The sequence below is a fragment of the Ammospiza caudacuta genome, chromosome 1 (genome assembly GCF_027887145.1).
Source record: "Ammospiza caudacuta isolate bAmmCau1 chromosome 1, bAmmCau1.pri, whole genome shotgun sequence".
In the NCBI taxonomy this organism is placed as follows: domain Eukaryota; kingdom Metazoa; phylum Chordata; class Aves; order Passeriformes; family Passerellidae; genus Ammospiza; species Ammospiza caudacuta.
This window is the reverse complement of record NC_080593.1, coordinates 144,510,457-144,582,545: the sequence shown is the minus strand read 5'-3', so window position 1 is coordinate 144,582,545 and position 72,089 is coordinate 144,510,457.

The window sequence follows — 72,089 nt, the reverse complement described above, 5'->3', positions numbered from 1 at the left end:
GCCAGGCAAGGGATTCCTTTTTTTTTTTTTTTTTTAAGTGCCCAGCATATTTTGAAGAAAGAGTTTAGGATAATGACTATTGATGTTGTTACCACACAGGGGAAGATGAATGGTTATCTGTGTCTTGCAGTTATTTTTTTCCACATTGCAAACAAGAGCAAGGAATGTGTACCTATGTTGTGTGGTACAATAACTACACAATCAATTACTTGCTCCTTGCATTTCAAATGATAGGCAATTGTTGCACACTCTCTCCTTTGTGTCTGATTGCTCAATTCATTTACTTAATTAATTTAGGCAGAAGAGTCCTTGATGGTTCCAGCTGTCTGGCTTTCTAGGCTAGAGCTGTGGGCAATCAGTTACCCCCACCAGTCTGAAAAGCAGAAATGCATGCATGCAGCCTTCCAACCCTGCTTACAAGGGTGGTGCAAGCTATTTGCCATAGGAAATTACTCCCAATGAGACCATTCTGATCTCTTTCCAAAACCATACTTCCTGCCAGGGATCTGAGAGTTCTTTCTCTTATCTGCAATAAGAGCAGAGAGTGTACAGAAACTAAGGTGAAATGACTGAAATGTTCCATGCAAAGGTGTGTGCAGCAGCTTAGATGAGGTGGCTGTTTATGGGAGCAGCCTGACTTGTAGGGTGACCCATAGAATTTCCTGAGTTGGAAGGGACCCACAAGGATCATCAAGTTCAACCCATGGTACTGCGTAACGCAATCCCAAGAAGAACATCATGTGCCTGAGAGCATTTTCCAAATGCTTCTTGAGCCGTGTCAGACTTGGTGCTATGACCACTTCCCTGGGAAGCCTGTTCCAGCCCCCAGTGACCCTGTTGGGGTAGGTCTTTCTAATGTCCAACCTAAACATCTTCTGACACAACTTCAGGCCACTCCCTTGGGTCCTGTCATTTGTTACCAGAGATGAGGTCTGTGCCTGCCTCTCTGTTTCCCCTTCAGAGGAAGATGTGGACTGCGATAAAGACTCCTCTCACTCTCCTCTTGAAGGAGCAAGAGGAGCTAAATTGCATTAGGGTGATCGCTGAAAGGATCACTCCTGATCCCTTCAGGGATTCCATGACTTCCATTCCCTCAGTCACATTACCTAGCCAAGTCTGGCCACACCAGGACCTGTGCTTAGAGCGACCTGGCATGAAGTTGAAATTTGCCACTCCTGAATTAAGGAATGTGGGAAGTTTTTCTGAGAGATATGGCAAATCTTTCTGACCATCTTTGTGACGCTCCTCGGCCAGGCTGGGAGCACTGTGGGAAAACAGGTTCCACAAAGAGCCAAAGGTGGCAGGGGGAGAGAGGAAGGGAGGTGAGGAGGGATGTGCAGCAACACAGAGACCCTGAGGAGGGCTGGAGGAGGAGGAGAACAGGAGGGGCTGCAGACTGGAGCAGAGACCCACCCCTACAGCCCAGGGGAGATTCCCTGCAGGAGCTGAGGCTGTGGAGAGTCTGGTGGGAGCAGCTGCTCCTGAAGAGCTGCAGCCTGAGCAAGAGCCCATGCCAGAGCAGGGAAACCCTCAGCCAAACTTAATCCACTGCAGAAGGAAAGCGGTGGAAAGTCTGGAGAGCAGGCTTATACCAAATACCAATTGTGTCATTACATCACAACAGGCTTGTGTCAACTGCAAGGCAGTGTCATAACAGATCCTGATGTTGCTCTTGCCCTGGTGGAATCTCCTGCAAGTTTTCTTTGCTGCAATCTAGCTGCACACATGACAGGCTGGGGAGTGGGTGTGAAATTTATCCCACCCCATCATGATCACATCACTGAAACACTTCCTTTAAGCACCAAGACTGACTTGATTGGATGCTTGGCAATCCCAGGGTACATGAGAAGATGGTTCAGGGAATTTAGGTACCTATGGAGGGCAAGTCATTGTAGGTGTGAGCTACCTTGCCCTTTGGAAATGCCTGTCTGTCTCCAGTGATTATAAAGGACCTACAATCTAGATAGGGTTGAATCTGGGCTATCTCTTGAAAACAGGAATGGAAGGCCATTTGGGACTTACTTTCAACAAAGGGAACAATATGTACCTCTCCTTATAGCCTTGACTGATTCATATCAACTTAGCCCCAACAGCTAAAGGACTGTACGAGGACTGGAATATTAAAGGAAAAAAAAAAAAGAAATTGAAAGTGTCAGCATTTCCACAGAGTTTCTGGCTGGCTGATGGGAAGGAGTTCTACAATAGCAACTCTGTATTGCAGACATTCATTGCATGAAACTTCACAATTTCAGCAAGAGATTTGGTATAACAGTATCACAGCCCTCAGACATTGTGACAAGGTACTACCTCCCACTTTGAAGAGAAATCCTCAGATCCTTTGTGATGCATTTTGGAGATAATTGCTTCAGAATTTCTGTAGCAGTGGGAGACCAATATCCCATGGCAATTCTTTACTTGATCAACCCAATCTCTTTAAGTGTGTGTACTTGATAATCTTTTTTGATTTGAGTTGGTTGCTAACAGCCCATGGCTGTGTGGAGAACACCTTAGAATTATCCAGCACCTTTCATCTGGAAGCCTTAGGGCTTTGCACATATTAATATTATATTAATAATTAATTGTGTTAATATATTGCCTCTTCCTTTTTCAATATGGGAACTGAGATTCAGAAAGGCTACTGAGTTTTCAACCAAGGATATTTAATGTTGGGCCCTGTTTAGCTGAAGGGAATCAGTGTTGTGGTAATTACTGCATAATTGTTTTGCTGGAGACACCCGGTGAAGACAGACAGCTCCAGGACTAAACAAAGGAGTTGTTTTACTGGACAGATATAACTAAAGTAGGAAAAAACCGCCACAGGTTTCTGCCTACTTTTCCCATCTGAGTCTGTGCCTAAATAGTCAGAAGTTGAGATCATTCACATGCTCCAGTGAAGCTGATAAGACAGAGCAAATTCCATAGTCATAAGCCTAACTTGGGGCTAAGCAGGACTGTATTAAAGTGGCTGCTAATGATAGTAAAGCACCGATTACTGACACACAATTATCCTTGGATCAGCGAGGATCCCCTGCAGTGGTGACTTCTGTCTGCCTCCCTGCAAATCTGCCAGAGTTACAGCACAGGCACCTGAGGAAGAGGGGAATGGTGGACTTGCAGTTTGTTGTTCCAAGGATAAAAGCCCTTAGGCACCTGTGAGGAAAGCTTAGCAACAAAGCATTAAGCATGCATCTAAGCACCCTTTGAATAGGCAGTCATGAATAGAAGTGTAATTTGAGGGCGAGGGGGAGAGGGTGAGGTTCCGAGTAGAAACCACTGCCAAGGGCATTGCAGAAAAACCCTCAAACGAGCAAGCCAGGCTGGTCTCTTCAGCAGAGCCAAGAGGGTGTTACTGAAAGTCCTGGTCATACTGCTTGATGCAATAGCACCTAGAGAATGTGAAGTGTTCCTGAAGTGCTATGTATTTATTTTTATTCCTACCCACTCATTACTGTATCTGACACCAGTTCAAACAGACATTGTGGCATGTCTTTTGTGCTGTGTGTCCCTTTAAGAATTTGTCTGTGCCTACCCCACAATCTTCCCCTTCCCAAGCAGTCCTGTGGTGTGTGTGGCTAAGCAGCACATGATTGTAATAGGTTAAAGAGAGTAATTAACAGAGACCACATCAGAGCTCTTGCAAAACATACAATGTGTTTATTCAGCATCGTGTCGGCTAATTCCTAATGAAAGGGCATTGCACAGCAGAGTGCAGGACCCCAGTGGTCAGAAATAGTTCCACTTAAGTGTTATTTACCTATAAAGAGCTCAGTTCTAATTAGGGGCGTGGGAGCCAGCAAGGGTGAAATCAAATCCTTGTCCCAAGCATATCCTCCATGCTAGTGCCTAAAAAAACTCTTTTAATAGACACACAAATGCTCAGTTGCTTTTGATTTGTATGCTTTTCCACTCCTCTAAACTTCCTGCATTTGCCTGGGACTGGAGGGGGGATAGAATGACAAGGTTTGGCTCTGTGGTATTTGTAGAAACCTCATGCATACACACAAAATTAAAAATTGCCCAATCTCACAAGATGCTGCAGAACACTGAGAGCTAAACAAACTTTGTTTCCTTGTGCTAGGCTGGAGGCAATAGAAGCTAAAACCTCCTTTGTTTTGCACAACATATTAGCAGTCTATTTATGGTACTTACAAGGATGCTGCATCATATGGAATCTCACTATTAATTTTTTTTTCATAAATATTTATTCCCCCAGCATCCCAGTAAATGAGAGGAATGTTATTATCTCTTATCAGAAACAGGGAACAGAGATTCATAAAAATGTTAAAATACTTATAAGATGCAGACAACCTTAAAGGCACCCTGATGGTCTTGAAAATTAGGTTTAGCTGGCTAAAGGCTTTGACTCCCAAGAGCAGCGTTTTTACCTGGGGACAAATAAATGGTTTTAGCACCTGACTACGCCCTTGCTCCTGTGCTGGACATGCACACTCACGCCACGAAAATGGACAAGTCTGGGGAGAACATTCCAGCTTGTGTCAATGTGCTTCTGCTCCAGAGCCAGTCACCCTTCAAGGAAGAACCTGGGCATGGCAGAGCTCTCAGGTTATTCTGCAAGAGGTGGAGAATTGGAGAAGGGTCATGTTCCTTCAGGGAACCAGGGTGGAAAGGAATAGATAAGGATGCCTTCACCCCACTTCTGGCCTCTGTCAGTTTGGTAGTGTCTTTCTCCTGTTGGCGGCTGCACTGAGCCTTCTATTTCTAAGACAGACCTTCGGGATCTGAGCATGTGATTTCTCTGGTGAATGACCTAATGGAAATGGATCCCACCTGTTACTACAGCATTTATCTGTGGAGATGAATCCTGAGAGCGGGGCAGGGTGACTAGAGTCATCTGCCAACTGCTTGTAATCCTCCGGGTGAGAATCCTTGAGCCAGACAAAAGAGGAGGGCCCTTCCAAGCTGTCTGGAAATCTGGCAGGATGATGACAGAAGTAATGAAAAATGTACCAATCTGTGCTTGCACTTCAGACATACCTTTGAGCATGTTCATCAAAAGGTTCATGAACTAGGGTTTGAAGAACACTTTTTTGTGCTGTAATCTGATAATTTCCCCTTTATAAGGTTTTCATTGTGTTTCTTTCTTTTTTTCGTGCTAGAGACAGGAATGTGTGAAACCTGTCAGTTCTCCTTCCTAGGATGCTGCATGAACTTTCTCTTCAGTTAGTTTTGAACCAGGCTGGTTCATCCCCAGGTTTCACTTTTAGTGAAGTTTGAACAATCCTAGAAACTCAGCACACAGTCATGTGCAAATGAAAGTGTAAACTGGTGTGAGTTAGCCAGTATTTTGTTCATGCAATGACATTCATGAGTGCTTGGGAGTCTGTGCATGCATTGGTTGTCCCAAACAGTCTCTGGGCACTGAGGAGTACAAGACCTTCTAACTCTCCCCAGTCCCTTATGACCACTGAGTCAGTTTAAACCCAGACCAAATTTGCTACATTAAACCTGTCATGTTGTAAACTGCAATGGGACTGCTTAGCCCCATAGGGATCTGTCTGTTTAACCTGGGAATTCCCAAATTCCCACTTGGAATCCTTACATGTGCCCAGAAGGATCTTTCTGAAGAGAGATGAATGACAAGCCCCCATCCAGACCTCTGTGGTGATACAGAATTAGGAGTCAGCCACCTAAATTCTTTCTACAGTCTTAAGAAATGCCATGAAAGGAGAAGAAATATTGGTGTGAGACTTAGAGCCACCTCTGTAATCTCATATCCAGGTAGGGAGAGATGGGATGTGATCTCCCCCTTACTCTGTCTCTCTTGCAAGGTTGGATGCAGAGCATCCTGACCTCAAGGCACTTCTGAAAGATGATATTACCCACCAAAACAAAACAAACAAAAACAAACACATTAAAAAAGTGGCAATGTCCAATTTTAGCCTTTTCCTCTCTGTCAATCTAAGCACTTCAAATGTTTCTCCGATTTCTCAGGCAGCAAGGTTCTTTTACCCTTGCTTCCAAAATGTCACCCCTGGAGCAGAGTTCCAGACCTTCAGCTGCAAATGCTTTGACCAGAAGGGGCACAGGCCACCTGAGGATGAACATCTGAGAGACCCACACCACAGTTCTCTGAGCATTTCCCGCATGAAACCCCATCAACTTACCTGTTACCTTTTTTCCCCCTTTTTTTTTAGTTCTGAAATAGTTTGCATCTGATTACCAACTAGTTTGTTTTGGGTTGGCAATTCTTAATTTTTAAAAATTTTATTATTTGTTTGAAGATCCCATTTATTGTAGGTAGACAAGTGGAAATCTCTCAGCAATGTGTGAGTAATAAGGACTTCAAGAGCTTGCAAATTGTAAGCCAGAGGGACAGAGGTTTGAACTACATATAGAAAACCTCTGCCAAATTTCTCTTATGTGAAAAAACACATATTTACACAGGACAGGAAAAATGTGCAGTTAGTCTGATCAAGCCATGGATGTGTCTGTGTGGATTCCAGGGGCATTTTGAGTATATATCTCCAGATACTTATGATCCTGCACTCAAGACATTCATTTTAATTAAACTGTAAATTATAGATATTTAAAATTGTCACTTCTAAGTGGACACACCAGCACTTCTTGCACAGATTTTATGGTACTGAGAGTTGTCAAATGTTGCAGCAATATTGAAATTGTTCCTTCTTGTTAACGATTGTCTGAAAATTACTGCCTGTGACTTCTTTTATGCCATAGGAAAAGATTATGTTGCCAGGAGTATGCAATGAAGTTGAATATTTTTTCTCTCAGGTATTTGTGTTCCCATGGCTAGCACTGCTCAGCTTATCTGCTCATTTGTTTTTTCCTCCAAAAATCAGTTTCACCAACCACTTTTCCCCCTCCCTACCCTGCCATCAATAATAAAAGGAAAAAGTGAGCATCATAAAAATTCCTGTTTTGATTTTCTTCTGAGTTAAAGCTTTATTTCCTCTCCCTTTGCTCCCCTGTAGCTTTCAGGTGTGTCTCAGCACAGAATCATTGTGAAGGACACACGGTTTCTCTTGATGTAAGAGCCATGAAGCCAGCCAAAATGACATTCTTTAAAGCCAAATGGAAAGAAAAGGGCTTTGAAGCACAGGAAGACATGAACACTCAGTGTTTCCTTCTGCCCCTGTGGCTTTCAGTGAGGCACTCCCAATGATTTCCAAGGTATTATCTTTTGCCTTTTTGAGCTTCTTCATTGATTTTTTTTCCTATTCCATTTGTAATGTGAAAACTGAGTTCTGTCATGGACTTTCTATAAAACATATAAGAGAAGCGTGGATTATGATAAAGCCTTTTACTGTTTTAGTCCTGACTAAACAAGGGTGTTTAGTCAAGCCAAACAAGGGGTGATGATTTAGCCAGCAGTGAGCAGCAATTGTTCAGAGACAGTTTGTCTCTTTGGCCATTAGGAATCAGGTTCTTTCTGTCTAGCCCTTCTTCTGCACATGCTCCTTTTTCCCCTGGCAGAGGTGGGCTATGAGACTGAGCGTCCCGTGGCACTTCTGCTCTGCCAGGGCCTTTAGGTTGATATTTCTGTAACAAGTCCCCACAGATGTTATGCACAACATTTTGGACATTAAATTCCCTAAAGGTGATTTTGAAAAAGCAGCCATAAGCTTATAGCATGAGCTCCTGGAGACCTCAGCTGAGGATTCCTGCAGCCTTTATGCCCAAATAGTTAAGAAAAAGGGTGAAAGAACAGAAGAAAGGAAATCACATCATTTTATAGATACATTGCTCATATGTGAGAAATTCACAAGGAATGAATGGCAAGGTCTGAATCACGCATTTGGAGGACCAGTCCAGCAGTTGAAATACAAACTTCTAGTTTCCATTTTTCCTTTTAGTGGGAATAAATCAATGGAAAACACAGGCACAATCTCAAAACCCTGTAATGGCTGTGTTTGGAGAAGTAGGTGTAGAAGTACTTGATTTTTCAAATGAAAATTCTATTCTGCAGCTCAGCTCACAAAGATAAACATCACTGCTCTGTGGAATTAAATTGTTCAAGAAAATAAAACAAAAACAAGTGAAAGTGATATTGTGTTACACCAAGATAAAGTGAATTATCATGAGGCAGTATGATCCAGGGGCCCAGACTATGTAATTTCAGCTAAATCAGCATGTTCTGTGGGTGCTCAGCACCTTCAAAAATCTGTCCCCTCAGCATCTTTTTCCTTAATCAGAAGCCCTGGCTCATTGCCAAACACTAAAATGTTAGGTTAGGCAAAAGAAAGTTAGTTAACTTGTTGAGTCAAGAGATTTCATGTAACTTGCTTTAGAGGGAGGCTGTTTTGTTCTGAGGGTAATGGTTAAATTTACTTTTAAAATAAGTATATATATTATTAGCAATTAGAAACTTGATAAGGCAAAAGGAATGGGGGAACATTACAGATTCCAGCATGTGAGAAATTATTTGAATTTGTTGAGAAAGGAGGGAGATAGTCTGGAAAAAATATTTTCAAGACTAAAGAGAAAACATTCTATCTCACTGATGAGAAGGTATTGGTCTGTAGGACTGAAAATTCTCAGCTGCCTTTCTTCCACATCTAGAAAACTCATGTGCTAAGATAGGTGGGTGCAGATTTTCTGCAGATTTAAGCACAAGTTTTCTTTCTTTGGGCTGAAAGTCTCCCTCATCTTAATGTTTCCTCAAGATGGGATAGAATCATTCCTTGTTCATCTTGAGGTATCTCTCAGCTCCAGAGTTCCAGTACTTGGTCTGCAAGTTTTCTGCTTCATCACCCATCTGGACTACATGGGAACCCCTGTGCATGTGGGATTGCTGGGACAGAAGATACAGAGAAAGTGAAAATTCTACTCCTCATAGTTTTTTGCGGTATAGTCCTCTTGCAAGAAACTTGACACCAGGAATATGCCAAAATTCTAGGTTTATCTAAACCTGTTTTATTTTTTAAATGTTTGATAAAACAACCAGGGACTGTAGAAATGTTTTACTGCTTCTGAAAGAATTATTCTGTGAAGGAATCTAATAAAAAACTCACACAAAGTATCTCTACTTTTTTTCTTCAAAAGCCCTCATTTAAGATATTTTGAAGGGGTTTAGATATTTTAACATCAAATAAAGCAGAGAATTTAAACCTGATACCTCATTTGTGGGTGAAGAGTGGTGGACTATAGGTATTTTGGGCTAATGCTTTATCTTCCACCCCCACTGAACGACTTTCAATTTTATTTCAATATTTAAGTATTCCTTTACAGTTATATACATTTACCCTTACATTCAAGAGAGAATCTCAGCCTGTCATAGGGACTCTTGCCTGGACAAGAGCACTGATGTGTTCCAGCAGCTCTTCTCGTGACTTTCTGACCACAAAAGAGCACCACTTCAGGAAAAGTGGTGAACTTCTCAGTCAGCACCTCTTCTGAGAAGGAAGAGGCCTTTGGCTAAGGTAAACTGAGCAGAGTGAGCACATCCCTTCTGCATTGCAGTGGGCCACTCTACTGTGGTGATGCTGAACCAGGATCCCTCATCACAGAGGTGGTTTTGTGAACAGTGCCTGTGTCTCTTTGTTTCTTCATGCTAATCTGAGCCAAACAGCCTGATTTAGCAATGACAGGACAAGCCCTTTTGACACCTAATGAAACAGTTCCTTGACATTCTCATTTATCAGACTTGTGCATTTTATGAACTGGTCATATGATGTACAAAACCTGCCTAAAAACCACCCTGTAAATTAGAATAAACTTTGCCCATACCTATGGTAGCAGTCAGTTCCAGGGTGGTGTTTTCTTTAAACATTCATGCATATAGCATTCAGGCAATAATTTGGGAAAAGTAAGAAACAGAAAGTGAAAAAACCTACATAAACTGATCTTCATATTACACCCCAGACTCTTGACTGAGCTTATCTTTCCATTTAATACTGCAGGATGTATTTCTAAAATAAAGAGCCTGTATTGAAAGAAAACATGGAGTCAGTTAATAATTAAACAGCAGCAATTTGAAATACACCCATAGAGGGATCTACTAGATATCACAAGTGTTGCATATTTGATAATTGCACAGACAAGCTTTGTTTAATGAATGGTGATACTTGGGGGAAAAAAGAATCATGTTAGGAATTGTTGTGAAAGGTTTTATTTTAATAAAAGAATGTGTGATCACACAAGCTCTTATAGTCTTTCCCACACAGGCTCTTGCATACTTCTGGCAAAAGCATTACCTGTTTACATTTGCTGTATTTTCACTCCAGCAGCCTGTGACTAATCCTTGAATGCAAGTGCTAAGGTTCACTCTGTTGAAAATGGCTTTGGAGGCATTTGCTGTTTGTTGACAATGATTGGGAATAAGAGAAAATCACTTCCTCTGAAACGTAGCATAAATTAAAGGGCATCAGAGGGGCTGTACAGCCCAAAGGGCTCTATGGCTCAGCCTCCAGTCTCTGAGGTTGGATAGGAGAAAAAATAAAGAGTATAACCTAGAAAAGAGAGTACAAGCAGGGTAAGTAAGCAGAGATCCCTCCATCCTATCTCCTTTCAGGGATTTTTGTCTCAGGCTTGAGTTAGTAGTAGATTTCAGTAATGACTATTGTTCAAAGATGAAAGCTGGTACTAGCACTGAAGCCAGCTATCTTGGCCTGATTTTCTAAAGGTTTCTCTGTACTTCAGGCACTTTGCCACTCTATTGTGATGCTGCAGTTTCCAAGCCCTTGCAGTGACCTCATGTTTGCTTAGCTTACCAGGGAAAAAAAAGAAAGATGTTACAGAGTCAATGCAATAAATTAATAGCTGCTTAGCATAATATACCTGGAATTGTGCAAAGCTTTTGATGCTCTCACAAAACATTATTGTCTCTAAGCTGGAAGGACGTGTTTGATGGGTGGATCACTCAGCAGATAAGGGTTTGGCTGGGTGGTCACACTCAAATTCCAAGCCAATGCCACAATGTCCAAGAGGAGAAAGGTCACCTTCCTTGGGGTCTGTACTGGGACCCATGCTGTTTAAAATCTTTGTTGGTGACATGAACTGGGATCAAGTTCACCCTCAGCAAGTCTGTTGATGTCACTCAGCTGTGCAGTCAAGAGGCCAGAGGGACATGGCACCATCCAGAGGGACCTGGATGGGCTTGGGAATTGGGACACATGAAGCTCGTGTAGTTCAGCAAGGCCAGGTGCAAGGTCCTGCCCCTGGGTCAGGGAAATCCCAAGCACGAGCTGGGTGAAAAACAGACTGAGAGTAGCCCTGAGGAGAATGGCTTGAGAGTCTTGGCTGATGAGAAGTCCAGCATGACCTGGCAATGTGCTCTGGCAGCCCAGAAAGCCAACACTGTCCTGGGCTGCAGCAAAATAAATGTGAGCAGCAGGCCAAGGTAGATGATTCTCACTTCTACTGTGCTCTGCTGAGACCCCACTGGGAGTGCTGGGCCAGCTCTGGGGACCCCAATATAAAACATGGGACCTGCTGGACCTGCCTGAGCAAGTGCAGAGGAGGGTCATGAAGATGATCAGAGGACTGGAACACCTTTCCTATGAAGTCAGGCTGAAAGAGTTGGGGCTTTTCAGCCTGGGGAAGGGAAGGCTCTGGAGAGCCCTTAGACCAGCCTTCCAGTACCTAAAGGGGGCTACAAGAAAGCTTGGAGAGGAAATTGTTTTACAAGGACAGGTAGCAATAGAACAAAAGGTGAATGACTTTGAAGTGGAAGAGGGTAGATTTAGATCAGATGTAAAGAAGAAATTCTTCACTGTGAGGGTAATGAGACACTGGAACAGGATGCCCAGACTGGTTGTGGATGACCCGTTCCTGAAAATATGAAGACCAGGCTGGATGAGGTTTTGAGCACTTGGTGTATTGGAAGGTGTCCCTGGAGATGACTTGATGACTTGGGACCTGATGGTCTTTAACACCCCTTTCAACTCAAACTATTCTATGATTCCCTGATTCTATGATTAGTATAACCCTGGACATAAATTAGAGTTGAGGAGGCAAAGGAAAATATTTGCTATTTCCAAACAAAAATAGAATTAATATATTTCTTATGGGAAGTTGAAAAAACCAAAACAACATTTTTAATATTTTTAAGAATATAAATAATTTTGTAGAAAAAGAAAAGCATACATAAGCTGAACTTTGATCATGCTTTCAGGGTTTCTATGATCTCAGTTTCCTATTAGCCCTGGAGAGTTCTCTCCTTGGTCAGGTTGCCATCAAGATCTCTGAACAAAGTTCACTTTTAAGGACTTCTGCTTTGCTTTAGTAGTGGTGACACTCAAAGCTCATGTTGGAGGAGATTGTGGTCTCCCAAAGCTGCAAGGCTGGTGGCAGTCTGAGAGCTTAAAGGTCCCAAAGCTAAGGAGGGCATCCAGCAAATCTGTCTCCCCATATGTGCAACTTAAGAATTCAACTCTGTAAGAGAGTGGAGTCCTCACTTTCAAACCTCGGTTTTAACCAGCTGGTTTTTTGATTAATATTTAGGTTCTGCTATCTTTATATCAACAATGCTTTTTTTTGGCCAAGTCTCAGCCAGCTCCCTTGAGGACCTCATTTCTAAAGAGGACCCTAAGTTTGAACCTCTGTGTGGATCACTTGCACATCCATATGTATGTCTGGTTGTAGGTTTGTGTCCTACATGCTCCTAGCAGAAGGGCATATGGAGACAGGCTGTGTGTCCTTGCAATCAACCATTGAGGACCTAGTTGATGCTTCAGAGGACGAGATCAGGAGAGCAAAAGACCTAAAATCCATTCAGATTTGAGGAATGCACATACTGTTAAAGAACAATCTGAATAGACAGGCAAAATCCTTGCTCCCATTGAATGCCAATTTGCTATCAGACAGAATTCTTATTTCAAGCTTTAAGGTAATGGCTAGCAGTAGTCTGAGAAGCAAAAACTGTATTTGGGTAATTTACTAATTAGCATGTTTGTATTTTCCTTAATGTTATGATCTTAGAACTTAAATATATCTTTTTTTGCTACTTTGCTTTTTTGCTAGTATGAAATGGCACAGTCAGAAGCAGTTAGGACATGATGATTTAGGATTATAGTTTACTCTGACACTGATCTTTCACATGACTTAGCTACTTTCTTCTTCTATAACAGTGTCCATGGCTTTTGTTGAAATGTGTTTTGAGAGCTAGGGTGTGGAAAATGTTATGGAAGAACTGAGGGTCTGACTAATCACTCTTAAACAGAGCAGGCAGGATTCCTGGATTCTGCCCTTGCACTGCCTTGCTGCCATGTGTGAACTTGGCTGGATCCAGCTGATTTTTAACTTAGTTAGAATACTAGAATTATAAATTAATGAAAACCACCTAATAAGAAAATATTTTGTTTCTAAAAGCATCTACCTCATTCACTCTCTTAGCTCTTTTGTTAGCCTACTTCACCCTCCACTCTTGGCCCAGGAATATCTACACACAAACCTTTTAGCTATATGAGCTTCTCAGGTGGTGACAATGCTTTCTGTGTCTATTGTGTGTAAAGATAACTACTTCCAGAGACATTGGATTTCCTGGCCCAGGAGGTGTTTGTGGTTGTAGTAACAAAAGAATTAAAGCACAGCAGGAACAGTGGAGCTCCAAAAGCATCCCAGTAACAGCAAAAACACTCTGTACTTTGGAAATCTTGTTTTCCCTTTTTTTTGTCAAAACGTAATTTTAACTACATCCTTTCCTTGACAGCTCACCCTGCCCAAAATGTCTTAACCATGCAGTATAGAGGTCTTATACAAAACTCATTTAAATCAATAGAGATGCCTGCAGATCCCTCTGATTCTGGGTTTAGAGAACTGCAATGTATGTGACTCTTTCTTCAACATTTCAGCCCATCTTGCTTTGCTGTAGATGCTTTTTAAGCAAAGCAGGTTAGGTCAATGCTAATAATGTCTTTTGTCTCTTCTGTCTCTCTTCTTTGATGTATAACTAGGCAAAGTAAAAATGTACTGTGTGCAGCTTTTGGAGGGGCATTATTGCAGTGATTTACACTGCTGTCAATCCTAGCTGAGCAGAGTCCAGATAGGGGAGATTAAATTAGCCATAAATGAGGAAAGGATGCGTTAGTGGCAGAAGTTTTATCTGTGATTTGAGCTGCTTAGAGATCATTTTGGCACTTCTCCTGTGCAATCTCAGGCAAAACATTTTGGATGGGACCCGAAAAGTTACTTATTTGCTTAACTTCCAAAGGCAGATCCCCAGAGTGATACACAGATTTTTTAAACTGCTATGGTACTTCATAATACAGAGATGCCTACTTTTTTCCATATAGCTTGCCAAAATGCCTCAGGTCACATGTGCTCATACTGTAGATGTCCACAGGTGCCTTGCAATGAAAGGAAGTGCTGATAATACACAACATCAGGTAACACAAAGGAACCTGCCTCTCCCTGAGAGAGGAGTAAGTCAACGCATCTGGATCTGGAGACAGTATAGAATAGCAGGTCAGCAGATGAGGCATGGTAACTTTTTAACTTACTAGCATTTCATTAAATACTCAGGCGAAAAAAAGGACAAGAAAACAAACAAACAAACAAAATCCCAAACAAACCAAACCTTTCAGGACTGAGGCACCTTCATCTGTCTGCATTAATAACTGCCTTTATTTTCAGAGGTGCTGGGCACTTGCCACCATCCTTTATCCTTTATCCTTTATCCTTTACCCTTTATCCTTTATCCTGCCAAAATGTTGTAGTTACAGGTGCCATTTTTGCTCCTTGAAATGTCTGGCATGACTTGACAGTTTGACCTTTTTTATTTAACTTTATCACATTTTCAGCATTTTTCTTTCACTTGGATGTGGTTTCCTTTAGTATGTAACTTTCTTAGAAGTTGAATTGTTTTTTTTTTTTTATCATCAGAGCTCACAATTTCATCTCCTCAGAAAACTCAGCTTTGAAAAGAATGGGTACTCCAGTTCATTTCAAGTTGTGCTTGCTCCTGGGCAGTCTTTCAGGAAAAGGGGAGGTTATGATCCCAAAGACAACTGAAAGGAAGGAGTAGGACCTCACACCTGGGGTGGAGACATGAGTAAAAGAACTCTTGGCCAAATGGGCTCCAACATAGGTGTGGAAAGATAAATTAGTGGTGTTACAATGCTGTCTCAGATGTTCTTTAAAGAAGTTCTGGGAATAATTTCTATGAAAGACATTCACCCACAGGGCACAGCAAAATTGCTGATTTGGGAAATAGGGATGATTCACTTATGTAAGAGACGCCCATGCTATTCGCATATAAGATGCACTGCTTATCATAGCTTTTTTAGTGGCATTGTGCCTAATTAATTCATGACACCTTAATTAATAAGTATACAAAGGAATATCCCCACTTGACCTAAGCATTATGGAGGAGATTGTGCCCTGCAGTCTCTGTCTAATGTTGGTGTGGAGAAACATTCCCAGTTTCTATAGGAGTTCAAAGTGTGTATGAAGTTTAATTCTAACTGGGATTATATTTTCTCCTAAGGGTGATTTGAAACTACTGAGGATCTGAAACCAAATAGTATTCAAGGACAAAAGTATCCTCAAATTCTGAAGATTATTCATTCTACAACCCAGCTTAGCAGATGGTTTCCATCACTGTAAAGGGTCACACTGAAACCCAGAGCAGAAAATTTTCTTTGAACATCAGCCACGTGGTATCAAGACATTTGTGTCTGAATACCTGGATGTACTGGTGGAAAAAGCCACTAAATGCTAAAGAATTTCTTACCTCTTAACATCTTCATAGCCATGGGGGAAAAGAAAGTTCTATTTCATTAGGCTAGAAGCGTTTAATAACATCAATTTAGGAGACACTTCAAGTGCAGATGAGACAGGAGAAGTCATGGACTTGGAAGACACAAGACCATGAAGATTTTTTAAAAATGTGATGAGGACAGTGGGGATAAGTATCTACAAGATGAAGGTTAGACATCACTGCAGGTATTTTAGGCTGGTTCTCCTCTCAAATGCATCTGATTTGCATCACAAGCCCCCTGCTTCCCAAAGTGAGAGCTACGGAACATTGCTTTTAAATCTCAGTATCAATCACTGCAATATTTGCTAAACCACCAGTTTATGATTAAGATGTGCATATTCAACTTAAATGGTCTTAAATACATAATTTATCATTGTGTTTTAAAATATTGACATAAATATTTTACTATTTTGTGCATTAGATGCTTAACAGCCCCTCAGCAATGTGAGCACTGAGATGTCACCTTGAAGATCTGTAAATTCTTCTAGCTCATGTTTCTGATTGTGCCTAGAATGACAAATCTCAGTCTTGTTCTGGGTAAGTTAAGGGTCTTGTCTGAACTCTGGAGTAAATTTTGAGCAAATCTAGCCATAGTTATGACACAGTAGGAAAATCAGACTATTTGGTCTTGAACTAAGGACAACAGTTCTGGTAGGCTTTGATGTGCATCTCTGAGTGCATTGAATTTAGAGTAAAACTTCAGAGATGTGAACTCAAAAATCTGAAAACATCAGGTGTCAAAGGCTCTTTGGGTGAGATTTGGTAATTTTTCTTAATTACAAGACATTTGGTATATTTTTGTGTATTTGGTCAGTGTAATCAAAGTAAGGGAAAACCAATTATTTTGTTCTCCAGGGATTCTATTCAAGTCTTTGGAATTCTCCATCTAGGCCCAGGATTTTAGTTTCTATCCCTCAGGCTAAGGAAGATTGGATAGTTCATCCATGGAATGTATTAATACCACTTCTTAATCATCCAGAGCAATCACTATAGGTTGTGCAACACAGAGCACTCCTTTTTTCTTCAGGGCCTGTGCTTCCTGACAGCCAAGGAGAGAGCAAGGCTGCAAATTAAATCCTGGTCTCCTTGTACAGAGGTGCTATCTCTTACCTGAAAATAAGAGCTCACTTTGGCATACTTTATGATCACAAGTGGGAGGCAATAACTTAGAAGCAGACCAACAGAAAATACTGAGGTACAAAAATTTCTTTTGTGTCTATCAGGAGAGGGTAGAAAAAGTCACTTTGGATGAGGAGTCCAGAAATGTGGGCTCCATCCTGGCACCAGTACAAAATTCCCATATTGCCTTGGGCAAGTGACTTGGAAATTCAATTCTCAGTTTGCAAAATGGGGGCAATAAAGACTCATAGAAAAGTTGGAAGGATAACTCCATTAATATTTATGATGTGCTTAGGTACTCCAGTGCCAGGAACTTTTAGAGCTATCTACCCTACTAAAGCACACTCAAGTTCATGGTTATTTTGGTGAGGACACACACCAGAATGCCAACAGGAATTTGGCACTTTTTAAAAATTAGTTGAAAAAACGGAATAATTGCCTTTTGAAAAATGCAGGTATATCAGCACTTGTCTTCATCCTAAACAGAGGTAAAAAGTTGAACTAGATGCACATTGTGTAACTGGCTGTTACATGATGTACCACAGTCTTCCAAAGACACAACTGCTGCCTCCTGCAAGGTGTGGTTCCATGACAAATAAGTTTATGTGGAATAACATGATTATAACTGATCATGTTCCATGGCTGCCACAAAGCCCTTCAATCATTCAACTGCATGTAGGCACTGAGATTATTTTAAAAGACACTATTTTATTTTGAATTTCTTGTTAGGGTGTTCTACCAAAATATCTTTACTAGTTTGCTTGCAGTCAGTTCCTCCCCACTGTAGGTTTACTTGATGTTAGAGGTACTACATGATGGGAAAATGACATGTTGAGAAGGTTTTTTTGAGTAGCTCTCAATCCTTTCACTATGAGAGTTTTTTGAACCACTCATCTTTTGGCATTGGGAACTTTACTTCGATCATATCGAGACCTGATTTGTAAAGATGAGATGAGATCAAAGGAAACTCTCTCTCCTTATGTCTGTACATTTGAACTAACACTCCATAGCAGGTGAGGGTACATTTGCCCCTGCCCTATGCTACCAAGAGATGTTATGAAATCACCATGTATCTTTTAAAAGTTTTATCACTGCTTGGAACAGTGCTGGGTCTTGTGTTTCAGCATGTTTATTTTCTGTGGGAACAGTGATCTGGTTGCAGTGCACGTGTGTGGGTGGGTAGATTATAAATTACAGACTCTGAGCTCAGGTGCACATCTTGGGAGTGACTTTTAAATAGTTGCACAATTAAAAAACCCTTCTCCTTTGTGGAGTGGAAAGCAACTTCTGTCTCGAAGATCACTTCAGAAATTACATCCCATGGAGCCTGCATGACTTGATGCTGGAGGGGAAATATTTGTTGTGTTATGAATGTGGAGCCAGCTAACTAGTGAACTATGGGATGATTTACAGTCAACAGAGTTTGAAGGTAGAAAGAGGGGGAGCTTTGCAGGAAACATGTTCATAATTTTGAAGGGAGGTGCCATGTAGGAACAAATGAGACAGCCTTTTATGGATGGAGTGGTTTAAGAAGGTCTTGTCGCCAGTTCCTTCTGGTTGTCCCTAGTCTGGAAGCTGTCCTTAGCTGAGCAGAACATTTCTCTTGACAAATTCTCCTTTTCCTGCAGTGCAAAGCCAGTGAGGTTGTTTTGAGCAGCCAGGAGCAGTGGGTCCAGAGTGTGCATGTAATTATTCAGGGTGGCACAGCTAGCTGCCCTGGAAGGGCAGCATTGAAGAGCCAGTAATTAGGCTGGATTCAGGGGAATTCTATGACCTCACTCTTGGCTGCCCTAAGATAGGTACTGCAGTTTTTATGGAGATGGATGCCATATAAATATCTAGATAGATTAATGATCTAATTGAGGCTTTTTTGTCATTATGACATCTTGAAACTCACTACCACTGTTAGTCCATCTGTGTGTGGATTGCAGACCCCAGCCAAGAAATACTTAAGCAGATGCTTAACTTTAATTTTAGAAGCAGGCCCATTGATTTCAAGGAGAATACTTGCTTAATACTTGCTTTTTTTTTATTTAGCCATGTGTTTAATGCTTTCCTAAACATAGACCTAATCCAACAGTTTCCATAAAACCCAATGCTCAGCATGCCTCAAAATAAAAGGTTGGGGAAAAATAAAAGTGGAATGGTTTTAGTACTACAAAAAAAAAAAAAAAAAGCAGCATTCCGATCAATTATCTTTTTTTAAGTGATGTCACAATTTTAATGCATAATCCAACTGGGTTTTTCAGATAAAAGAGATACAGTCCAATTTATGAAGTATTTCTATTTAATGTTCCAAGTATCAGTCTAGAGCATATCTACCTGATTCTAGAAATCTTCTGTTTGTAGAACTTTTGTTGATTTTCACAGACAATGTGTATGCTTCCTCCTCACAAAATGGAACCAAATATTTATTAGCAGTGGGAAATAGACCATTTATTTTTATATGTGGCTTTCCACTGGCAGTATTCATGGAGAAGGCACACATGGCATGTACTTCTTAAAAATCTTCTTTTGATAGTTTGCTAGATCTCATTCATTTTAGAGTTGAAAAAAATAAACAAATGAAGTGACAAACTGGACTGAATTTAAAGGGTCAGTACCTCAGGGTAAGTATGACCTCAAACACAGAGATGGTAGAAACATATTTGCATACAGGAATTTGCCAGTATTAGTATTGCCAGTGGTGTCTTTCATAAAAAAAAAAAAATATATATATATCCTATTCCTATAGGATAGATATGGATATATCCTATAGGAATAGAAATATCCTATTCCTATAGGATATAAATTCAAACAGGGTTGACCTGAGAAATTCCAATTTTAAAGGAAAATGATTGGAAGTTAAACAGGATCAAGACAAGGGCAGGATAGACAAGGGCAAACCAATTGATTATCAATAAATTACATACAAAAGATTTCAGTCTGATTGTAGCAAATTATAGTCAATAACAGAAAAGTTCTGTAGGATTTTAAGGCCATATTTTATATTCACGGTACACAGTACTGTAAAAGAAAATGCATTATTTGTGTATGCATAAAATCTCTGTATATGTGTATATACACATACCCCTAAAGAAAAAAAAAACCCACGTTGGTTTAAAAAAGTAATATATGCATGCTTTCACTAGTTTAAATTTTCCTTGGCTAAACAATATCTGTTTGAAGAAGCTGGCAAAGTCTTATGTAGACAGTAATTCTTCCTTCCTTCATAAAACTTTTGTGAGAGACACAAAGTCACAATAGTTAGGGAAGGAGTAGCTTAGTCCAAGGCACAGGGCTTGAGAACAGCTGAGTCAGGAAGAAGTTAAAAGGAGCAGAAACTGTTGCTGACAACAACTTTGTGGTACTTGCTTTTCTGCTAGAAATTTTATTGAACAGACTGTTAGGTTGCTTATAATTTCCTTATAAAATGTTTTTGGTACAGAGATATCGGGTTTTAATTTTTTTTCCAGTGTAGTACGCACTGTATAATACTTTGAAGCTGGAAATAGATGGTAAAAATATTTTTATCATATTAGAATTAAAATATTTAAGACCAGCTACGAAAAAAATATTTCCAGGACAGATGTAGGTGTTTTGTATTAGGACGTTTAAGTGACCAATTTTTTAAAATAGCCCAATTTCTGCCAAATTATAATTTTGTTTGCACAATATTCAAATATGAAAAAGACTGCTACATGATTGGAGGATATATTCTGTTTCCTGTGTCCATATTTGATTTGGAATGGACTGATGGGCTTTCATTGGAAAATTGCAGTCTGTGGCATAAAGCTACTAAATCTCTGAGGTAAAAGGTACAAAGTGGTGACATGAATTATATAGGGGGAACATGAAAACCCTTAGCAACAATAAAGATTTTGGGAATGGTGTTGGCTTTGACATTGGAGGATACACCTAACAGAGCCTTGGAGAACTGGTTGGTCGTTGGAGATTTGGGCATGGCCCATCCCACCAGCACACAGGTGTCCACATCTGACCAGACAAACTGCATCCTAAACTCTACCAGCCAAGGCTCCGCCAGCTGCACTGGAACAAGATAAATAGTTACATACACCCAAAGATGGAATGGGGTTTGGTTTTCCTGGTTTTAAACTTTACAAGGTTGTACCTGCATCTGATTTTTTGTTTGCTTGTTTTGTTTTGTTTTGTTTGTTTTCAAATTCCAGTCTTATCTGTGGAAAGTCAGTAAGCACAGTCAGTGGATCCTCACAGTGTATCCATTGCATCCTAGGACAAAGATGGGGTTGGGGTGTACCAGTTTTTCTCTACATTTTATTTGCCACAGAAATTGGAATTCCTAAACCAATGAGGGATCAGCTTAGATGTAGACATCTTTGTTGTACATGCCTCAGCTTGGGTAAAATACACCTTTACAACCTGGTTAAAGGTGACCTTGCACTAAGACAAGGATGACGGCTCTGACACTTGAGGTCCTTCCCAGATTAATTTTATCCTTTCAAAGTGAAACTTTCAGCTAAAAACTCCCACCAGAGGTAAAGTTAGAATAATGTTGTAGACTTTCAGCTCCAAGAACAAAGTGTTATTGAAAAAAATCTCAGTTGAAAATGTGAAGCCAACACACCTGAAATTCCTGGAAGTGCTTAAATTTTTCAGTTATACTGTTGAACGAGCCCTTGATCTTGAGTTTTTGCCATTTGGCACTAGTGGTGTTGATATCCCTAATCTTAAGGATTTAAAACTTGGCATACAGCTATGGGACATGAGAAAGTGAAAAGAAATGGGTGTGGGAGATCCATGGAGGCCCAGACTAAGGCTCCAAGGGATGAGTGCCAATGGTTTTCTCTTTGGAAAGTAAAAAAGAATCATAGAATATCCTGAGTTGGAAGGGCCACACAGGAATCATTGAAGCCATTGTGCAGCTAAGGAGCAACAACTCCTTTCTTCCTTTGCTTGTGTATGAAGGTGATGGTAACCCCTGAGCTCTGCTGTTGAGGCGCTAAAATGTTTTAGCAATGGTATTATCCCCAGGGTGGGAGGTTGTCTTCTGATCATTCAGGCAGAAAACTGGTGCTATTGCTGTCCAATGCACTTGAGGATAAAGGCACCTTTTAGGAATTGAAGAGGGGACTCATATATTTTCCATCCAAACAGCCACCAAGGTGCCAACTGCTCTTTTGTTTCTCACTCAGATGCTGAGGACACTGCATAAAAATAGATAATTCACTGGGCTTGTCTGGCTTTAGCACAGTAATTTTCCATTTGAGAATGTCAAGAGATTCTTTAGCATCAGTAGGAACAACCTTGTCAAAATGGATACAAATCAAAATACTGGAAAAGCCTGACAGAGAGAAAAATGAAGGTCTCAGCTTTTCTTACGTCATTAGTTGAACAAAGATTTTTTTTCCTTTCTTTTTGAAACCCAAGTAAGCACAAATCTTGTTACAAACTGCCCAAGAACAGTGTATGAAAACTGAACTCCTAGAAAATGACCAAAATTTTCCAAGGAGAGAGTGGGGAAGTTGTAGCAGTACAGGAGAGGGATGACAGGTTGGATGTGGAGATAGAGGGCCTTAGGAACAAAGGAGAACATTATCCAAGGTCACCTGGGGAGTGACAGAGAAGGGAATGAGGAGCAGAGGGTTGGACAACTGTGCTGCATGGTAAAGTCCATCTGGAGAAGTGACTGTAAGTGGAATATAGGATAGAAACTGCAGAAGCATGGAAGTGGAAATAGGAGACATCTGTGAGAGGAGACAGGAGCCGTGTCAAGTCTGGCTGGAGCAGGTGTAACATGAGGAACACATAAAAAACCCTGTCACTTGGAGTGAAATTGGGCATTAGGGAGGGCAGGAGACAGTGGAATAGGTAAGAACACATATGGGAAACCTGTGTGACAATGAGGGAATGAATGAGGCCCCTGTGGGATAGAGGCAAGGGATGGGAGATTGGAAAAGGCATTTCTGATAAAGCAGGGAAAGGCTTGCAGAAATCTCAGGAGGCAGTGTGGAGAGCCTGGTCAACAGCATCACAGAGCCACAGTGTCACACATGGAACACCAGTAATTCTGATGACACAGTTACAGCTGGAAAAGCTCCTTCAGGTCCATGAAAGCCGCACAGCCAGTGTCCATGCTCCATCTCACCCTGCCTTGCATCCAGACTTGGGGGAACCTGCACGCACCAGCTGAACCCATGTTTCTTTCATGGAGAAAATGTTGCAACTGGAAAAAGGTGACTGAATGGAAGCCCAGGGTGCTGAGGGTACGTGAGGACAAGCCGAGTTCACAGAAGGAGAGCAGCTCTCAGTGCACCATGGGCACCATTGTGTAGCAGGAGGAACAGCCAGGGGAACGAGTGAGGTGGAGGAGGATGAGTATTTCTTCAAAGGTGCTGGCTGCAAGGCATGGGAGGAGAGCCAGTGAAAGGAGCAGGAGAAAAAGGAGCAAGGCTAAGAACTTGGCATGAAGGGAGGGAAAGCTTGAGGGGAGATTTTTGTGCTGTTAGGGATACTCTGATAATAAATCAGATTCCTTTTAAGAAAAGGCAAAGAATTATTGAGGAAAAGACTTGCAGTGCAAGTTGCAGAAGGAAGAAAAGTCTGAGGGTGAGCTCCATGATGTGATCAGAAAAATGAGCTGTGTAACAGTGCTTGTGCCTGCCACCCAGCTGCTGCAGGCCAGTGCGGAACAGCCCCTGCTGTCACTTCTCCTTCTTTTTGTGGTCAGCAGTGGATCAGATGAGAATCTTGTTTCAAAGCTCATGGAGAGTGCTACTTACAACTTTCTATCATCCTCCTGTGTCTGTTTCACTTTAAGGACAAAGGAAGATTTATCATTTCAGTTTTTCAGTGGTGTTTCTTAGCAAAATATTTTTGCAGCATCAAAGTTTTCTGTAAAGAAGTTTGGTTTAAATTTTCAATTAGAGTAACTGTTGAAGCAAAGAAAGGAGAAATACAGAAAAGCTGAGCAGTTACAATCAGCAGGGAAGCTTCCTTTCCTAAAATATTTTCTCTTCAAAAGAGAAAAGAGCCACAAAAATGTAAGAAAATATTATGTCCTAATCTTTTTAATGACCAGAACATTCTTCAGTGATGAGTCATGTTTCTGAGAAAACCTGAATGAGGATATGACGAAACTTTGATGAAATTTATGGAATTGGAGGAAAACTGTGAAGTAGGACCAGTCACTGTTGGGCAACAGATTTCTTGACTGAAAAATATATTAGCTGAGACAGAGAAAAAGAGATTTTGACCCTGATAAAGAGAAAGGGGGGGGGGGGAAGATGAAAATATCACTTAGACCTTATTTGTAATAAACTCTGAAAATGTAAACTTCAGCTAAACCCAAGTGACTAAATCTAAGCTGGTTCTGCAGGGTCCCTGTCCAGTAAACAGAGAGAGAGGCACCTTGAGAGGGCAGATTGTCCCTTTCCTTTCACTGCTTGTTTGAACCCAAGGAAGAGTTTCTCTTCTGGAGTGACCCAGGAGCCTGGGCAGGAGCTCTTGTGTAACCTCATGGGTAGTAATGCAATTTGGCTCAGCTGGCTTCACTCTGTCCTCCTATTCAATTCAGTTGTACCAAAAGGACTATTTAAATAAATGTTTTCTGAAGATTCTTCATTTCTTGTGGTATCATCTGCACAAGATTTGTAATGAATTCTGGAAAAGCAAACTCTCCTCCCCATGCCTTTAACTGACTAAACATGCTACACCCTTCGGTGCCAGTTTAGATTATTTCCCAAACCAAAAAAATATACTCCCAAAAATTTCCAAGTCAGCATTGTCTAAACATTTATTCTTGGCCTCAGTGAGTCAAAATCTCCTTTCAGGAGGGCACTGTGCCCCTGTGTGCTCCCACACAGCTGCAGCAGTCAGAGCAGATTAACTGCCCTCTTCAGCCCACCAGGTCTATTGTTAGCCAAGTGGAAGAAACAACCTCTCTTTGCTGATGAGAAAAAAGCTTCTAATCTGTTGCACAAAGAAGAAAGATTGTTTTTTTCCCAGATGCATCTGGAACTCACACAAACTCACATGTCTCAGTGGGAAGTAGGTGCACAGATAAAGGAAGTTCAGTGGCTGCTGAATGATGTGGGTTGTTAAGTGCAAGGGATCCAGCATCAGCTTTTTTGTACCACTGTGTGGCTGTTGTACCACTTCAGAATGATTTTTCCACCTTAAAGTGAGAAAGTGCTTTTTAGATAGGGTTCATGGGCTAAATAAAGGACAACTCAGAAAAATAAAACTTTTATCAGAGAAAGAATATTCTACTTAGACTGGCATTTCTTTCCTGAAATGTTTATTTGACTTATAATGAAGGATTTAATAAAAAGGAATCAGCTGTGGTGCACAGTGGCTGATCAGCAGGGTTCTCCCTGACATCCAGAGATGATATGACTGCAATTATAAGTAGAATGAGAATTTGGTATATTGGTGCTGTTACCTTCTGAGAGTCTATCAGCTGCAAGGAAAGAATGCACTACCTGTTTCCATGTCAGTGTAAATAAGGAGTAGGATGGAGAAAACAAAACTTTAAATGTTGTATCTGTGTGCTCTGAGTAGATGTGTTGTCTCCAAGGGGCTGTTTCTGCTGTTGTTCTGATTTGTATTTGGCATGGTAATTAGCACTGAGGATGTTTTCTTTCATTAAGTCTTTTCACCATGAGAAGCTTAATTGATTTAAAGTACCCAGGTGGAAATCAACCTCTGTTCTGCTTAATTTCTAGGATTGATAGATACTAAGTAATAAATACCTTGTATTCCTCTCCTTTCCTATATTAGTCTACAACTCTGTTTTGCAGGTGAAGGATACAGTTAGCATAAGATCTCAAAGTTATGAGGAAAAACTGCAGAAATCTTATATACTCTTAAAAGTAGGATTCTGCTCTTACTCATTATAGAACAACTTCATCAGGGCTAAGCAATAAATGATGTCACTCAGTTGTCTGCAGCAGCATTTTCCAGCTATTGCCATATTCAGGTAAGACTATTCCTTGGGGACAGCTATACCCTGTTTTTTCAGTACCAGACATGTGAGAATACATTGTCTCTCAAGCCAAACTACCAGGAAAGAAAAATATCTGGCATTTCAGGGAGGAGCACAGAAAAGGAAGAGGACTGTAGAAAAGATAAAGTAGGAGAAAATGCTTTATTTCTTCAGGGCATATTATCTTGATCGGGGAAAGTGATGCCTTTGACTAAATAAAGACAATTGCAACATGAAATTTCCTGCTTCTGAGCATCTATCTTTACCTTTGGGGACCACTTTAGGAAGCAGGAGATTTATGGCAGCTATAGGGCTTCTATTTCTATTCCTCTGGCTTGGAAAACCATACCTTTCCACACAGATTTTACAGTGCTTTTACAAGGTTTGATCTTTGAAATCAGAAGCAAGGCTTCTTAAGCTATCTAAAAGTGTGCCTCTGTGTTCCCTATGTGCAAATCTTCAACTCTGTTTCTCAGTCCTTCAGCAGACACAAGCAGATGTGCTGCTGCCTGCTCCTGTTTCACCTGCTACCTTTTCAGCCAGCTGTCAGTCACTTCTCACTCCGCTGTCCCAGAACGGGATTACAGAGGAACCTGTTGGAATGAGGCATCTTCACTGATCAAAGAGGCTCCCAGTACATTGGTGCAGTCACCACCCAGAGTTACAGAAACGCTGTGAGGGATTATTCATCCTGAGAAAAGCTATCATATCTTCTCCAGAGTGTCACTTCACCCTTCCTGAAGTGACAAAGGCCCTCATTTTGGGCTGGCAGGCACTGATGTGTGCTACAGTCACACTGAGAGCTGTCTTTTCCCTGTGTGCAATCTCTCACCACATAACATATGCAAAGAATACAACCTGGCTGTTGCATTCCAGCTGTCTCTCAGCTGCCTCTGAAATTCCTTTCCAGCCTTCTGACTACCATGGCACTTTGTAAAGTGGGTTTTTATTATGCAGACCTTGCATTCACTGGAAACTAGACCGAACCTACAGCCTTACAGCAAAGGGCTGCCTGTTGTCTTTACCAGGATCCTGAGCTGCATCCAAAGGAAGAAGTAAAAGTGGGGGAAAAGCACCATCCACCCTGGGCATTTTTGGCTGTCAGCTCATTGCCTTCTGCTGAAGGAAATGCAGGATGCTGCCGCTCCTTAATACAGTGGCAACAGTTTATAGCTGTGGGAGTGCCCGAAAAATGCTTCCTGTTTCCCATGGCAACCTCGAGCTTGCATGGAACAAATTGTGGGCAAATCCTGCTGCACTCATTCACACTCTTTGTGATTTACCACTCACGCCTGCTACAAAACCAACAGCAGAGAAACAACAGTGGGGAGCGCAGGCTCTGACTGGTGCACGTTTTTATCTCCACAGTTGTTATTCTGTTGTTGCCTGTTCCGAGCAGTTGACTTTGTGTGCTGCTATCATGTACAAATCTCTAGTTCCATTCAAGGGTGGAATTTGTAGAACAAGCGCTAACTAGAAAAGAATTGGTGACTCATAAGTCTAAACATCCTTCATATTTAGCAGGAATAAATATTGATGCTAGAGAGATTTAAATTTAATAATGGTTAAAAATTGCAGTGTGTTGATGGGGAAGTCAGTTCCTTGTGCACCCGTGACTCCTATTGACTTTGGAGGTAGTTGCAGGGATGCAGCAGAAGTTGCTTTAGCATTTCTGAATTGTATTCTGTACTCCCAGGGATTTCCAGGCAAGGGAAAAATGAGGAAGACAATTGCCTTTGGAATTTTCATTTCATTCTTTAGGAGTAACTAACAAAGGGAAATATTTTGCCATGGTGACACACTTTCCTTTTCATGAAGTTAAGATACCAGAGTGACATAATTTTCTGTTGATTTTGATCTACAATTTTTTTTTACCATATAAAAAGAAGAAATGCTAGATCACTGGACAATCAGTGGCATGCTGGATTAAATTCCACACATGCATACATGCATCCTGGCCAAAAACTATGCACTTTTTTAGTGGAAGACATTAATATTTGTGAAGAGCAAGGGTTGGTGAAGGACAACCAAAGACTGGTGCATCTCCCCAGCTCATTTGTTTCCGCATTCATGCCTGTCCCTGTTGTGATGCAATCTGGCAGCTCTCACATGTCCTTGCAACAAGGATGTACCACTTTAAGCTTTTTTTCAAGAAAGGAAGGAAAACCTCAAATGATGATCTCAGACTTGCAAAGGAAGATGGAAAATATAATTTTCAAATGCCTGATTTGTTTTATAAATTGGAAGAGCGTTTGTGCTTCTCAAAAGGAAATCCTTTAAATCCTGGTTGTTAGGGGGAAAAGGTCCCAGAATCTGTGTAAGTTATGCTTAAAAATTGTGACCTTTGTATCTAATTTGAAGTAGCCATTGGGAGTAAACTCTTTAAGAATTAGTAGAGTATTTTAAAACCTTTGACTAGGGGATACAGTTTGGCCCTGATTTAACTATTGAATTTAAGAATATGCAGAAATTGTATAAGCTTCATGCATTAAAAAGAGATATATCAAATCCTAGGGACTACTTGCAAGAGGGCTCACCAGAGGAGCAGTAGGCAGTGAATCAGCTTATCTGCAAAGCTGCACAGCTTTTGCTCCCAGTCCTGTGTCCCATTGCTACCAAATATATTTTGTCTCATCCTTAAATCTTTCAGCAAAGAGTTGAGCTGCTTCTAGCATTGATCTGAAGCCCAAATGAGTTCTAATGTAATATAAATAATAATAAAAGCCATAATAATTGCCATTTAATTTTCCTCTTAGTCACCAACAAAACCCTACCATTCTCCCCTATATTGTACATAAACAATCCAGTTCAGCCTTGAAACATAAACATCCACTGACAGCTGAAGCAGATTTCATTAGCCATTTCCTATATGATAAATATCCTGCTGTTATTAATGTCCTGCTAAGTAAACATTGGCAGTGTTAAAATGAATACTTTAAAAAAAATCATTAGACACTACTATATTAACGTGAGTGGCAATATAGTTCATCTATCATAATCAAATACTTTCCTGGGGTCAAAATCATCCTGAGATGAATACATATGCTGAATTTTTTCCTCACTTTAATATCAGGTTTTGCATTATTGCGTCTGCTTAAGTATTTTTTTGATATTCAGAATAGGAAGCAAAGACATGAATCTTCTTTTTGCTTAGCTTTTCAACTAAGTATGATCCATGCAACAGGCTATAAGTATTCCCTGCCCTGAATAGCATAAAGTTTATATAAGACAGAGAAACGGTATTGGCAAATCCCAAAAATAAATTAATGACTTAAAAAAATTATTAATTATTTGTACCTTAGATACCATTATTTATACAATTTTACCATATTAAGCTACTCTAAATCCCTGAAGTCAGACTAGCCTCACTTCAACATATGCTTATGTCTCCTGTCTAGGAAGGCTTTCCAAGAAAGCCCCTTATTATTTTTGCCACCATTTACATGATGGAGCGTGTCCAGAGAAGGATAATGAAGCTGATGAAGGATCTGGAGCATAAGTCTGGAGCAACTGAGGGACCTGGAGATATTTAGCCTGGAGAAAAGGAAGCTCAGGGGGGACCTCATTTCTCTATGCAACTGAAAGGAGAGTGTAGCCAGGTGGGGATAAGCCTCTTCTCCTAAGCAACAAGTGATAGACAGGAGGAAACACTTGCATCTGGGGAGGTTTGGGCTGGATATGAGGAATTTTTTTTTTTACTGAAAGCATTAGAGTAGGCTGCCTAGGGAAGTGATTGAGTCACCATCCTTGGAAGTCTTCAAAAAACTTACAGGTGTGGCACTTGGGGACATGGTTTAGTGGTGGATGTGGCAGTGCTGGGTTAATTGCTGGACTCAAGGATCTCAGACACATTTTTCACCCTTAATGATTGCATACTTCACAGAGTCTTTGTGATTTACCCATCCCTAAATATTTCACAGAAAGAGCTTACAGTGTGTTTTGGTGGGGGTGAGTTATGAGTCCAGTGGTGAGGCGGGTGGAGCACTGTGGGCGCGCAGAGAGGCGCGAGCAGCGTGGGATGCCGTGTGCGACTCCGCGGGTCCTCAGGCCACCTTGTCTGCTTCTCCTCTGTCCCCAGCCCCCACAGGACTGGTAGATCTTTGCTACATCCCAGGGGGCTGTGAGGATGAAGCCACTGTGAGTGTCTCCAATGCTGTGAAGATACACAACAACAAAGAGCTATGCATAACGCCAAGTCCACAGACCCCCTTAGACCCTTCTTCAGTTTACTCTGGCAAATGTGTCTCATATTCATTAGGCTCCATCTGATATATATGTTGGTTAGCTTTGTTATTTTAAAATATATAGTCATATTTAGAGTTTTTAGATATCTAGAGCTAATTTAGATTAGCTCTTTATATCAGAACCTACAGACTTACAGGCAGTCCTGAGTAGCAATGTGACAGAAAAAGGCAGGAGACTTTCAGGGTCTTGTCTGCACAGGCATTCAGAGAAATGACACTGAAAAAGTCAAAATTGCTTCTCAGCATTTCAACCCCATTGAGCAACATCAAGATGAGTTGTCTGAAAGAGGAACCTCATCTAGAAACTGCAGTTTGCAGAAAAATCTGTTTCTACAGATGCTTTTGCCAATCTATGAAACAGTCCCATACAGAGTCCTCATTTCTAGTAAAAGCTAAGTCTACCTCCATGATAGGAACATAAATTTTGCTCCTTACATTGGCAGGAGATAACTGAGATCTCTAAGAACTTCATAGGTTTGTACCAGATTAATTATCATGGCATTAAGCACAGTGGTTACGAACTCTCCCCATTTTGTACTTTCACCTTCCTGTTTGAAACCAAACGTTTGTTCTGTGACTAAAGTGTAATGAAATTGACATTCACGGGACAGTATTTGCCAGGGCTGACCGGATGTTTGCCTTCTGTTAAACAAGAATAAATATTGATAGGCATAATCCTAAAAATCACAGCTACAGTAGAAAATAAACAGTATGACACTGTTGTTAATGAGTTATTGAAGATCAAGTACATTTATACAATTCAGATATAACCTGTTTCCCAGTATGCCTTCTTTCCTGCTGTTGCTAGAATCTTTTTCAGTTTTCCTTTAATTTTTTCCTGATAAATCACAGTGAGAAGCAATTAAATGTTTTGCAATAATATTAATTTGCAATTAAATCTAGCAATAGCTCTGCTTTTCCTTGTCTAGGGCTTGCTCTTTCATTCACACCTCTGAATTTAATAGCCAGAATCATCCGTCATGCTGAAGTACAAGGAAGATGTTGCATGCAAGGATCAGCAAGACATCTCAAATTGCACTTGCTGCATCTGCAGGCATTGTGGGATGCATTCCTTGGCTTAACTGGGACAGGCTGGTGTAGCTGCAGTGGAAAACTGGAAGGCTGCAGAAAGATGTGCTGTGATATGAGCTGTAGAGCCTTCCCCTTAGGAGTGCAGAAGGTGACATGGAGAGTCAGGACATGTATGCAGGAAATGAAGACACAGTGGGATATGCTGCTTTTCTTGGAGAGGCCAGAAGTGCTGAATTGCTGTGGTTTGCCTCTGTGCTTCTCCATGCAGCTTCCTGACCCCCCCAAGAGCATGCACCCATGCTGTGCTCCTCAGGAAGCTGACAGCAGAGCCAGATTACTGCAATGGAAGGTGTGCAGGGAGACTTGCATGACAGGCTGGGAGTTTGCAGCAGGGACATCACAAAAACAGGCAGCAAATTCCATCCTGATGTGTTTTCCTGCATCTCTGGCCAAGGCTGGGACACGCTGCTTCATGTAGAGGCAAAATGATGTTGTCAGGACTGATTGGACAATATCTTTCTGACAGACAGTGCTTTCTTACCAACAAACTTTTATTTGGAGAGGAAAACTATGTTTTGGCACGGTGACCTTGAGGGATTGCCAAGATCTGAGGGGAAATCTGCTCTTTGGCATCCTGTGAACCCTCAGGTTGTGTGGCAGAAGTGACAGGGTGACGTCAGTGCCGGTAAGCAAGGAGCACTCCGTAAGGATTGGCCATTCCAAGAAGTGACACAGATCAGGGCTCTCCCTTTTGACCCCTTCTCCATCAGTTCCCATTGGCCTAAAAATACCCACCTCCTTCTAGAACTGATTTAGTTATTTCTTACAATTTCAAACTCATGATTTATCCCTCTTTGTAAGAAGTGTTACATTTTGCAACCTCATCCTAACCCTCTTGTATCAGCGCTGAAATTAAATAATAACTGCAAGCTATTACACACAAATACTTGTAGTATAAATTGCTTAAACAGAATGTGATGCGTGCCATTTCTGAATCTGGCCATAATGGATTCTCTTGTTTTGCTATTATTCAAGCAAAGAATTAATCAATTAGCCTTTGATGGGAAAGGATTTTTTTCCTCTTCATTTTAAGTTTCTGTTTTCTATGAAAAGGTACTGAAAACACTTCAAAGTACTGCTTAACAATGCAAATGAGCACATTTACCTTACTAACAGAGGGTTTCTATTCTTAAATGGAAAAAAAAGAAGAATTAATGAGAATACCATTTTTGAAAAGCTATGAAGTTTGACACCTACAGACTTCTGTGGTTGATCTGAAAAAAAAAAAAGAGTAAAAATGTTCTTGCTTCACTCTTTTCCGCTCCTTATTTGTGTGCACAGGCCCCAGGTGACTGAGGCTGAGATAAAATGTTATCAAATGTCACTTCCACTACATTCCTGGTAAATGTAGAATATGAGAACTTACAGAAACTAATTGGGCTGAATTCCAGGTGATTATTCCATTTTTCTGACACTGAATCTGTTTCATAGTAACTACTTTTTACTTGCGGGAGTGCCTTTGCTGAACCTGGGCCAAAACCAATCTGCTCTTCCTTCAGTGTGTACATACCTCTTGGCTTTTGCATCATTCACATAATCACCTGTTTGGGAATTCATCCCAATCACATTCTTTTTTGTAGATAAGGCATACATCAATTTATCTATTCTGCTGACTTTGGATAAGTCATAAATTTTGGCAGCAGAAAACCTATCTCCTCAACTTACATGGTCCAGCAATAATCCATGAACTGAAAATTTATTTAAGTCTAGCTTCTACTGATTAAAGATACTATTAAGCTATACATCACACTGAGCACCATTTTTAATATTACTGAGGTGTTTTAGTCATGTACATGAAAGTAAGAAATTAAGTGCAGGAGCTGATTCTTTATTTCTCAGAGAAATATTTCCTTGACCTCCACTTGTCTTTGGCTTTCTTTTAGTTTCTTCTCCAGGGTACCCCAAATCCCTATACTTGTATCTGTGACTGCTTAGTGAAAGGAGCAGGCTTTCCAAGTCATAACCAACCACATTACTGCTGGAAACCCAACTCTTTGGCAGTTGTGCTTGGATTTATGCCACATCTAACAGCCCACACTAGATCAATTCCACTTTACTCAAGGTTAGCCTGCAGTGGGAACACCCTGATTGGGTCAGGGTCAATTTAAACCCCAGATATTGTCAGCAGCATGCTGACACCCACCTCAAATCCCATCCACAGGCTGGATTGGGCAGGAGTCTCAGAGCACTCAACTCTGCCAACTTAGTCTAGAAATTGCTGTCTCAAAAAATGCAAAGACAAACTTTCGTTATCTGCATCTTCACATGTTTCCACGTAGCCACATTAATATCAAAGCAGTGAGGAATCAGATCAGTTCAAGGGATAAAGAATACCTTTTATCAATGCATTAAACAGTATTGTCTCAGAATGGAGAACACTTCATAATCTAAAGTCAACACAGGTGCTTTGGAGCCTTTTTCACCTAAGCAAATGCAGAGCATTAAACACTCAAGATGCTCAGTTTCTTCTTCAGATGCATAACTGCTTTCCTGAGCAGTGGTCTACTTCATCTGCTCCTAACTGGATATCTGTGGGTTTATGGGTCAGTTGTTAAATATCTTCATTAAAAATACCCAACCAACTCCCCCCCCAGTTATGTTACATGAGAGCATTCAGTTATGTTATCCAGGAGAAGCCCCATTAGCTTCCAGTAGCGAAAAGAAGCCCATGTCCAGCACTTCTCAAAATCATGCCTAAAACACACACACACACATAGAGAGGTTTACATGATAGTTTTAATGTTAAGCTTGCATTGTAAGAGAAGACATTGCATTGTCTTTATTGTCATGATGAATTACATTGCCAGAGAAAAGTTAAAAGATGGTTTCTGACTTTATAGGGAAAGTTTTTACACCCAAATATTACTCCTGTTCAATACAAAACCTGTACTGCTGTCAGCAGGAGCAGGACTGGTGCAGTGAATCTAGCTATTTTTTAATTCTCCATGCTAATTAACTTATAAGATGGAAAAATGAACCTCTCAAATACACAGTAATTGCTTAGACTGTATAAGCAAATATTGATCCATATATTTATTTTTCTTTCATTACTCTGTCTCAGTGTCAGACTAAATTTAGTCAAAGTGAATTAATGAAATGCATTTTTCAAAAGACCATCATCTGTTTAAAGACCCTAATTTTTAGTGTTCAGCAGCCAGTTACAGACCAATCAAATTTTCAAATATGAAGTGTGGCAATAATGTTGGGTATGATTGGAGGTTTGGTATTTTGAGAAGATTGGCACTTGCATTTAGTGTATGCCCAACTCAATCTCCATCCCCATACACTGTTTGCTGGGGTCACAATAAATGAACTGTGTGGGTAGAAGAACCAGAAGCAAATAGAAAAACCCTCAAATCACTTTTGTATGCTGCATCAGGGGAAGAACCCTGCTCCAAGGCAATTTGATATGACCTGATATTTTTTATACCTGTATGGAGCAAACACTGTAGAAGCCATTCATCTTTCCCTGCTTTCCAGGGTTTTCCACACATAGGGATAAGGTTCATTAATTCTCTGTGATCAGCTCATCAATGACCTGACATATGAGCTGGGGACCAATGGAGTAAGGTGGTCCTGATGTGCATCTTGGAATGAGTCCTCTTGCAAGACGAGATGCAGAGAGAGGATGATGGGTGATGAAGATCACAGGTCATACTTACAGCAGTTTGGGTTTGGGGATAATGCAGAAGAGTTCTGAAGTTTAAAGGCTGAAACTGTGGGACTGCTGAGAAACTCTTCTCTGAGGAGCTCTGGCAAGTAAGCAAGTATTGGCTCACACCTTATCATTGATAACACAAGCACTGCTTCCTCCTTCCCTGCCACAACTAAACTCTGAGATGAGACTGGGAGCTGGTTTTTTGCTATAGTGTGCTTATTGCTTTGGCTTGTATTTACTCCCCACACCTCCCTCACAGGCACACTGCAAAGATGCTGCCCTAGTGCACACCTCTGCAAATGTAAAGCTCAAGCAGAAGAGGTTTGTTTCATGTGAGACACTCAGAGCTGACCCTGCAGCATCACCTGCAGCCACAGTAAATGAGGCTGGTAAATGTGGCAGACACCATTCCTCTTTCAACATCCTGTGGGTGCATCCTGCTCCCCTGCCCCACCAGCAGCAGGGTGTTTGCAAAGCTCACCTTTGCTCAGTCCTTGGCCCTTCCAAATTTGATTTAATTTGCCCTCCCACACCATTCAAGAAAGATGTCAAGGTCCTTGAAAGTGTCCAGAGGAGGGCAACAAAGCTAGTTGTAAGACTGGAGGGCATGTCCTGTAAAGAGCGGCTGAGGACTCTGAGCTTGTCTGGTTTGAAGAAAAGGAGGCTGAGGGGTGGCCTCTTTGCAGCTTCCTGAGGAGAGGAAGGGGAGAGGGAGGTGCTGAGCTCTCCTTCCTGTGTACTGGGTTTGTGTGGTAAAGTTTTGGTAGTGGGGGAGCTATGGGGTGGGTTTCTGAGAAGCTGCCAGAAGCTTTCCCCATGCCCAACAGAGTCAAAGCCAGACAGGTCCAAGATGGGCTTGCTACTCACCAAGTCCTAGCCCATTAGTGGAATGTCTACCATCCAGAGTGGTAGCACCTCTGGGATAATATATTTAATAAACTGGGAAATAAACAACTGCACAACAGCAGTCAGAGAGAGGAGTGAGAATACGTGAGTGAACTGCCCTGCAGGAACCTGGATCGGTGAGGAAGAAACGGGAATAAGGTGATCCAGATGCTGCAGCAGAGATTTCCCTGCAGCCCATGGTGCAGCCCATGGTGAGGCAGCTGTGCCCCAGAGCCCATCCAGGTCCATGGGAGAGCAGACATCCACCTGCAGCCCTGGAGGAGCCCATGCCACAGCAGGTGGATGCCCAAAGGAGGCTCTGGGGGAAGCCCACACTGGAGCAGGCTCCTTGCAGGACCTGTGGCACCATGAGTAAAGGAACCCAAACTGGAGCAGGTTTGCTGGCAGGACCTGTGACCCCACAAGGAACCTGTGCCAGAGCAGCCTGTTCCTGAAGGACTGTGCCCCATGGGAGTGTCCCACACTGGAGCAGTTCATGAAGAGCTGCAGCCTGTGAGAAGGAGTCATGTTGGAGAGGTTTGTGAAAGATTGTCTCGTGTGGGAGGAACCTCATGCTGGAGTGTGAGCTCTCCTCCTGAGGAGGAAGCAGAGGCAGAGACAATGTGTGATGAACTGCTCAGAGACCCCATTCTCCATCCCCCTTCTCTGCTGGAAGGGAAAGAGAGAGAAGCTAGAAGTGAAGTTGAGATGAGGAAGAAGGAAGGAGTAGGGATGATATTGTAAGAATTTGGTTTATTTCTCATTATGCTACTCTGATTTGATCAGTAATAAATTAAACTAATTTCCCCTAAATTGAGTCTGGTTTGCCCATGATTGTAACTGAAGTGAATGGTCTCTCCCTGCCCTTGTCTCAACCCATGACATGTTTGTCATGCCTTCTCTCCCCTGTCCAGCTGCGAAGGGGACTGAGAGGGTGGCTCTGGTGGGCACCTGGAGTTCAGCCAGGTCAACCCACCTGGAATTCAGTCACAGGACACTTGGGAATGGTTCAAAGCTGTGCCGGGGGAGTTTCTGACTGAACATTTGGAGACATTTCTATAGCAAGAGCATAGTCAAACACTGGAACAGGCTTCCTAGAGAGGTGTCCAAGGCCTGAAGCCTGTCAGTGTTTAAGAGGTATTTGGACAAAGCCCTTAACAACATGCTTTAACTCTTGGTCAGCCCCAAAGTGGTCAGGCTGGAGTAGACAGTCACTGTAGTTCCCTTCCAAGTGAATGAGTCTGTTCTGACAGATACAATCTCTGCTTCAAAAATCTTAGAAGTGGCATAGTCTAAAGCTGCAAGAAAAGGAGTATCTGCATCACAGAAGCCCAGGAGCCCACTTTTAACCAGGTCTGTGTCAAGGCCTAGAAAGGAATATGCATTATTTTATTTTCTGTTGCTGTCTAGCAATTTCTCCTTGATAGCATGCAACAATAATGGTTTTGCCAATAATTACAGTTCAAATCAGTGAAGATGATGAAAATAGTTTTACTGCAAAAGACACTTAAGGATTATATTTTTAGCTTTTTAATGAAGACCAGTTTCTGGTGCATTCATTTGGACTCTTTCCTGTCATTGAACACTCTCTCAAATCCCACTAATTTCTGTTGAAAATCAAAAAAAAAACCTCACCCAAAACCCCCCAAATAAAACCAAGCCAGCTCAGCAACTGACCTGTTACGTCAAAAATGATTAAAAGTGACGTACAACACACAATATCTCTTGACAACCCCACACCATTCTTTGTTGCTAAATAATATCTGCTAAGGAATCTTTGACACTGTTTTATTTTTTTTTCTTTTTTTTTTCCTTCATATTTGCAACCTTTGCTCTGAAGAGACTTTGTGGAAATTTGCTCAGCTTGCAGGAAGAAAATGCATGAGTTGATAAAAGCTAAAAATAACTCAGCAGAAGGCTGTCCAATAAGTTAGATTTAGGTTGAGTCATGGAAAAGCCTGAGAGTATTGTCAGCATCTGAGTTATATGGCTTTCTAGTTCATTTGGACATGCTTGTGAAGTGTGTGAAACAATCTGATGAAAAGCAGCCATTGACTGTATTGATATTTGGGGACACTTATATTTCCTTCTGGGAATTAATTGTGCTGTATCTTGCAAGAACTGAAAAGGAAATAAAACTGAAAAAAATTATCAAAACCTTTTGAATTTCTTCCATCTTACAGTAAGGTACTTTGGGAATAAGGGCGAAGCAGTAAATATTCTAATTTTCTAGTAAGACCTTTTACTCTGACTCATATGCCCTTTCTGTCGATGAGAGAGGACTAGAAAATAGAAGATAGATACCATATAGATAGTGCAAGATAGAACTGTAGTAAGCAAAACTATCTGTAACACTGTTTTCAGAAAAGTTATTTATGATTTATTTCTAAATGGAAAGTTGTACTCAGTGTGTTTCTATGAGGAGCTGTTTTCTGTCTTGTACTGTTGTCATGTATCTTCTGCAATAAAATGTACTTACTAAACCTCCAATCTCAGTGGCCAGAAGAGGCTACAGGTGTTATAGAGAACAAGAATAAAGATGCAAAGGATCTTGCCAAAGTAAATATGATTCTATTTAAAACCAGAGAAGTGCTGTGTTTTGCACTTTGGAGTCATCCCCCAGGAACAGTCTACAGCATACATCTAGGAATATAAGCATACACTGAGAGGAATAATTAATCAGGCAGCTGCAAAAATCAGTATCTTTGAGCTAGACTGCATCCTCAACTGCACACAAGATGACAGTGCCCTGATGTTGGGGGGAAAAAAGGAAAGATAAGGTTCCTATTTCTCATTAGGATTTATGATAAATCTTCTACCTACTGAACCTTCAGGTAAGTGCAGAAATGCTCTTTCCATCATGACAGCACAGTCAGAATGACTAATTGTCTAGCTTCCAGAAGAAAGCTGTGAAAAAAATCCCATTGTTTACAGTCAGAGCCCTAGAAAACATGAACTTGTAAGAGAAGTTTGAGACAGTTGGGGCTTTAACCCTAAAGAAGAGAAAACTCAGGTGTAATGTAACAGTCTTCAGTTATGTAGAGACTGCTACAAGCAGGAAAAAAATTATATTTTCTGTGTCTGTGGAAGACAGGACAATAAGTGATGGGCATAAATTCAGGAACAGAAAAATAAGCTGAATATTAGGCATAGGGATGTTGGACAGTCTCATGGGGAAAAGAATGAAAGCTTGGAATGGATGAGAAGGAGGCGCTATGGTGATTTCATCTCTGAAGATATTTAAATAACCAACTGAGGAAAACCTAGGCCTATGCTATGAAGAAAGGTTGTGGAGAGGACACCATCATGTAACTTCCTTTGTGGGAATAGATTTTTCATGGTAAAATAGTAAATTATGGGATACCAAGCATTTCAGCTGGAATTGACCATTCTTACTCCAAAGAGTTTGCAGTAATGAAAAAGAAAATGAAGAGCCAACCTGGGTTAAATAGGGCAAGGCTGTGCAACTCCTGGGTCATTTAGGGCAAATTACTGCAAGTCGTGAGAGGTCAACACTGGCTTTTTCTTGAAAGCTCTGTGGTAGAAAAATGGTTTTAAGGGAAAGCTGAGAAGGAGAAAATTAGAGGTCTGAAGAACCTATGTAAAATTATTATTCCACAAGTCCTACCAAGATAGAAATCCCAGGAAAGGCCCCATCTCTGAGCCTTTCACCAAATGTATGCAAACAGAGTAGGGATCTCAGCATGCTGTAATCTAGGATGAGCATCTATCAGAGGCATATTGACGCTGCGGTTTCCTGAAGAGCTCTGCTGAATTACTGGTTTCTCACAAGCAAAAGGAAGAGATTTTGTGGCCATCCATCTCTGGCCTCCTCCCCAGCCCTGTGCTTTGCCGTGCCGCCTCAGAGGGCTGACACAGCAGAACGCTGCTGGGCTTTGTGCTGCGATGGTTTTGAGCAGGCTGTCGAGGTAGCGAGGTCACGGGAGGAGATCTGCTGAGTGCCAGCCTCAACATGAGCAGCTGAGAGCTTGAAGCCTGGCTGGGAGAATGGGGCAGCTGCTTCAGGACCTCCTTCCAAGTCAGTGAGTGATTGGGTTGGCTCAGCAAATCTTGTGGAAACCATGGCTTTGCTTCCACGCAGAGAAGCTCTTTTTTCAGCTTGTAAGAAAGCCAGAGGAACTAAAAACTAAAAAAAAAAAAAAAAAAAAAAAAAAAAAAAAAAAAAAAAAAAGAGAAAAGTCACTAAGAAGGCTTATGTTGTTAAAACATAGTTAATGCAAGGGAAAGAAGAAAAAAATAGATTGGGACCTAGCTGGACAGGAAGGTGGAAATATGTCCTTGATTTGACGTTCTTTGTGGCCTCCCTTGACTGCATGGTCATGGCTTGGCAGCTGTTCAGGCTCCAGGAGGCATTGTACAAGCCCCTGATGGGAGGGGTTTCCTCTGATGAGCTGGCCATTGTGACTTTACAAGAAATTGTACAATACTTCCTCTCATCCATTAGAAACTACTATTTTCTGAATGAATTTTCTTCTCTTTTGTTTTTAACACTTTAACCCTTAACCTTTCTGACTCATGTTTTCTATTCTGGTGTAGTGTGCAGTCTGAGGTGAAAATGTGGACAGCCCACACAAGTGAGACTCCCCTGCTCATGGTCTGACAGGGAAACCAAGCGTTGCACAGAACAGTGTTTCTGCTGAAGAGCACTTTGCAGGCCTGGGAGTGTGGTATGAGCAAAAAAAAAAAAAGCCTCTCTTGCAAGTCAAATGAGGAAAGCCAGGCAGTTATTGAACTTCTGGGTGATTCATCTGTACACTCCAATTTGTATTAATTTCCAAACTGTGAAGATATGGTGTGCGCAACAAGGGTAAAATGGTATAATTAGGGAAATGACCCTTTCACAATTAGTGGAATGAATTCATCTGAAGATGAGAAAGAGCATCAAGTAGTTATTGCAGTGGTCAGATTTACTGGACTAAATTCAGACATAGAAATGCATCTCACATTAGAGTTCCTGCTGGGGAAGAAACCCTTCTTGTCCAAGCCAAGCACAGGATATTGTGAAATACAGAAATGCATGTGACATTAAAAAAGCCAAGTAAGGATGGAAACGGGATGTTCAAAGTTGGAGTTCCCCTGGGGGTCACTAGTGAGCACTCTGAAATTAGATTGGAAATAAGGCTATGGGGCCTTAGAAAGGATGTACCTTGGGTTATGAAAGACCTTTGAGTATTTCCTTGTGTAATCAACATAAAAGTCATAATATGTGAAAAGCACTGGCTTTTACCTTCTCTCATTCCTATGTTCAAAAGGTAATAAGGAGATATTTCTCACTCACCCATGATAATGGATGGTGCTAAGAATCCTGAGCATTGCCTGAAGAGATGGAATCTTCCCAAGACCCTCTCAGGAGATACCTGGTCTCAGTAAGTTCTCTGGGGTCCTGTTCTAAGTGGTTTACTGCCAAAATGAACCATTATGTGACAGAAAGGCCAGGGGGACGCTTGAATTCCAAATCATGTTATAGAATCAGTTCTCTTTCTCCAAATACCAAATATAATTTTTGAGAAATAAAGTAAAATGCATTTTTTTCTAAATAATAAATTAGGAAAAAAAAGGCAAGTCCTTACACATTTTCCATATAAAGGTGGAAAATATCTATAACGTGACCTCCCTCGCTGTTGTCTTGCAATGTTGATAAAGCTCCATGTTGATCTGGGTCCTTGGACCAAAGAGATATTTGGTAGGAGGGAAGAACCACTTAATAAAGTTATTGTGTTGGAAACAGGACTAAGACCTTTAAGTGAACTGCTGGCTGAATCAAGCCAGGGACTGGTGGATGGATCTGACAGGTAGCAGACAAGTCTTTCTGGTAAAACATCCTTTTGCTCTCAGAAAGGGGTTAGAGCTTTGAGTCCCTCTCTTTAAAATGTCACACAACAGCCAGGATGAAAAGGCAGCATAAAACCTCTCATGTAACACCAACAAAACTTTGAAAAGCAATTTGATACATGATATACTGCTACTTCAGCTTGTCAGGCTGATATCACCTTGGTCCCTCTCAGTCCATCCATCTGAGCTGACTTCTTGTCCCTCATCCACGGGAAATGATTCATTCTGTGCCTGTGAAGTGCCTGCGCCAGGAGCTGCTCTCCTGGGGCTCATAAAGGTCTAAATCACAACACCACTGGACTGGGTGGCTGCAGTACCTTCAGAATGATGGAAAGAGAGAGAAGGAAGCAGAGTATTTTAATAGATGGTGTGGAACACATCACAATATTTCAAGCAAATCAAATACCTTCATGCAATTTTTTTGTTTTCTTTCTAAGAATATTTTAGGTTATGTTTGTGATCTCATTTTGCCTTTAGTTTTGTTTCTCTTCCCTATTCAGCTGCTGTAATTTTTCAGTGAGGCACAGTGATGCTCCACCAGCCTAATCATAACAAGGCCTAAAATTTCACCCTCTTTTAGATTATGTTCCTCAAAGCAGGAGAAGACAGACAACAAAAAGCATGGACATTTCCATTAGCACATTAAGTCCTTCAGCTGCTACTGTGGTTTTAATTTTGAGCAGCGCTATATGTGCTTTAGTCAGTGGAGCTATCATTTACCAGAAGGAAAAAAAAGAGTCTGAAAAAAAAGCATCTTTTCACTCAGTTCAGTCTTTGACACATGTATTTGAGTCATAGCTTGTCAAAATTGAACAAGGTACACTCATGTCATTTTGTCCTCACAGAGCATCTTTCCTCAATGAGTTTCAGAGGTCTTCACCAATTGTCTTTCAGTCCGTAAGTAGATGTTCAAATTCTGCTCCATTACTGATTCAATGCTTCTGCAAAACCACAGGGCCCAGGGTACCAGTGAATAAAAATGTCTGGGGAAGGGACAGCACAGGCCAGTCAATCAGTAATGTTTGAACGCTTACATGGTGTGAACATGATCTGGAAATGTGCCAAAGTGCACTAGCTTGAATAATGCCTGGGGGATGGCATATGCTCCAGATTTTCCAGTAGGCAGCACAGACAAGACTGCCCTGGATTTGGCCCCTTGTATGGCCCTGTACATGGTAGACTTTGCACCTGCAAACCCTGAAGTTGCACTGAAGGAAATTGACACATATTCTTTGTTTCATATTATGAAAATGTCACATTAGTTCACAGAACTGGAAAAAACCCCACATCCAAAATGACATTTACATTTGAGGGCTACACAGGGCAAAGTTCTGTGTAGTTCAGCTGTGGCCACTGAGCTTCTTGGCCACACAATGACAAAATGTTCCTTGCTCATCTTTTATTTAACAAATAAAAAGCCAGAGGAGTTCAGTGCAATATTATGCCTCATTATTACCACTTTGCACAACTCTATAGGTGCAAAAGGAAAGGTTTTAAAATCCATCTATATATGAGTATTGCCTCCTTGTAGGGCTGTTGCCTTCAAGCACTTTCATTGCTGTATTGTGCTCAAAGGAAAAGCACCTGGCTGTGTAGTGATACCCCACTGGCCTTACTGAAGCTGCTCCTGGTTCACAGGACTCCATGGGAGATGGGACTTCAATCCCATGATTCAGGTCAAGATGAAAATGAATAGAACTTAATGGAATATACTGTCTAGGCTTTTCCCTGTGGGAGAAAGGAAAAGTACAGCTTCTTTTCATCCAAGGAAGCAGCTGTTACACAGCAGTAAAGTGGACTCTAGTAAGACTATGGATGTGGGACTGGATCCCAAATGTTTGAGAGCCAGACATTGGCTACGCCTCTTTTGAGATAGTTTGAAGACAGCAAGGAGGCAGAGTTTTGTTTCAGTAAATTAGACAAATCCCTGGAAAGTCAGGAGATACCCTGGTTTGTACACAGCTGGCAAATACTCCTCTGTAGCTCCACGGTGTCGCAGTGCCTGCATTGATGGAGAACGGCTCTGGCTGCCGTGGCCAGCTCTGTTTAGCACAGGTATAATCTGGGGAAGTACTCTGACCTGAGAAATGCAGGAGGGCCTTGAACTTTGTATCTTCTTGTCACTCCTTTTTCTTCTCCAGCTTCTGAGTTCTGCTTTACTACAACCAAGGACCACTCCAGTCCCACAGTGAGGAAAGTGCTTTGGGAGAACTGTACCCAGCACTGCCAAACAGGAAAAGGAAATAAAAAAGGGCGGGAGACCAGAAATTATGGAGGTTCAATGTATTTGAATTATTTGGTTTGATGCAGGAACTGGGAGGAAACATAGCAGAAAGTAGAGAAGAAAGCAGGAAAGTTTCTCTTTTAAAGCCATTGTGGCTTAATTGACAGGGCTTCTGGCAGCAATAACGTGGTGAGTGTGCTGCTGTTACCAAGGACTGTTATGCTATGGACACAACAAAAAACACTACAAAAAGAGGTTCCATGGCATAACCCCGGTCAAGCGAGGAAAACAAAAACAACCCCTTAACTGTGCAGTTTTGGGCAGGAAAATTGCATTCCATTGTTCCGGCTTTTTAAAGGTGATTTGGATGAAAAATACTAGGTTGTGTCTTTGGAGTTTTTTTTCTGCTTTATAGCATTTTAAGGGTATTTAAATATTTTTTCCCCAGTTTTTACTATATTAAACAATGAGATTGTGAACTTCAGTTTCTTTGCTTTTGTTTTCTTTGCTTTTGTTGACTTTGTTTGTTGTGTGTTTTGTTTTCTTCATTATTTTCTTTGTGTGCCATTGCATAATATGTTGGCTATTTTGGAAAAGTCAGATTATAAGCCTGGATGCTGATTGCTTGTTTGCCACCACATCTCTTGTCCCAACAAAACTTGTTTTGAAGGTCACAAAATAGTATACCTTACTGGAATAATGCTCCATAAAACAAAAAGTTAAGCATCTCCTCTGTTTCAGGTAATTGCATCCTTAGAATAACAGCTAACACCTTAATGAAGGAGCTGAGCTTTTAAAAGAGATTTCTTTCTCTCCAGGGTATAAAATTGCCATTTACAGTAAGTAACTGCTTACTGTACATTAAGGGTTTGACTAAATTTCCCTGTTTTCCTTGGAAATACATGCTTCCTTTTTGCTCAGGGCTGTGTAGGATATTATCTCATACACATGTATCCCTACCCACAACAAGGAACAGTGCCTATGAATCTTCCAGCTCTTAGCCTGTGAGCTCAGACCATAAAACATCCTTCTCAGAACATGAGGGGTTAAGCCCTGGCCATAACTAATATGAGCTATAGGATGACTCTGTGTTGAGGGCACGAACCAGATTCAGTTCCCTCCTCTGAAATGGTCTCTGAATGAATTTATCAACTGCTGTCAAAAAAAGAGGCAAACCCATTCCTTCTTTCCTTAACTCCCCTTTCTGCACCTGGGGCTTTCCTCCTCTTTACATGCTTTGGTGCTCAGCTGATGTTTGGTTGAGCCAGTTCAATTCGCGCAGAAAAATATTCACACTTTTCCCACGTTAGTTGTCTGCCAGGCTTGTGAGATGAATTGAATTCAGGAAATGGTCTGATGATCATCAGATCTGGCCAAGGAGAGGAAAATGGTGAGAGAGAGAAGAGCAGATCTCTAGCATAGAGCTTCTTCCTCTCTATTTGAATGGAAGTCACTTCTCCTTCTGTGAATGAATAAAATGTGGAATAACCTTTCTTTTCTTCCTCCTAGGGTGGTTGTGTAACAACATTAAAGAAAGCCAGATTGCAGCAGTGAAGGGGAAATGGATGCAAGGTTTTGCTTTATGTCTGTCCTTTATTAACTATTAATAAACACTTTATTATATCCTTTGGTATTTTTCAGCAGTCTTTTAAAGTTTATTTTATCTTAGGAATTGCAAAATTTGTATGCATCATCCCATAAATATTTCTAGTAGATAAACTCACAATTTTGGTGTCTGGTGGGAAAGAAGCAGGCAGAAAACAGGTAGAGAGCTGCAACCCTGTGTTGCTTGAATCCATGTATTTAAGTTTAACATCCTTTCTGTTACCTTTAACTTGTGGTGATGGATATTTTTTCCATCATGATCTCTATTTCTGTGGGTTTTGAATAAAAATATCTCCTCCTTGGTTCTAGATTGATGCCATTTGACTGTGAGGCTTTCAATCAATTCTTTCAGGGGGCTGCTGGTTGTGGACTGACAGATAATTGGACAGCAACTAAACTAACAAAGTTATGCAGGGACAAGCAGAGATCATCAGGAGTCCCTGCAGGAACTGACAGAGCTTCTCCATGTTAAATAAGGTTGCAAAACTTCCCCAAAAAACAGAGCCTGCACTGAGCAGATCAGGCAGGATACTGTCTGTGGATGACTTAAGCTCTACTAATGGTGTCTATGTTGCAACGTGCATTTGAAAGGAGGAAATAGACTCAAAAGACTAAATTCTGTAGTTGGTTGCACTAGGCATCTCTTGGCGCAATGAGGCTGCAGTTGTATAAACACAGTCTGGCTCTTCAGTTCAGAAGGGAGTCACAGAATTACAGAATATGCTGAATTAGAAGGGACCTGCAAGGATCACTGAGTCCAAATCCTGCCCCTGCACAGGACCATCCCCAAGACTCACACCCTGTGCCTGAGACCATTGTCCAAACACATATTGAACTCTGTCAGGCTTGGTGGCTGACCACTTCCCTGGGGAGCCTGTTCAGTGCCCAAACACCCTCTGGGTGAAGAACCATTTTCTAATATCCAACATAAACCTTCTCTGACAGAACTTCGGGCCATTCCTTTGGGTCCTGCCACTGGTCACCAGAGAGAAGAGAAGTTGTATCTTTCAATGAGGTTTCCCCTCAGTCTCCTCTCCTCCAGGCTGAACAGAACAAGTGACCTCAGCCACTCCTCACATGGTTCCTCTCAAGGCCCTTCATCATCTCTGTTGCCCTCCTTTGGACGCTCTCTAACAGTTTAATGTCTCTCTTACATTGTGTCACCCAAAACTGTCCCCAGCACTCGAGGTGAGGCTGCCCCAGTGCAGAGCAGAGCAGGACAATCCCCTCCCTTGCCCAGCTGGCCGTGCTGTCCCTGATGTCCCCCAGGACAGGGCTGGCCCTCCCGGCTGCCAGGACACTGCTGGCTCATGTTCAGCTGTTCACAGACCAGAGCCCCAGGTCCCTTTTCATGGCTCTGCTTTCCAGCCTCTCATTTCCTAATCCATTTGTACACTCACGGTTGCCCCATCCCAGGTGCAGAATCCAGAACTTTCCCTTGCTGAATTTCAAAAGGTTGGTCATTTCCCAGTCCTCTGATTTGTGAGGTGTCTCTGCAGGGCCCTTGTGCCTTTGAGGGAGTACACAGCTCCCCCCAGTTTTGTATAACCTGTGAACTTGCTCAGCATCCATTCCAGTCCCGTGTCCAGGTCATTAATGAAGATATTGAAGAGCACAAGGCCAAGGATGGAGCCCTGTGGAACCCCACTGGTTACAGGTCCCCAGTCTGATGTCACCCCATTCACCACAACCCTTTGTGCCCAACCCATGGGCCAGTTGCTCACACATCTCAGGATGTGTTTGTCCAGTTGTGTGTTGGACATTTTGTCCAGAGGATCCTCTGAGAGACAGTATGGAAAGCTCAAATGAAATTCATAAAGATAACATCATCTGGCTTCCCTTGATCAGCTGAGTGTGTTATCTTGACATAAAAGGAAATCAGGTTTGATATGCACGACTTTCCTTTCCTAAAGCATGCTGAACGGTGTGTGCAGTCACCCTGAGCTGGGTGAGCTGCTGTGCCTGAGTGCACTCCAGGTCCTGGACAGCACATGTGTCTCTGGTCACATGAGCTACAGCTTGCATAAAGCTTTTGGGTGGCACAGAGGATGCCAGAGTCCAGAACTGGGTATCTCACAAGATAAGCTGTCTTTGGGAGTCTTGCAGCTGGTACTTGACTCCTCATTTGGAAAGTACTGTCAAAGCTTTTGACCTCAGGAGCCCTTCTCTCAAAAAACAACAACCCTGAGTCTGTGCAGAACTACTACTTCCATGACACAAGAAGAAAAAGGAATGCCTTGAAACACTCTCCCAAGTGCAGTGCCTGTGATTCCTGACTCAGTGGAAAGGTAGCTGGTAAAATCCTGTGGAACTGAGCTTTGTTTCACGGCTGGTTGATTGACTCATGGCATGGTTCTCAGCAGAACTGCGTTAATAAGAAAGCAGCAAATCAGCTGAGAAACAAACTCTATGGCTCAGAGCTGTCCTGTACTCTCCCCACCAGAGGCAGTAGGTCAATCTGTCACCTAAGATGCAATCTCTGAACTACTCACAGGGTTCCTGCAAAAGTAAGGAAATCCTACTTGTTCCTGATATCAGTGAGGAACTGACGTCTTGGCTTCTAATCATGCAGCGAAACACACTGTGAAATTTTCACAGCTGTCTGCTAGGCTGATTTGTTCAGCTGGTAAATGCCCTTAAATATATTCTTCCCCGTGTAGGAAATGGGGTCACAAGTTTTTCCTTCCTCACAGCCTTTCAGTCTGTGACTGAAGACAGGGATGAGCCCAAGGCAGCAGGGTCACAGGGGAGCTGAAATGAAAATACAGGAGAAAAGCTGAAGATGCCTAGTCAGAAAAAACAGTACTAAAATTTTGCGATACTATCATTAATACGTGTGATTGTCAAATAGATTCAAGAGGTCTCGGGTTTTTTTCCTCAGCTTTATTATTTTGATTTTTTAAAAACTTTTATCATCTCCAGTAATGGAGTGCCCAGCTCTCAGTGCTCAGGTTATACAGAAGCTATAGTGTGTTTGTGGAGCAAGGTGAAGGCACAATTAAGTCCTTGTTGTCAATGAGTAATTTCTAATGTCCATGTGACACACTTTCCTGCATGGAGCTCCTCTCTCAGCTCTGCAGCATGTGCTAAGGGCAGAGTGTGGTGCTGCCCTTGAGCACAGGACATGCACTCAAGCAAATCCTGAATGCTCACTGCACTGAGCACGTGTGCACAAGGGATGAATGAACTAATGGTTTGGTCCCAGCTGTACTCTAAGTTAGGTTATTCAGGGCTCTGGTCTCCAGTGTACAGATGCCAATTCCAAGGACTTAACTGTCAGATACTGAAAACCCAGCTCACAATGCATCACACCGTGCCAAAAAAATCAGAGCACTCTAAGCCTTCCTGTTGGTGCATAGTTGGCTTTCTGCTTGCTCACATTACACAACACATCACTGAAACAAAGACAGTGCAAACATGAATAAATGTGTTGAAAAACCTGGCAGCAACATGAGTATAGGTCAAAGTTATCTACCTCCTGCCTAACCCAGAAATCAAGAATGGAGTGTGGGAAAGAGCAAAACTGTGGGGTTTTTTCTTCAAAAGGTTTTAGTTCTTTTGCTGGAACATATCCAGCCAAGGAGATTTTTGGCATTCAAAGTCTGTTTTGCCGGTGTGGGCATTTGTGTGAACCTGTGGAGCAGAGAGAACTGACATTCTCAGTGAGGGTGGCTATGGAACAAGACTTCCATTTACAAAATGAATCCAAAACACAGAGGATTTGGGGGAGTTATTTCCCTACATACACATCAAATTGTGTACTGGTTTCTGGTTAGGGTCATTCAAAAGTTTACAACTGAGCAAGTAGAGGTTCAGACTGCTTTGCTTTCCTTATGATGGCTGCTTGCAAAGTGGCAAATTCAGTCTAAATTAACATGGCTTTCCAAAGTTTATGCAAAGGGAACTGGCTCTGTTTTATGTGCAAACCATCCTGTCAGGGACTGCATAGGATGGGGTTTGTGTTCAGGTGTTTCTCAGAGTTTAAAATCCCCTGCCTCCTGCCTGAAGATGGAAGATATTAAGGTGTTATTTATATAGGCCATAATATTGTTGCTGTTTTTCCATCACAAAAATTCAAAACCACCTCTTGTTTTTTCAAATCAGTTTTATGTTGTGGTGAGATTGTTCATAAAACCAAATTTTGGGTACTGGTAGCATTTAGTTTTACAGGTCAATGTATGTGCCTTTTGTTGACCAGCAGAGGAGATGGGCAGCCCCCCAGGACAGCTCAGATTGCCCTGCAGCTCTGTCCCTCTGCTGGGGTGAATATCACTGCTTCTGTTGACTAGAGGGCACCTGGGGAAAATCCAGTCCTTGGAGCACACCCAGCACCACCTCTTGCCTCCTCTCATGCTGGGGCTGCAGTCTGTTTCTTCTAATTGATCTGTTTGCAATCCCATTGAGGCTATGGTAGCTATGTTTGGCTATATAATTAATTTTAGTATTGCATAGGATATACTACACACATTTTGGATGCAGGGAGAAGAAGACACAAGTTTATCACTCTTCCTTTTACTAGACATATGTTCTTTCCCACCCTCGTTACTTTTTCTGGAAGAGACACAGAGCAAACCTCTGTGTCTTTCAACAGAAGTCGGTGCTCCATAAGGCTGAAGCTGTTTTCAGCCACTCTCAGTAGAACTTGTCCACATTTAAATGTAATAGCAACTTTTCCATTCAGATATTTTCCTCATGAGGACTAATGGTAATAAACCCATAAGAATAATAATCCCAAATTCATATATATAATTTTTTTCTTATGTTTTCCTCCTAAGATATTAATGTGCCTCTATAAGGATAAACTGCTTTCTCTCCAGGTGTGAGTGTGAAATTAAGGTGAATGGGAGAATTTAGTTCTCTATACATTGTACATTGGTCAAAAGGATTTTCTTGGTAGCACTGAGTGTGTGCTACAGCATCGACCAAATTCCATGCATTCTGCCATTGACTTCACCAGGAAATACGACCCTTCCTCTGACACATGGTTATCTTGCTTCATAGAGAGCATCTGAAAAAGCAGAACAACAAAAATGTAATTCTGTCCACTAAACATTACCAGCCCTCAGGAATCAAGGGAAATTATCTATAGAGAAGAATGATAGTCTTGTAGACACTAGTCTCTGACTCAGGAAATGGGTTGAGATTCCTACCACAAGCTTCTAATGTGAACTGATGCTGCATAAACTCTGCTGCTTCTGTTTCCTGCATCAGTAACATGGGACTAGTGCACTCCTAGTATTGTTTTTTCTTTGGTTCTCCCTAGAAGCTCTTTGATGCTAAGTCTTCTAAGATTTAGACTCCTGGGGCATCTGTAACAGGCTGAAGCAGAAATTAGAATCCTTGATTAACTTTTCATAGGGTTTCCTCCTTGTTATTAAACAAAATGCATTTTTCACTTTTTTATGATCACTGTTTGTGGTATAAGCACAACCAAGGCAAGGAAGGTTTCTTATATCATGCAGTGATTTAAATAAAAGTCAGTTCTGCAGTTCTTCAGCTGGCTGCACCCAGGTAATGTTTAATACAGATTTTCATATTCATTTTTGTAGGCATTGTAAGTACCTGACTTTTGAGTACTATGAAAAATGTCATTTTCTTGGTTATGTGTAAAGGCTTGAATGGGTCTTGAGCCTTACAGCTCCTCCTCTGGGTGAAAACATCTTTAGTAAAGAATGGAATTAGGGATCCCCTGCTTTGCAAAGCTGGAAAGCTTGAAGCCTGAGAACTGGCATGAAATTGGCATGAACTGATAGGGAAACAATGCAAATATTTCTGGAAATGTTTTCTCAAAGAATTTTACCTTCAATGAATCAGTGCATTTGCCAATAACAAGGTTAGCCTTGCAAGCTAATTTTGAGGTGTTCCCAAGGTTTTGGCAGGACTCCATTCCCAGCCTTTCTTCAAGATCAATGTCTCAGATCTTTTATTGTTGATCCATTATTCATATTTGACTTTATTTGTTTGATTGAATAAGCAATCTTTTTCTACCTGATTTGGAAGCCCCAGTGGTCAGGCTCTCTGCATTCTCATAGACTCAGTAGCTGTAAAGAAGATTCAGTAACTCCATCCTCTATCCACTAACACAAGCAAAAGCTTTTTTAACCACAAATATGAAGGATAAGGTTGGAGAGATTCCTCTGTAATGCCCCTGACCACTGTGAGCAAAAGGAAATTCTTTTGTTACAAGAGTCAGTCCTGAGTATTTATCTTGCTATGTACTTTAGGAATGAAGTGCACTGAGCTTTCCGCTGTCATTCCCAATGTGTGTGAAAGGTCAGCTTTGTACCCCTTCCTGCTCTCTTTCTTGTTACACATTAAACCCTCATGTCTTTTATGCTGTGAGTCACTCATGCCTTCAGTATAAGAGAACTGGATAGTTTTGAGGCAAAAAAAATGTTCATTTCACTCATCATCGACTCTTCACTGTTTTACAAGCACTGGAACATGATGACTCAAAGTTAAACCAATTTCAGAATGTCTGCCTTCAGTATCTTTGGAAATTTGAGAGTAGTGTGCTTTGGAGTCCAGTGATCTCTACTTTCTCCACACCCAGTGCATGTTTCCTGACTCAAATGTGGTCTGAGTGACTTATCACATTTCTTGTTCCCTCTCATTTTAAGAATCAACAGTTTTCTCCCTCTGTATCTCTTCCCTCTGTGTAATTCTTATTTCTCTTGCAATAAGAATATTTGATTTACCTGAGCCTTATGAAAAGTCTTTTTGAGGTAAGTGGAAATATGCCCACAATATTTAGCAGACTGTGTGAACCAGGCACTAGAATTGACTGGAAACCTTCCAAGGAAGTGGTGGAGGATTTGGCATATTTTCTTTATTTTCTTATTTCTTTTTTTCTTTCAGTGAGGAATGTGATGATTCATTGTGGCTGAAACTTGCCTATGACTTTCATTGGGAAACAGCATGTGCCCCTAGCCCAATCAAACTTCCTGCTCGACCCACTTCAAAACAGAATGTTACCCCAATTTTCTTCTGTCTTGGATGTATACTCATACCATGAGACCTTCTGCACCTTCCTCACTCTTCAGTTTTCCAACTTTCAAAAATTAACATTTGTTACACCAGAGAAATTATTAAATCGTTAGAGTGCTAATCTGTAATGGATGAGAGTGAAAGTTCCTGATCTGAACCAGGTAAAGTAAGACTACAAACCTAGAATTTTCACATCATAGGGAGATGGTCTCACACTGAAATATTGTGCAATAATTTATTATTTTACTTATGCATGAAAATATTGTAAGTCCCCTGTGTCTCGCTGCAGAGCAGGAAAACTTATAAAAGCCCACTTATTTGCATGGGTTCCAATCTTTCTCTGTTGTTCTGGTCCTTGTCTGGTGCCAGCCATTCTGCTAATGAAGTTACCATCTACACAAGCATTGGGGAGAAATAAGTAAATAATATTTTAAAATTAATTTACCCTTTACTGTCAGCAGAACAAAATTTCCACCCAAAACTTCCTGGTGGAAGCTTGGCTGCAGTGACAGCCAATACATAACTTTTGAAAGATTAGAGAATATGTTGAATTACATTAACTTCAACTGTATCTATAGCTGTATCTATGTAACATATCCATCTCTGCAGTTCCAAGAGGATCCTGCATCCAAGGATTCAAGTGAGCTTTAGAACACAAAGGCCACAGCAGAGTGACATGCATCCCTGTTCATCCCTGTCTGGTACTCCAATTTGTATGTGCAGTAGAAAGAATTTCTGTGCTTGATGGAACCTATTTATGTAATTTTACAAATGTCTCAAATAACTTTAAATATTAAAAGGCATTAAACTTTTTCTTGAAAAATATCTGCTCACCTGTCCTTCACCACCATTAAATAAAAAGTTAAAAATCTCTAATGATATTCTACCTGATCCTTTACAAAGGTCACTTATATAGATGGTAACCAGTGCTTAATTTTTCCTTTTGCTCAGGAAAGTGTGCTAAAGGATTTAATTTTAGTATTTCACACTTTAATAACATTATAGTTCTTCTGAAAGAAGCATAATAGATATAAGTATACTGGAATATCAACTAAGATTTTCCATCTGATTTTCTAGTACATAACCCCTCTATCCTCAACCCCATAGATGAACTGGGTCTGGCCTTCTCCAACTGGTTTTTGGTCCAGCTTCAACCTCATCAAATTTTCAGCTTCCAATGTATTTTGCTTTGTTTATTAAGGGGGACTACAGGAAAACATGCTGGAATTTTTGTGGGTTTTTTCCCCCCAGATTTCAGTGTTTAATTGAGCTCTCTTTCTTTAGTTTGGTTATTTTCCAGTCTTCAGTTTCTTCTCACTAAGAATCACTTTGGGCACGTGCTATCATAATTACCAATTGCTCTCTACAGGCAGGCAGTGGTTACCAGAGAGTCCTGCCTCAATCCTCAGCAAATCGGGGGTTTAACCTGTGCAGCAGACCACCACAATTCCCATGTCCCCCAGGTGAGCTCTGGGTTAGAACTGGGAAAATGAATAGAGTTTAGCTTCAGGACAAGGGTTATTTCTTACCTAGAAAGGGTAGGTGTCTCAGTACTGACATCTACTGCACACTGACAAATTTGTGTGAAAATTTAGGTGAAAATATCACCTTCCCAGCAGTGTGCACAGCATGGGGTGTAACTGGGTCACGCAAGACTCAAGGGTAGGGTCCAGAGAGGCACCATCCCACATTTCCATAAGCAAAACATGCCCTACAAACAAATGATGGAGAGAGGAGAGTGGAAAAAGGAAGTCATGCCCTCCTACTTCTTGAGCGATGCTTATCACTGAGCATCAGGTGGGTGGAGGCCTCATAATTGGAGTAAGTGTTGGTTGTTGTTGTTGTTGTTGTTGTAGTGCAGTCTGCCAAAGAGCAACCTGGAATAATAACTCCCATTACATATGCTGTAGAAAAACACAAAATAAATATTTTCCATCTCCAGCCCCGGTTTGTTTAGGGCAGTTGTGTAATTCACCTTTCTTTGGCATGAAACTAGCCTAGAAGCAATTCATGGGTCGCAGCACCTTGGTAAATTCACGGCTGAAGGGGGAAAATTGGTCACACCAATAAACTTTAAATAATACCCTCCGACAAGGACGTCATGCTGCCTACTTATCTCCTCACCCCAAACCACATCACATGCATTCACATGAGTGTCGGAAGTGAAAGTAGCTATAAACAGCATAATTTCTCCAGGCTGGTTCACCTGAGGCGTTTAGGCCTCATGCTAGTGGACTCTGGCAAAATTCAGCAGTATCTGAAAAATAATAGTGGTGCAAGAGAGAGGAGAATTAGGCCACTGGAGGTCTGAACACTCAGATTATGTTAAAGCTGATACTCACATCTTAATGACAGGAAACAGAGTGTGCAGGTACTTCTGTGGTTCAGGAAGTACAAAGCTCAGAAAAAGCAGTAGAAAATACATACAGGAAGGTGAACTGAGTGGGTTCAAAGCATGTTGGTAGAAAACAGAACTTCTTTTATTTTTTACCACTGTTTTTGCTAAATGAGCTTTGAGGAGGGGAAGGGAGCATGGGACACAGTGGGGGAGGGACATCAATCTGGTTATCTTTCTTGTTTTTCATATTTTAAAACAAGGGGATCTCCTTGTAATGCTGGTTGATTTTCCAGTGCTGAAGACGTCAAGACTCATCAATGTGACTGATGCTGTGACTGTTGCTGTGACTATTTGGGGACACCGGGAAATTCTGTCTATTTACTGGAAATAAATATTTAATGGAAGAAACAGAAGAAACCGACCTGTGGGCTTTCAATATTGCACCCACAAATTCCTAAAAGCAAACCACTAATTAAGAAAATGAGATGGTTTTCCTCAAGAAGCAAACACCTACTTTATAAGGGAAGTGACATGGTATTACGGTCAAAGAGATATTGGTTTATTAACTCCTTATTTTCAGGTGTTTTTATCATGCCACCAGAAATATTCTTTGCAGTGATAGTGCTTAGGCATGCTGTCAGCCTCAAGGTGAATTTTGTTCCTGCAAAATGTTTTGTGATATGTTGTAGGATATTTAGATCTACCGAAGAGGGCAAGAGATTCCAAGGAGGTAGAACTGCTTTCAAAAAAACCCAGGAACATATACTTTGAAAGAAGTACATGGGCTCTTTTAAAATATGATTTTCAATATATTTTTAGTGGAAGAAAAATATGAATGTTGTATAGCTGAGTAAAAATTTCAGTTATTCAAATGTTTTAAGTAGGGTGGGATTTTTTTTTTTGTTAAGTCTAACTTCAGGTATTAGTCTGTACAATATATGCTAATACACTACTTAAAACAATGTGTCCTAATCTTGCCATGAACATGCAACCACTGGTGTGATAAAATAATATAGATTTTCTTTAGAGTCCTACCATAGAATTTTACAGAGAAGTTTATCTCTGCAATGGAGCTTAATGAGAAAACTCATAAAATTTGGAGATGTGTTATAATTCTCTACTACAGTCCCTTAGATTTTATGTAATTTTTACTAGGGACTGTTTTATTTCTTGTTTTAACTATTTATTTAACTATAGTTAAAATCTGTTGTACTTCTCTGTGAGGTGGATCATTTGACATTTCGGCATTAACATCAAAACACTTGCTGGGAAATTCACCGATGAGAATTTTTACCAGTTTCAGCAAATTTCAACCAACCAAACAAAGAGTTTCAAAGATACCACTGGGTTAACTGGACCCAGTATTTTACCCTGGTTTTGATACGAGAATGCCGTATTTCTTTGAATATGAAGCTGTAAAGAAGCTACATAAATGTGACCCTATGCAAATCAAAATACTTCTTTCATTACATTCTGTGAACTGAAACTGCTGAGTTTCACATCTCTTTAGATCTAAAACTACTAAACCAGGGGATTTTCCTGTGCAGGTAATGAAGAAAACTTGATATTTCAGCTTCTGAATTATTTTTTACATTGTCAATTCTGTAAGTCTGTCACATATCAAGCCTAAAAACTCATGTTTATTTGGCACTGATATTAGGACAAAAAACTGGGAGAAATTTATAGAATGGAAAAGTCACAAAAAATCTTAGCGAAAAATACTCCTTTTCTCTCTCAGATCAGACATGAAGAGTTTTAATAGTAGCCTTACACACTGGAAACTCTTCTTTAGTGTTGTTATGTCCTCTGCTGAGTTTTGTCTTCAATGAATATTTGGATAAATTTAATTTGACTGAAAATGTTCCAGTGTCTTTTAATGGCACAGTGAAGAATGTTCATATCACTGATTTTTGGAACTTAATTATACTGTTTGGCTACTCTCCTTTCTGAGCGTTTGAGGAGTACAGGGTATAAGTAAATCTGTCAGGATTGCCCAGGTCGTGGCAATGGCAGTTTTCCCAAGGCATCCTTGTCCTTCTTTCCCTTCAAATTGGTATTTTTCCTGGAATTCTTAGCCACTAGACATGACCATTAAATGGTAGTTAAAAACAAGTCAAATTCCTATCTAAAACCTGAGTAATTCTCATAAAAGTTCAGAAATTCTCTGGTAATTTAATACAACAATATTTTTGTCCAAATGAGGATAGAGGAAGACAGGAAATGGAATGAATTATGGTGCAATATCACTTCAGCACCACTTAGACATTTGCATAACCATAAAAGCTTTTTTGGAGGAGATTCTGGAAATCACCTGTCCAACCTTCTGCTTGAAGCAGGAGTGTCACCAGCACCAGAGCAGGTCAGTGGTGGCTTAGTATCTAAGACCAAAAAAACTCTATTGACAGATGTATAATTTGATCTGAGATGATCAATAGGAAATGCATTTTGTTCGCATTGTACTTCAGTTTTGTTTCTTTGATAGGCTTTATCTTCCACGATTGAAAGGTCCTAGAAAGTGAAAAGATTCAATTCATCGAGAATGATCATCCTAAATGGGACAATGGGAACTCAGACTCAAAAAATTGATCTTAAGCTGAGCAGCAAGAAGAAAAATAGTGCCCTGTCCAAATGTTTCAATTTTCTTGACAAACAGATGTCCCTTGCGGATTTTTTTAAAAAATGTTTTCTAATGAAACTATTTTCCATGCACTGAATTCTGCACTGCCCTGACTAAAAGGCCAGCATTACTGCTGAACAATGCTGTTCAAAATTAAAATGGTGAGGTACATCAATCTTAACACAGATTAACTAAAAAAGTCTGGGCAAGGAAATATTAAAAAATAAATCAGGTGAACAACTAACATACTGAAAGTCAGCAAACAGTCAAGGACAAAAGACTACTACTCAGGCACATTTAACTGATCAGGATGATCATCTGTTATTTTTATATACAGTAAAATACAGTGGGAAACTTCCTTGGATGTACATGAATATTGGCAGGACCTTTTTGGGCCAGATAGCTCAAGTTTACCTCCCTTTACACTTCTGCTTGCTAGCTGCACTGTGGTGTCCCACAGTTTCCTATGCAGAGTTGTTTTAGATCCTTGTCATGTAATGTGAGAAGTGAAAACCCCATCACCTGACCCGAATACCTTGTGTGAGTCCTTCAGGTTGAGTACATGATGACACTTGGTTGCGGAATGCGTGTGCAGAACAACCCTCCCCTTGTCCTTCGCTTCGCTTCCCCACTCCCCCTTTCATGATATATTAGTCATTGAATCATGAGTGAGAGATATTTCCAATTTGTGGTGGTTCAGTCATCTAGCACCAAGGGAAATGTGAAAATAATTCCAGTTTCTAGCACCTGTGGCTTCAAGACCACATTGCAAGTTGTTGAATGGTATTCTCTCTCTCTCTCTCTCTCTCTCTCTCTCTCTCTCTCTATATCTCTTTTTGGACAAGGTTACAAACTAATGAGTGTGAGACTGCCAGCAAAAGTGCTGACACAATCTTCACATTTCATGGGCTAATGAGGTAGAAAATAATTGTTTGATGACATAAATTAATTAGTAGTCACCAAATTCTGAAAACAGACACTGTATATTCCTGTGATTTAATCAGGCTAGGGTGACCTCTAAGCATTTATTTTTTGAAATTACAGGGTGAAAAACACGGGAAAGCCAAACCACTGGCAGAGCTTTGAAGCATTTTTTCCATTAGTGTAATTGGCTGAGTTTATCAGGGCAGGCTGAGAGGGAGCTGACAGACAGAGCTACCTCTCTGCATGCAGCCAGCACTTCATCCTGCACTTCATCCTGTGTTGCACCAGAGGCTGCAGCTTCTCAGTGTGGCAGAGTGAGCTGCATGTCACCTTCCGTGTCACCCCAGCAGTGTCACTGTGCAGCTGAGTCTGCAAACACATCTGTGATGTTTGGATAGAGACAGCTCAGGCTGCAGTTCTGACTCTGCTGGTGGAAGGAGTAGAGGGAAGGACAGCACAAGGACCTGCAGGAAGCCTAGACCCCCAGATATTTATGTTCCTGTTCTCAGGTCACTTATGATGTATCTACTATAGTTATTTGCCATCTGGGAGAGGAAATGGAATACCGCTTGCCCTAGAGGGATGTAACAGAGATAAAATTCATAATAACAAGTCCATGTAATTGCTTAGGTTTCTAGAAACAGCTTTGGAATTGAGAATGTCATGCAGAAATCTTTACCTTGATCAAAATTCACAGTCAGCTTCCACCCTTTCAGTTTTCCCTAGTGACCTATTTTACTTTATGTACAATGCATTCCTGCCAGCCCAAGTCAGATACAACTCACTGTTAGCAGAGGATGATTCAGCCTTGTGCCATTTATAGTTTTCTGTAGCAGGCTGAGTTTGAATCCTGTACCTGCCACCTGGTTGTTTTCTTGTATTTGGGGATGAATGCACTACTCACACTTAAAGCTACCTAAAATAACTGTGCATGGCAGCCATAACTTTCTTTAGCTACAAAAACTCGTGGGATATTGGTGTGGGGAAAAGGTACAGCAGGACCAGTGCATGCTCAGCTCCTGAAAAAAGCTTCAGATGGAAGCCTCTTGCAGGGAAAAGATTGGAACATAATTTCTTTGCATGTGGGTGTAACCCTTCTATTATGGCTCCAGGATGGACCAAGAGGTCCTGTGAGAATGAACAAGAATATGTTTGAAGTGCCAGTTTTAACTCAGTCAGGTGAAGACTGAGTTCACCTGGTAGAGTTTTGTGGTGAAATATTCTTCTGGTATTAAAAGATGTGTTGAAAATATACAGATGCTTACAGCTTTGATGTATTAGTCTGCACCATCAAGTTTCAGCATATCTTAAATGCTCCAGAACACAAGAGGGATAAAAATACCGACAGATATAATATCTTAGAATGTTTGTCTGTTCATTTGTTTGTTATTTGCTACCATACAAAAGCTGGTATTCAGTGGAGCAGAAGCTGTAAACCTGGCCAAAATGTTCACACAGTGTTGGAAGATGAGCTTAACTTAACCATTTTCCCTGAACAGGCTTCTTGGAGCTTTTTAAAGCCATTGATTTTGCTGTTGCTTTCTTGATGAAAAAATTCTTTCCTCACAGCATGTACAAGGAGTGTGTTCTGCAGGGAACAAATCTGATCTTTGTGTGTCACCCAGCATTCCCTCAGCTGCTCCTTAAAGCCCTTCTCTCGCAGTTCACTGCACTGAGCCCTGTTGGATCTGGACACTGAGCTGTGCATTGTCCACCCCAGTGGAGGAATGGGGACTCTCACAGGTGTTTCAGTGCGGGCATGTTTAATATTTCAGATAGTTTCTAATTAAAAATTGATGTCTGTGGGCATTGCTAGGATCTTGGAAGAAAATCCTCCCTGCCTTCACGCTGATTTGCATAACAATGCTCACAACAGCCTGAGGGTGTAATTTTGCTTTTCAGGCTTTGCATTCCCCATTCCCTTCACAATTACATGGAAACCCATTTTCCTCTTTGTTCTTTTGTGGTCTTACCACCTAGTGCAATGAGTAAAACTCCTTGCTGGCTGGAGAGCTCTGAAACATTGCTGAATCAATAGTTCTGAGCATCACCAGTGGCAGCTCTGATGTTGAGGGGGATACACTGTGTTCTGTCACTCAAGGAAGGGAAGGAAGATAAAGGGGTTGCTGGTAGCAATTGATGGAAGCCCATGGGCACGTTGCAGGGAGGAAGAGTGTTGTTCTGCAGGTTCATTTATACCCTGGAGCATGAAATGCCATTTCCAAGAGCAGTTCTGTGAAGCCATGCGCCTCTCCTTTCACTTGGGAGGGACCTATGTCCTTCTGACCTTGACAAGGCACAGGAAATCCTTGGAGCCAAGGGTCTGACTGACGCACCTTCCTCTTCTTCCTCCCTTGTTTTGGAGGGTAGACAAGTGGCAAAGATTGTGCAGCTTGGTCTGTCCCCTTCTGGTTAGTCCTTGCTGGTTTATGCTCACATCTCCCAGCACTTTGAATCCAGAGGTCTGAGTTACAGGCTGAGGGAATTGGTGTTCAGTCTGCAGAAGAGAAGGCTTTGAGGAGACCTGCAGAACCTTCCAGTTCCTAAAGGGGGTTTACAAGAATGCTGAACATATTTCACAAGACCATGCAGTGGTAGGACAAGGGAGAATGGCTTTAAGCTGAAAGGGGGTAAAGTTAGATAGACTTGAGGAAGAAATCCTTTACTGTGTGGGTGGGGAGGCAGTGGAACAAGCTGCCCAGGGAAGCTGTTGATGTCCCATCCCTGAAGTTGTTCAAGACCAGACTCTGAGCAGGCTGGTCTAGAGGAAGGTTCCCTGCCCATGATAGGAGAGGTTTGGAGTAAGATGATCCATCCATTCTCTTCCAATCCAAACCAATCTATGATTCTATGACATGACTCTTTTTAGCATTGCTTCATTAATTCCCTTATGGCCTTCACTTCTCTAGGGAACAGACAAGGGCTAAGTGATCCTGCTGGGAACACATTTACCAGCTCAGCCCTAGAGCTGCAAACAGGACTGTGTACATGTCAAACCAGGTGTTTTCCTGGGTGGGCAGACGGAGTTGAAAGAGGGAGAACAAGTTTGGTGTCATACACCATAACTAGCTGGTTAGATGCAGGCATGTCTCCACTGCTGCCCACACAGCTGAAAGGAAGCAATGCACTGCAGGCCATAAAAGCATGGGCTGCCTGGTGAGTGCTCTGTCTGTAAATGCACATTCAACAGTGCCAGTATGCTGTTAGCATACACTGATATCCCTTCCTGCTCAGTTTTGCTGCTGCTTGGCTTTCTGTCTTATCACCAAACGATAATAGAAAATTTTCAAGAGTAATTAAAGATTTCATGTACCTCCCTCCCTATTAGGTCTGATGTAAGTTCTCATCTGATAACCTGTTATTCCTCTAATATAAAGACTTGTTTTATTTCTGGGGGAATTCTATCAAAGAATGAAAATGATGTTTTGGTCACAGCTTTCAGAAATGAAGATGTGTTGGGAAGCCACAATACGTTCTTGGCAAGCCTTTATTTTTCCTAGCTTGATCCTAAACACTTAGGTGGTTTACTACTCTACAGCAGATAACAGACAAATCTCACAATTTACATTTGAGGTCCACTGAGCTGCTGCCCTCCATCACTGCAGCAGCTCTGTCTTCAACAATGGGACCTGGGGATGCCTTTTTTCTGTGACCCCCACCTGCCAGACACTGCTGAGAACACAGCCATCCAGCTTAATGTCAGAGGTTTGTGGTGCTGTGCTCTGCACCAGCTGAGAGCTGTGATATTAGAAAGATTTTGAAATGGCAGCTTCTCACCTCTTCTTCTCCCCAGCACATGACCCTAGGTGCCATGAGTGCATTCCTTGTTGTGTGACTCAATACTGGAAGCTTTGTACTTAAAGGCTGGTGGATCTGCTCCTGCAACCCTAAAAATTGATCTCAGTTCAATAACACCCCTAGTTTTAACCTCTGATGGGAGCTGAGGAGGAGTGTATTCCCACTGCTACTGCTAGCAGAGTTCTAGAGCTCCTGTGGCACTTAACACAGCTCATGCACTCTCCCTCTGTCTTGGTTTCGTCATCCACTGAACAGAAATACTTACACTTTTACATCTCTGAGAAGCATCAAGAGTAAAAGCATGCAAAATACTGAGGTCTTCATCCTATGAGAGGTTATAGTGGGATGGTGTAGTGGATAAATTTTTCTTTGAAAATACTGGCTCAAGCCCTTCTCCTCTAATTTGTATTGCTGTATGAAAGGTGCCAATTTCTTTACTTTTCCGCAGTTTTCATCAGCCAGTTTAATAAAAAAGTACCTTTTCTGTGGCAGCTCTGTTACTCTCATCCTTGCTTGTCCATGGTATTGATGTTTTAGGGTCTCACACGTGCATCTCACATTTACTTTTCCCAGAGAAGAGGGGAAACCCTTTTCAGTCTTTAGAAGTGTATATACAAACTCCATTGAGATGATATAGAATTTACTCTCCTCCATCTGTGCAAGACCCAGAGGTGAATTTAAAAGGATATCAAGTTTATTAACCATCTGGCTGATGAAGATTTCATTCACCAAAACATTTTATTCTTCTCCATTTCTGCCTGAGAACATGAAACTGATTCTCTCTCTGGGCAGAAGGGAAGGTTTTTATTTGAAGGCCTGATTTTTTCCTTCAGCAAAAATTATTTTCCATTGGAAAGCAAGTATTTCTCTTCTATCTTAGTAAAAGCCTCTTCAGTTTTTCAATAACCTTCATTAAGTTCATTTTTCCAGTCATCCATTTAACCATGTGTTTATTTTTCTCATGATACCCCATTGTCTTTTCATAGCTGCTGTCTTGGCATGCAAGGTCTAACATAAAGCTTTTTATTGATCTGCTTCCCTCAGTGCATCAGGTGACATCTTAGGCTAACCAGATTTCTCCTATTTTGCATTTCATCTGTGTCAGCAAAAAAACCCAAACAACCTTCCTACCAACACGCACGATTTTACTCCCAGCTCTGTTCTTTGATAATGCACGTTTTCCATCTCATGTGTAATTTATTGCATCTTGTTTTGGAAAAGCTGTCACTGAGCCACAGAAATTAAGGAGAGAGGGAGAAGGTCTTTTGATTAATGGAGTAGACTGAGGATACAGGAGATTTGGGTTCTGTCCTTTGCCTATATTTTCTAGTGTGACCTTTGGCAGGTCACTGTTTGGGACAGAGAATGTGCAATTTGTGATCTGTTTGTATGGTGCTTATTTCAATAGACCTGTGGCCTCAGCTAAGTCCCATTACGGTAAAATAACCAAAAAACAGTCCAGGAATGCAGCTAATTAAAGGCCTGGGCAATAGTACTGCCACAAGAAAATATACAACTGTATTTTTTTAGGCAGGGATTTAATGCTGCTAAGTGTTAATCTGAAGCCTCACTTCCTTCAAGGACAGTGCTGTTTCACTCAGCAGAGAGGAAAGGGAAGTTTTACATTTATCAGACAGAAGATCAGCCCCCTGGATCCTGTAAGCAGGAGCAGACTGGTGTGTTTTTGCTGCTTTCTGTAGGATGCAATCAGTTCCACTCCATTGTAAGACAAATGGTTTATGGTGTTAACTGGCAGTAACTGGAGGCGGGGCTGTCCTAAAACAAAGAGCTCTCTTTCACAAAATAGAGAGAGCAAAATTTAAAAAAAGTTTAAAAAAAGGACAAGGTTTCTAAAGCTGTTTTTTTCTTGCCCTGAAGGCAGGAAAAAGAAAAAAAATCCACCATTTTTTTTTCCCCTCAAATGTTCACAAGTATAAGAACCAAGGCTAGACATAAATATTCACTGGGCATTTAGCTACGACAGCAGAGGCAGAGTAGTGTCAGCTTAGCTTGATTTGAAAAAGGGATGTGACCTATGTCTTCTTTTGCTGAAGTGAGTGCCCAAAGCACTGGCCCGTCGTTTAACATCAGTCTCTTCTTCTCACTTTTCCTCCTCCACCTGAACTTAACTTATGAAACAGTTTGGCTTGACCCCAGACACTTCTGAGACTGAATCTACCTGGCTGCACTCCCCCCGGATGAGGAAGGCCTCTGCTCTTGCACAAGGATGTCCATGTTGTGTCTCTTTATTAAACCCTGGTCAGCCCCTGTGTCAAATGGTGACAACTGTGAACCCTTCTTGCTGTAACTATTACTGTCAATGCAGACTTCATGGGCATAGAAAAATTCTTTGGCTAACTAGAGATTGAGACATTTCACGCTTCAGTTGGAGATGGTCGTGATGAAGTTCATGTATATTTTTATCAGATGTGGAATACCTTATCTCCCCAACTACATGCTTCTGTATGTTTTCTTGAATATGAATATAAAACGTGCAGTTCTTACCCTGAAACACCTGTTCAAATTATATGTGACACAGTAGGGCAATAACTGGAAATAAGAAGTTTTGAGAGACAGGTTTTGTTGCTCCTGCTATATTTCACTTTCAATCAAAAAAGTCCTCAAACTGGAAGCCCACAGTAGAAACAATCAGGAAAAGGAAAGTTAGATTGAGGAACAGGAGGCATGTGAGGAAAATACCAGCCACTGGCAGAGCTACCAAAAGACTACAGGATGGCTGAGCTCTAATAAGACTGATATGTGACAGTACCTGATTGGGGTAGGAGTGTGATAGTGAAGCCACAGGCATCAGTATCAAGAGGTGGCATTTGACACCATACAGAAAGTGATTAGTGTGCACTAAGGCTCTTCATGTTTTGGTGTTGTGGTAGAAATCAATGATCCCAACCAGTTATTTTGCCTAGAAGGGAAATGTCTCTATCCAGAGAGAAGAGGGTCTGAGATGCCTGGTAAGAGGACCTAGCAATTCCCCATCTGTCCTTAGCAACCTGCTTCATTAATTGGGCACTATTATCTCAGTGAACAGAGCTGTGTCCTGGACTCATGTGTAGTTAGGACCCAACACTAAAGTGTGTCTGTGAAAGGCGAGCACCCAATAGGGGTTTGACATGGCCAGCCTTGGGGTGAGTTCCTTCTGCCCTGTATGCTGTGAGTAAAACTGTCCCTCTGACTCTGGAATGTCTTAGTTCATCTAAACCCATTTTCCAAACACATCTTCCAGTGATTCTTTTGTGGTAGCCATGTTGATGGGCCATTTGTCTCTCTCCACAAAGAAAAGGAATCTATTTGACCTCTGGAGACCTGCTCTCCTGCAGTTCTGTTCTGTGGTCAAGCCAGTTCCTGTGACTTTAACACGTATTTTGCAGTACCGGTTTGAGATGGGTCTAATTTCTCAATATCTATCACAGCTACAAAAGAAGCAGTGGATTAAGTGTTCTGGCACTACCAATAGAGAGGTGAGACTTCGTGTTTTTGTCTTTCATGTCCTGTGCTATGAGCAAATCCCTTTCGGTCTCTAAGAAGGGAAAAGCTGTGCCTTGCTCAACAGTGACACCGCCTGCCTGGGGAAAGGAGCAGTCCTGGGATGGATGGTGGAGGCTGGGAGGGGAACAGCCTTCCATGGAAAGGAGGACAGGTTCTACACGAGGCAAGGATCAAAGCTGCTGAAAGTATAAACGTGCCAGTGAGACAAGACAATTTTATACATATGTCGATTGTGCTATGGAAGACCAGGACATCCCCGGAGCATTTTCTCACTGAGTCCTCCAAGAAGCAGCAGATCTCCCAAAACAAGCACTAGTTTTGGTCTTAAGACTTCTGAAATCTTCAGGGAAGTCATTGGTGCATTTTAAGCCATGGCTAGGATTAACATAAGTCTAAATTGATTTGTCATGGACAAGATGTCCCATGAGAAAAAGACAGTGGGAAAAGGCTTGGATAACCAAACACCTCAGTTAATTGAGTGACAAATGAGGGGTATGTGGAGCCCAGCAAGCAGAGCACATAAATAAAATTAGTCAGTGAGGGGATCAGTCAAGTGAACTTAATCAGTTCACAGATATTCAATAAATAAGTTATCAGGCTTTAAGCCTATACAACTGTCTCAGTGCACTTGGATTTCCCACTGTCTAAAGTGAAAGCCATCTGACCAAGAATAGTCACCACCAAGTCAGCTGCCTAAATTCAGTGGAGAGAAATGACTGCTTCTGCAGCATGGTTAATTTAATATGTAATTTGATATGAAAAACAATTCAGGTCATATGACTAATTCCCTAGAAATTTCCATTTCTTTCCTTTGACTACCAGGAGAGCTTAGTGGAACCAGTGCAGATTCAGACTAGATTCAGCAGATCTGTAGAGAAAAAAAAAATTGGGTGCTGAGTTCCCTAAGCCCCCATTCATATATGCTGCACAGGCCATACAGCAATTGTCCCTTTTCTGGCTCTGTTGTTTGAACAACCATTTGCAGTTGGACAACAACTGCAGACAGAATCTTCTGGTTTTGTTTTGGCTGAAAGAAATACAGATCATGGTTCTGAGACCACTCTGCACTGCTAAACCAAAGGGCAGCAGCTAGGAACAATTGGAAAATTCATATTGAAAGTACATTGCTGCTGTAAACCAAAATGCTGAGGTCTTGAAGATGCCATATCAGCTTGCCTTGTGATCAGAGCTTATTTCTGGACCTGTCATCTGGCTGATTGATTGTGTTGGTCCCTGATTTGAATGTGCTTTGGGCAAGTATTTCTCTATTTGCTCACTAGATGCTCATGGATTGGAAGAAGGAAGAGAAATGTCATAGGAATACCTCAAACAAACACAGGAAGGAAGTCAATGTCAATAAAGTGCGGTGTGTTTCACTACTTTTTGGTATGGAAACTGCTCTGGAAACAGTAAGAAAAGGAATTCAGATAGGACAAAACAATTCAGGATAGAAAGCATTTTGTTCATTTTCAAAAGTTCTTCAACCTGTTAAAGCTTTCTAGGTGGAACTGGAGTAATCATAACAATGAATTTTTTTTGAAGGCCAAATTTCTTTTTGTTATCATCTTTAGCTTTCTCTGTAAATTCATCATCCTGACAAAATATTACATTGATGGAGCTTTGTCCCTTTCAACAGTTCTTGGCTCTGTGATTAAGTAGAACAGAGATGCGCATTTCATTTCTTTCCTAAGAAATGTGGTGAACTTTTTAATACATGGATGTGACTCAAGCCCTGTGCACAGTCCAAACACAAGAGTTCATTGCAAGGTCCTTCACTTTCACACAGTCCTGTTGCAATTGTTTTGCCCTCACATGACTGCAGGCCTTGTAGGAACACATCAGTGTTGCTACCAAAGAAGGCTTCAAACTGGGGCAGATCTGCTCTTGCTTTTTTAGGAATATGAAAGAGGTCAGTGCCCTTTGAGTTATGAGTCCAGTCTCTTGCTATTGCTAACAGTCACACTGTATGTCTTTGCTAAAGTGCTTTTCAAAGCACTCGGATCAAGATCAAGCCTAAGTTCTTTATACTGGCTGACATATAACAATTCTCTGAGGTCATTGTGGTACAGAAATGACCAATAGAGTTGACCATTAGCACTTTGAAGAAAAACACTAATTAATGGCTATTACATTCCAGTTCTTCTTAGCTCATCAGAAAATGAGTCTTGGAGAAGAATGCCTGATGGTAACAGGATTCTTTATAAAGAGAAGTCACCTTGGAGAAAAGAAGCAAATATAAAAATAACCTAGGGTTTCATTTCACAATATGTCTTGATCCTGACTGAAGGGTCAGCTGTGCCAGAGGAATAGGAAACATGAGGACCATACAGTGTCCAACAGGACAGATTTGAAGACTCAGTTGCTTTTACTGTCTCAGTTCTGCCAGTGCACGCAATGAGTGTTCCCAAGTACAAAGAGGTCCAGGAAACTTAGGCAGCTTTCTTATCTCCCTGATAAGTTCTGGCACGCCCCCCATTACAGATGATTTCCTTGCAAACTTTTGAACATATTAAACAAAAGAGAAATGCAGCTGGTCTAGCTCCAGCAAATGCACTGACACAGGATCTTCCTCTCACTCATTGGGATATCCTGTTGGTAGTAGCCGTCAGTCAGATGTTACTAAATTCAGGTCACAGTCCAGTGAAAAACAATTACAAATGTTTAATACATGACACTTCACTCAGTGTCCTCAAGCATTACAGCTGTGCACACATTGAAATGGAGACTGATGATGTTTTTGGAGAAAGCCAATGTCCTGGCAGAAAGATGAAGCACCAACTGTTTATGCTTCTGAAGTCAACTATACATTACAGTCCATTCAGCCTTTAGGGCTGCCTAGTGGAATCATTCTTTTAGCAAAGTCATATTTTCCCCTCACAAAGGAAGATAAAATAAAAGGTCTTCAATGCTAGCAGAGCTTCCCTATAAACCATGACAATTTTTGCACACTGCAACACAGAATTAGACCCAGAGATGAACAAATTGTTCTGAGCAGACAGCATATTCACCAGATTTATGACATATCTGCACTGAGTGCTACAAGTCTCAGTGAAAACACAGGAAATATTTTTCAGAGGGAAAAGATGAAGCTGAGAAAGGAAGTTTTACTCCTGATTTTTGGCCTTGAAAAATCTGCCATCTAACTGTAGTCTCTTTTTCTGTTAGAAATAACAGTCTTTACATCAAAGACTAATTGTCTACACTTTAGGCATACAGCTTGCTTAGTAAATTGAATTAGAGAGAGGAGCTATAGGCCTGATTATTTCAATCACCTACATGATCTTTTTTTTTCTGTTGATGTTACTTTTTGGGAATGTTCCTCTACTAAACAGGAAAGTCTGCCTAAATTTCTGGATGTGTTTGTTTTTCTTTAAAAATAAGGTCGAAGCTCTTAAAAACGTTTATTTGAAGATAAGACCCTCTCTAGGGAATGGCAGAACAATCAAAACCTTTTTCATTCTCTCTTCCACTAAAACATCACATTTGAGCTAGCTGCATTATCTTCAGGTTTTAAAAAGCCCAAGTTCCTTCCTGACTAAGGTAGAAACACATAAAATACAGGGACCAAGATTTATTGGCTATTTACAGACTACTTTACATTCCATTTTCTCCTGGCAAATCCAGGCAGAGTGATTGTGTTGGCATGTACATGCATGGCCTTGTTTGCAAAGGGTATGGCCACATATTCCCATGCAGCTGCATTGTTGGTTGGTTTATTGATGTACCCTGCCTGTACATTTCCCCTGGCTGTACTACAGTTGACTGATGAAAAATATCCCAATACACCCCTGGACCCTCAGCTTGCTCTTGTCCTGACTCAGGTGGAAACTCTTTTGGAAACTTTTCAGAAAATTAAGTGTTCTGAAGTTATTTCCCGGCAATGTTCTAACTGTTCAAATTTATCACTTCCAACCAAAAAGCTAAAATCTCTGACAAAAAAATGAGGTAAAAAATTTGAAAGGCTGCATTTTTATGATGTCCTATCACATTTGAAATAAATTGATGATTTCCTGGAAGCTGCTGATCTTGCAGATTGTTTTCCCCTGGAAATCTCTTTCTTCAGAAAGCTTTCCATTGGCCCCAAAGCAGGAAGTTCAATGTTCCTTTCATATACAGCAGTATTTCCTTTATGTACATTTACATTTGCATTTCTCTGCCTCTGTGTCTAGCCCTGTCCATCTGATAGACAAGTACCAAACAAGTACCTTAGTCATTAGATAGGCAGTGAAGAAGCCAAAGGATTTGGTTTATCACTAACTTGCCATAAATTTGTGGCTGTCACACGTCTCCCTTCAACCAGGAGATGTTTATTTACACCTTGAGCCCTTCAGCACAGCACCTTTCCTTTGTTGCCCACTGGGTTCATAGAATCAGAGACAATCCTGAGCTGGAAGGAGCCCACAAGGATCACCTGGTTCTGCACAGGATGACCCCAAGGATCACATTATGTTCCTGAAAGAATTGTCCAAGTGCCTCATGAATTTTCTCAGGCTTGGTGCTGTGACCATTTTCCTGGGGATTCTGTTCCAGTGCCCAACCATCTCCAGGGCTTCTGACCTGTAGGTGGGGACTGAGGTCTTGCTGTGGCCTCTCACCACCACTGTCCCACAAAAAACTATATTTATTTTGATTGATCTCTTCCCAGTGTTCTTCTTCTGGCAGGTCTTGGCTCTCAGATCATTCTGATTTAAACTTATAATATTTAGATTATAAACTTTTTTCTTCATTTTACCTCATTTTGACCAGTAAGCACATCAGTCTGACAACTGTATGTTGGTGTTTGTGGAGTACAGGCTTGTCACACTGGTGCCCCCTTTGTGCACACAGCAGCTCCCACACGCAACAAGGGCTGGAAAAGTACAGGGAGAGGGAGTGCTTCTGGGACCAATGGGACCACAGGAGTGTCCTCATTCCCTTACAATTCGTAACTTTTTGTCCCTTTTGTGGTGTCCCTGCCAACTGGCTATGTTCTCAGTCTTTGTTTCAGCTTTTCTTCATTCAGTTTTCTTCATTCTGCTTCTGTAGGTAAAGGTTTGACAACTTTGCTTCTACTATTGTGCATAAGTGCTCCAGAAACTGTCCCTTTCAGCTGCTCTGAAGCACTGTCTGTAGCACCCATTAAGAAAACATGCCTGACGTGTGTGCTGCAGCTTCCAGGCAGCCTCTGCACAAAGTAGGGGATTCTGTTACCCCTAAGAAATCACGTTTCAGTCTGAGCACTTCTCAGAGCCCATCTCACAACCTCTCTTGACCTTGGTTGTATGCAGCAAATGCACTGAGTGGTGATGGCAAAGAGCAAGCAAGGCTGTGAGCAGTAGAACTAATGCAGCCCAACTCCCTGCTGGTTTGTGCTGCCTGGCTGTTGCCTCTGACACCTAGCAAAATCTGAACGCAGATCTTAGCAGTTCCCCACTGCTAGGGCAGTCACAACATTGCTTTTCTGAGCATAATCTGGTGTCTAATAAAGCCTGAATTAACAGAACAGCCTGCTTCTCAGTTGGGTGCACATAAGCTGCATCTACACTAATAAATTAAACAATACTTGGGAACGTTCCCAAGCACTGGAATTTGACCAACTATGCTGTTAAATTGTGAGAATATTGACTGGCATAGTTTTGACCAGACAAAACTAGCACTCTTTTAAACAATTCCCAGGAACTGTTTAGGAGTTAGAAGAGGGCAAGGTCCACCAAAAGAGGCACTTGGACACAGTCATCCTCTTTGGGAGGGTAAGAGAGTTTAATAGTATGCAAACTGTGTGTTCAGTGCCAATTGGCTTCAGGAGCAGAGAACAATATGAGGCATGATTAATTCACCCCAGTAGATGTAGCCACGGTGTATTTTTGCTCCACCCAGTTACTGATTTTCATAACACTTGTGGGAATATAATGTCTTTGAAATTACCCTGCTTTTGTTACATTGGATTCAACTGACTGGTAGAGAGATGTGCACCTGCATCCACAAGCACATCTTCACCAACACACGCACACACACACCCAGACACACTTAAATATCTGCTTGCATATGCTTCTCTGCATCTGCATACTTAACCGTGTATTTACAGAATGGATTTACAGAATTGTGCATGTCATTTTTTTTTACTTACAGACTCGCAAAATCTTACCACAGCTCCCTACAGATATGTGGTTGAGAAACAATTTCCCAATTCACAAGGGCAATGATTGACAGTATTTCAAGGGGAAGATCTATCCTTTTCTACAGTAGATTTATTTCCTAGGATGTGCAGGACTTTTCCATTTAAAACATTTCAAGTCAGCCCAGGCAGTGCTGAGATGCCCTTTGACTAGTTGTGTGATGTTAGAGTCTTGTCTGGAGAGCCATTGATGCGCAGGGTTTTGGGCTAATTGTCATGTCAGGCCCCCTGGTGGATCTGAGTGCCTGGCCTGAGTGGTGCAGAGCCCTGTACATCCCTGTGCAAAGAACTCTGCACTGACAAGTGGTTCACCAGCAGCCAGAAGGAGCCCAGAGCAATGCCATATGCCTCTTTTCAGCTGTGCAGGTTCATGCAAGGCTGCAAAAATAACAGGGCAAGATTTGCAGACTTGAAATCAGGCATTAATACCATGCCCATAGAAAAAGCAGAAACTTCATGTCCCA